Genomic DNA, 72089 nt, shown 5'->3' with positions numbered 1-72089 from the left:
TTCTATCAAATATCCTGCCAAAATTCAGTCTGAGTAGAAAACCTTTTGGCAAGATTGCATGAAATAAAATCAGAGATTCTTAGAATTAATGTTGTTTCAGAACTATTATTTTTTTTCCTGTGTACAAAGAGAAAAAAGAAAAGGCTTTCAGTATTAGTCCTCATACTGAGATCTTTTACTCTGTGGTAATGAGTGATTCCAAGTCCCTGTGCTTCCACCCACACACCCTGCAAATGTTAACTTTATGTTAACCTAATATGCTTTGTCCAGCCTAACTGCTGGGTAAGGAGGCTGCTTCTTGCAAGCCAAGAACACAAAAGCAGGGGGTGTTAGAGGATGAATTGTTGCTTAGTCCCTTTCATCACCAGCCCTCTCCACAGTCAGGGGATGGTATTTTAAACCCCATGCACTCTGCTTTGCCTGAGACTTTTGAACAGTGCTTGACACTGCTCTCTGTTTTAGCGTTGCATGCACTAGGCTTTTCTTGCAAAGGAGGGAGCAACAGGACAGCCCAGGTCAGTCAGGGAGAACATCTCTACAGCCAAAGCCCACAAGCCATGGGGAACCCTCTGCTCACATAAATATCAGTGTGCTTCTCAAGGGCTGCTCAGCAACTTGCCTGAAAAACTCAGGAATTCAGGTATCAAGTATCTTTCAGTATCTTTTGCATTTCAGTGCTACAGAGTTTTTTAGGGAGAAAAAAATGCATAGCGTTCTTATTGACTGCTTTAGGAAAACAAATCACTCATAGGCACCTCCTTCCTGAGAAGGAGACCTATATGAAACATTAAATCCATGGAAACATGCTTGGGTTCACATCTGTCTACAAGCTTTAAGCAAATGCCAAAGGCTGATAAGTTGCAAATTTTAACATGCACTTGGATTGTCTGAAACCCATGGTTTGTGTTCATGAACGTGGACCTACAGCCACTCTCCCAGATGCTTGTGGCAAACCTTCTGCCTTGGGTAACCCACCACTGCCCCTCCAGCCTCAGGGCTGTCAGCTCATCTCTCAAGCTGTACTGCATGTGTGTTGGACACGTGTATCATATGTGATCTGTCTTGCCAGCTCAGCTGAGATAGCAACATTTACACCTGTGAGATGAGATCTGTCAGAGCCCTAAATTATAACTTTTTCCTTTCTTCTCTCACCTGTTCTTTGTCCCAAATGTCTTTTTAGGTAATGAGGTATTTGAGCACCTCAGTTTGCCTGCAGCCGTCGGATTCTGTCAAGATATTAATAATCAGTATTCATACTTCTTTGAGGATTATATCTAAAAAAACCCGCTGTTTTTCTCATCCTGCCCTTACAGAATTTCCTGGTTTCCTTCATTTGTGCCTCACGAAACCACTCAGACCTTGACTCTGTAGCTCTCCCCTGGACATATGTAGCGAGCTTTCTCCATGGACAACTTAGGCAGAGATGCAACCCAACCACCACCCCAAAACCTCAACTGTAAGCTAACAGCCAGCAAAATCATAAATGACCAGTAAAGAAGGAATTGTTCTGTTGTTGGCAGAATAGAATCACAGAACACATTTCCATGATAACACATTTCCATGTCTCCTGATTTTGTTTTTTCATACTTACTTAAAAACAAAGCTCAGAACAAAACCAGCTGCTGCAAAAAAAGTGAAGTGAAAACAGGGAATTGAATGTCATTCTGGAGAAAACAAATTAAATATATTGCAAAACTAGTTATGAGAAAGCCCTTATTTTGCAATATGCTGCTGTTTCTAGACAGGCTTTTGCTCTATCAGTATGTATCCAACTGGCTAACAAATTTCTTTATGATCTTTTTAAATTGAAGGCAAGTGCTGGATTTCATGGATTTTAGTTTTTAATGCTAACAATGAACAAATTATTCCTAATAGATAAGGAGCAATCACAGGTCTGTAAAAGCAATCTTGACTGCTTAAATATTCTAATATCACACACCACACACATGTGCATCATATTTTTGGGTATCTATGTTAACCTCCAGCCTGCAATAGGATTTGATATCATTGCACACTCAGCAATGGAAGCTCTTTGCCACAGTGTTCAGTCTGCATTCAGCAGTTCTTCCACAGGCAGGGAGGTAATTGCCCAGAAGAGGAGAGGATGTAAGTGAGAGAGGTTGTGAACTCAGGAGGTAGAGAAACAAGTAGCAGAGCAAGAATGAGAGTGAAGAGCAATGAACAGGCACTTCACACTGGGAAAGAGAAGGGTAAGCTCTTCTGAGCTCCGTTTGCAGGTTAGCAAAGAAGTGATAGGATCACTTGATATTTGCCCAACATTTCTCTGGACAGAAGTGTAATTTATTTTTTTTTAATTAAGTACACAGCTGTATTCACTCCCTTCTGCTATAAACGAGCCTTTGGAGAGTCCAGAGCAAGGACTGTACTTTGCCATTGCTGTGAATGGGGGAGGACAACCTTGCAGCAGCAATATTGCCCCTGAGCCGCAGGAGACCTGGGCATTGTTTGCAAAACTGCTGCAGGTTCACAGCTGCCGACACTGCTAATCTCAGTACAAACCTTCCAGCTGGGGTTTCTTTCTTCCTTTTACAACTGTATCACATGAAGGTTTAACCTTTCCTTTCTCAAACACACAAAGCTGCTCACACTCACGGTCAGGCAGAAAATCCCGGCAGCAGGGACCTTACAACATCCCCTCCACCCCAAGGCCTCAGGCTGGCCAAAAAGCAAAGCAGCACACACAAGATAACCCCACCAGGCTGACAGGACACAACAGAAAACAGACGCATTTGTGCTGACCACACGTCTCTGCACTCTTCTGACAGCTACAGGCCACTTTATTTCGGCTGAACCTCGACTTACCCAGACCAAGCCCTGCTACTTCACTCCAGAAAGCTGTGCTTTAGGAGTACCAGCTGGACTCCTCATTGTCCAGAAAGGGGACAGAGCAGTGCCAGCAGTCCAAGCGTATGTCAGGGTGTCTGCTGGCTCCACTCCCAGCGCCAGAGAAAGCTCTCTCCTGCCCATGGGGTGCCACCAGTGAAGGAGGGCTGACTGCTTTCACACATCCTCAGGCCATCTCAGGACTGTTTAAAACTCACAAGACTTCTCACAGTCGCTTTCTATATCCAGCCTGCCCCTGTACCATGGATAACGGGTAAAGAAATGACTGAAGTTCTAATCAGGCAAGCATCATATGACCCTTGCATTTGTTGGGGGGGTAAATAATATGGTTTCATTGCCCCCTTACAGCAATGTAGAAAGATGCTGGGCAAGGCTTCCCCTGTGGTGTCATCATGAAAACAGAGCCAAAGCCCTCACAGAGGTGTTGTGTTACAAGGGTGACAGACAGCATGAGACTGGATATTAAGAAATGCTTTTTCACCACAAGGACAGTCAGGCAGTGGGATGGGGAGGGGCACAGAGTGTTGCTGCACTCTCTGTCCTTGCAGGATTTTCAAAACCCAGCTGGATAAAGCCCTGAGCAACCTAACCTCCTTCAGATATTATCCTGCTTTGGCCAGGTTGTTGGAGTGGGGTTGCCTAATGTCCTTCCTTGTAGCTTATGATACCACAGACCCCATGAGAGATCCTTTATTGCATACATAAACATGGGTTATATACAATCACTTATCCACCCGAGTTCTGCCCTGGAATGTGCCTACGTGCAGCAAAGCACCTTTGCAGCCACTTCACGCTCCTCTGAGCTGTTTGCTCCCTCCATGCTCACCTGAGGAGGTCTCTTCTCCCCAGACCAGGATTTAAGCTGTGGGAGGCTTTGGGCAGCCCCTCACTGCAGGCAGGTGTGCACAGAACTGATTTGCAGGTGAGCTCCCAGAGCCAGATTCAGTGCCAGTTGCTTCCTCACTACATTTTAAGGCATAATCACTGCAGCCTGGCACCCAGGCAGCGAACAAAGCCTTTTCTTTATCCCCACATCCAGGGATCGGGAGCAAGCAGGAAAAGCCTGCATGGATTTCAGAAAGAGCCCTTACACATTCTAACCCGAATCATCCCATGATCCTACATGCTTTAGACCTTTTCTTCTCCAGGGGAATAGAAGTAAAGCTCCCAAGTGCTGTTCATCAAAGCCTGCAATCTCCTTGCTCCGTGCTGTTGCTCAGAATGATGAGCTTCCCTGTGCAGGGACTTGGTCTTCAGCTTCTGCAGGAACCTATCGTTAGAGACTTTCCTCTCTACCTGAAGAATGCTGGGGAGACCATGGTGTTGAAGCAGAAAGCCGAGTAAGTCTCTGCTAAATTTATTTTGGGAAGGAAGGACAAGGAAAAGCCAACCTAGTTCAAACCTTCACAACTCCTAGAGCCAGCAACTTCAGCAGAAGTCAGTAGAAGACAACACAACCTCTCCTTGCTTTTTGTGTTTCTCTAGAAAGAGACTCACTGCTCCTAGAGATAGCAGGGTCTTTGAGCCACAACTGCAAAAAGCACAGACACATCCTTGCGCATATAGGAATGCAAGTATTGTTCTGAGGTGGTGAACATACACATGTTTAGCAAGCAGGTGCTTCCTTGTATGCACATAATTTGTGAGCAGAGCTTGACTGCTCTTTAAAATTATCTCATTCATAAACTGTGGCATCACAACAATGCTAAATCCAGTAAGGAAAACCCAAATAAAGCTTCAAATGGCCATTTCTGAAATATACCCTATGAGGCCTTACATCCGTATAAGTGAGAAATTACATGTTGGATGTAAATTTCTAGCTGTTGTCTTGAATTGGACAATCAGGTAGGCAGTCCATCTTCTGAGGACATTCAACTTGTCTACTCCACATAGAAAAGATTGGTCCCATTGCTGTGTATGTGCTGTGCTGAGTAATGGCAGACACCTGATTTAAAAGCAAGAACAGAAAACTGCAGTAAGATCATGGGAGTGGGGGTGAAAAGGCAACCTTCACCTGCTGCAAAGCCCTGAGCAGTGTGATTGCCAGCCCTGGGCCAGTCCGCATGTCCCATGTACTGGGGCTGCTGTGGAGCAGAAGGAGTCCAAGGCGGTGCCCACACTTCAGGCTGCATGTGCCAGAGCTCCAGCACACAGAGTATCTTTGCTGTATGTGAAGCAAAGTTTTGCTGGTACTTCCTTGAAGAGGTGTTGATGGTGCCTCGAGCAGGTGCTAAGAGGTATTTAGCAGGTCAGAGGAGACTAGAAGTTTTACCTTTCAAACTGAAGATTGTTAGCTTTATTCCAAATTATTCCAAATAACATCAAAATCTGAAAGTGCCCTTTCAACCAGCATTCAGCACCACAAAAGAAAGTTGCTTTCACGTCTCTGAGGAAGCAATTTCAGCAGTATCCTGGGCTACCTGGGCAGAATGACTGATTCCTTACTGCTTCAGTGACCAGGAAACCAGAGAGGGACTTTGACGTACGCAGTGCAAAACCAGAAATTATGTCCACATCGTTTAAACAAGGCTTGGTTTCATCAGTACTCAAAACAAAAATTGTCATGCTGCATAAACCAGTGTCAGTGTTCAGGAAAGGACTTTTTCCACCACTGTACTTGTGTGTGCCAAAATTGGTTGTGACCTTGGAATTACTGTACTGAAGTCATCATCATTTTGGGTAACTATGAATCAAGTGATACTTGATGCAAGCCTGAAAGATGTTCTCTTCAATGTCGTTCCCAGGTTTCTCTGATGGTAAGTACTTCAGGATTGCATGAATGTATTCTGCATTTTTAACTTCTCAAAGCATCCTTTGTGTACTGTGAGGCAGTGTGAGAAGATGTATTTACACTGTCTCTTAAACAGGTGGGCCAGACCCTGCTCCCGATTGCAGTTTCATGCATCTTTTTATACTCATGGAAAATGGAGGTTAGATGCAAAGAAAATATACCACAGTGTGGCTCAGTGGTTCAGGCCTCATTCCTCTCCTCCCACCTCTGCTGTTTTAGAAACTAGGGCTAGTGTAAAAAAATGCAACCTTCCTCCAAAAGCATCACTGCACATCTCCAGAGGACACCCTGTGGTTCCTGCTATGTGATGCCATGCAAAGTCTCCATCAAATGTGGATCAACACGGGAACATTATTACTATGAAAACTGTCAGGCCTGCAGGGTAAAAAAGCTGGAGAAAATGTGGATTTTCAGTCTTACAGAAGCCTCCTTTTCCTGCTTTGGCATTTGCAAACTTACATTAGGTTATCCAATCAACTAAATGCGTTAAATGATGCATTGTTTATAGTGCAACAGTACCTAGGAGTTGTAGGACTCTATTGGGGTAGGTCTGGTACAAAATCAAAATAAAGAAACTCCAAACCCTTGTGCTCTGTGATCATCCATGTGCTAGACAAGACAATAACTAGAGACGATAGATGGGGAGTACAAACAAAGATATAGTGAGAAACCAGCCCTCGGATTCTTACCCAAAGTGGTGTGAAACAATCTTAACGTTAATGCCAGTGAGCCCTGCAGCTCTGTAATAGGTCTGATATTGCTTCCAATAAAGTAAAAATTGCTTGCAAGAGGGAACAAGCCAAAAGGTATCAAAGCAGAAATGAGAAGGGGAAAACTGAGAACAGCAAGATAAAAAGAAAGCATAAAACAAAACACACTGGGCAGAAGAGGGAGAAAAAATAGAGACGGTAATTTTGTAATTTTTAAGGCCTAGATGATGCTGTGATGTGTCTCTATTATTGGCAGAAAATTACATGTAAAAACCATGATTGTTGCCTTTGTTTCTAAAAAATGTGAATGCAAAAAAGGCAGGGGTCTAGGTCAACATGAGTGACATCTGTTTTGAGGTGATTAAGACATTTCTGCTGCACTACAGGTAAGTGAGGGTTTGCAGCATATCCCTCTGCTTTCAACACGGTACCACTTCCACTGGCACAAACCAGCTTGCACTTGCCATGAGTTGGAAAGGAGGCTCAAATCTGGAGCCCTGGAGCATCCTTTTGTCCATCACTTGCCCCTCCTCCCTTGACTAACTAACATGGTTGATTTGAACAGACCAGCTTTTTGTGCTTGTAAGCTAAATTTTGTGTTTATGACAACTTCAGTCAGAGCAAATCACCTTTGCCTCCTGTTAATTATCTCACATCATAAAATATAGGTATGACAATTCAGAGTATTCCAAGTCAACTCATTCTTGGAATTTTGTATTTAAAAGTCATCAAAGCATCCCTATTCATGTGGATGATGTTCAAAATGTTGTGTATTTGCATGCTGACGTTCCAAAGAGTATTGTGGCGCAATTTCAGAGCACTGGCATGTTTTCAGGCATCTCAAAATAGGTGTAAATTCCTTTTTAGTATCTTGGGTATAACACTTTTGTTAACAATATTTTAGAAAATAACATTTGGAAATTATGGGAACACCTTTTCTTCTAAGAAAAATGAATGAATATGCACTGGATGGCTTGATGCAAGATTCTCAAATGTATTCATAGCTAAAAGTCACACGTTTAAAGATGAGATAGATGCAAGACAACTGACTTAGTGGATTTATAGATTAAAATCAGAAGCAGCAGCTTCTGATACTCAATTTACTCTATTAAAGCCAACACTAACTCAGTTAAGATTTTCTTTGAAGGGAAACTTTGCTCTCTTTAAAGAAAGAAAATGATCAGCTATTGAATAACAGATAGGGAAAACCTGTTATTTTCTTAGTTTAACATAATTCAGAAATTTTTAAACCTGGTGGCATACGTTAGTGGAATTCTTTAGGCTCCCACTGTGTGAAACAACAGAAAGACAGAGGCTCCTTCAAAGGACAATTCAAAACAGGACTCTAAATTAGGCTCCTTAAAGTACTCAATATGTTTTATATAGTTGCCTACTTATTCTTGCAGAATTGTAGGACCGGAGATGTGCCTCTGGGTCCCTGAGCTCAGACTGGCCTTTGGCAAACAGGCATCTTGTAGTCTTTCACCCTGTTCCAGCCTAGGGGCACTGCCAGTTTCCCCCCCTTCTCTGGGATAACCCAGCTGCTCCAGGTTAGGGGTCGCCTTCTGATTTCCAAACTGAATTTTGACCTGGCCAGTGTGTGCCCATCTGCTGCTCTGGCAGCAGCCATTTGGCTTTAGGTTACACAAGTCCTCAGCTCTGGTGTCACCTCCCCCAATGCATTAATAGCCAGCAATGGTGTGTCCTGCGTTTTGTAATTGTCTGGATGCAAGGGGTGAATGGCAGAGCTGATAATAAACTTCTTTATCTCTTTTAAATGTAGACAACCAAAGTGCACTTGCAAAACCTGCAATTTGAATTGAAGTGTGATTGCATCTATGTCTCAAAAGAGCTGAGGAACAGCCTCAGATAAAAAGCTTTTTAATTTCATATGTAAAACCAGCTGAGAGAGAGTCCAAGACAGACTCCATTTTTTTCGTGGCCCCAGTGTTGAAGGAGTAAAAACCAATTAGAGACTGAAGTTGGTCATAAACAAGAAGGCAATTACAGAAAGTTTTCTGGGAGAAGATATTACTTTTTTTTTTCCCTGCCAGCCTTCAGGTTTGATCGAAAAATGGAACATTTTGGGTTGGCAGCATTTCAGAAAAAGTGCTACAAACTGACAAGCTCTTGACACACTTTAAAATGCATCCGTTGTACAATCCACAAGGCAGCTTGGAGTAACAAGAGAAGAAATAAAAAAGAAAGAAAAAGAAAAAAAGAAAAATGAGAAAAAGCAGCCAGTGTTTGTTTTCAAAACTCAGGGTGGAAAAGCAGTAATAAATTTCTGGCATATGCATACGGTTCTTTGGTACACACATAGTTTAGCTGGCATTTGGCTTTGAGGTCACATCACACAGCTACGTATGTGTATCCACCCTATGCAGCCCCATTTTAAAACTAGGCAGGACTTCAGCTCTTATAGGTCATAATAATAGAAAAGATGTCTGCTAAGCACTTATAATTGCAAATATCCTTTGGTTTTTCATTCTTTCTCAAATAGGATGATACCTGATATAGTGCTGAAAGGTTTCTCATGGTCTGCAGGCAGTAATACAAAGCAATAAACAGAGAAGAGTTGGTATTTGAGTGGTAACTTACCTTGCTCGGTCTCAGTTTAGCAAATGATAAAGCACAGGGATGACTTCTGGGTGTCTTCAGTTCACCAGCTCCTAGCGGGCAGTAATGGTCTGCAGTGCATTGGAAATACCTTTCCACCTGCCAGGTAAACATGCTCCACAGACAGCACCTCTTGCTGCACTGAACGTGTCTTTGTCACCAGTTTCTGAGGAAGCTCATCCAGGCAGGGCAAGCACCAGTAACAGCCTTCTGGATGATTCAGGCTCCCAAAAGTCACACAGGTGCATGCACAGAGGACCTGTGTGCTATGGCCAAACTTTGCATGACTGTGACTGAGGCAGCACTCAACCGCACAGTCCACAAACCTGACTTGGTTTCACAACGGGCAGTGGAGCACACCTCAAGAACTGAGACATAAACCCTGCCTCAGAACAGCATTGACTGGATGATCTTTTCATCTGGAATAGGCAGAACCTTGTGCAAACCAGTGCTTTCAGCAAACTGCTGACTTGCACCTCAGAATAAGAGAATGTGCCGGAAACCTGGGAGAAGTGGGTTAGATAATGGTTAGTCCTGTTATGGGGTGCAGTTCAGCACTGCAACAAACCCATTGCTGTGACTGTAGCGAAAGAGATGCTGCTGTTCTCCTCCAGCTCCTGCCTGCCTCTCTCCTGCCTTCCATCAGACTGTCTAGACACAGGTTCAGTGAGCTGATGTGATGGAAAAATATTCCTTTTTTGGGGGAAGGTGGCACGTTATGTTTTTTTGGTCTGATCACATTGCTCACCTGTGACTGCTCCGTCTTTGGCTTGGACGCTGCAGGAGTACCTGCTGGGCTGGGAGGGAGGAAGAGGCAGAGCAATACTGGTTTTTGCATTGGCAGCCTGCAATTACACCAACTAAAAGCAGAACATCAAACTGCAAACAAACACAAGAAAAGGGGAATGAGTTATCATTTTAATGCAAGTTGACTGGAAAGCCTAAATCTAATGGATTTTCTTGTTTTATTTCAACACGATACAGCTCTATTGGTATCAGGGTTTCTACTTCCTATGGCCATCCAATTTCCCACCTGCCCCACGCATTGTAACATCAACATGCAGGACACTAGATTAATTTAATTTCTCTTTTTTTCCCCCCCCCAGTTCCTGACAGTGAAAATAATAGTGTTTACTTATGGGATGTGTAGATAATTAATTAGTTCAGGCTTGTAAAATCCTTTACCTTTTGAAGATTAAAATGTTCATATGTACCAAGCACCTAGACAGAAAAGCTGTTTGTATGAGATGTGAGGTTTCTGAAAAATGGTATTTCTCTTCAGTGAAGGAAACTCTGAGTAGGTCACTTAAATATTTTTATCTTCCTCACCTTCTTTCCCTGAATCACAGGACTGAAGGGCTCTCCAAGAAGTTACCATTCACTCAGTACCAGCTTCTCTCTCCCAGTACAGGCTAAATGTGCTCTGGGGAGATGTTTCTGGACTTTCAGCAGCTCGGACGTATCTTTCTGGGGGTGGCTATACCAAACTGGACCAACCATCCAACTCACACCTTTTTCATTCCTTGATGCTGTAATATTCCACAGATTTAAGTACCTGAGAGAAAGAAGATTTTAAATCCAGGTTTCCCTATATTAAAACTTCCTGAACTCCTGGCAGTTTTGAAGATAATGAGATTTTCATGTCACTTTTAATTGCTGCAATATTTCCTGTTATTCTGCCCTAATTGGAACATTAGCGGGATATTTTAATAGTGTCTTAATCAACGCGGAATTAACATTGTTATTTTAATAGTCATTACAATAATCAAAATAACATTTTCCAGGAAGCCTCCACCCAAATTTCCTAGCTTTCTAAACAGGAGTGAAAACATCATTTAAATTAAGACATGTTTTTCCAGGAACAAGGGATTTATATTCGTGCATGTGCACACACACATGAGATGCAGTCAAGTATTCTGTGTATCATCTTTCACAAAAAATTGGCAGAAAAAAATAAGTCATCAGTGGACAAAAGCCAAGCAAACTAACTGAAAGGTGATATTTATATTTGACTTATGGGATCAGATTCCACTGTGATTTCTGACCTTGCAGTGTGCTGTAAGAAAAAGCAGCCTCCACCAATCTTCTTCTACAGTGTGGGGGCTTCAGCAACAATTGCAGTGAACAGAGTTTCTTTCCCATTACCTCCAGCTATTCCCAGACCCACGCTTCAGCAAGATGGTCTTCCAGGTGGACCAGCACAACAGGTTTGGAGACATGCTAAAGCCCAACTCAGTGAACTGATTTGAATTAAAGATAACCTGCTGTTCCCTTTCTTCCCTGCTTGTTTTGCAGGTTTTTTATTTGGCTGTAGCATTTTCCCAGCACATCTCACTAAGTTGTACTGTGGACAGGCATGTTAGTCCACCTGGGAGGAATGATGCTTTCAGTCCGAGAATCGACCAGATCATTAATCTGCAGGCTCAGACTGTGCTTAAAGCCCACCCTAATACTATTTATTAATGTTATTATTATTATTATTTAGGCTTTGGACAGGGGTAGCAGTTCAGAAAGCTACCTTTTCTTTTCACCCACTAGAGCCAATGAAGAAAAACATAAGGTAACACTGAAAGAATTTCAGGAAACACACTGACAGTTTCTAAAAAGAATAATTTAAATAGAATTCATCCACACTGCTTTTGTTTGTTTTATTATTAATCCCTGCATTGGAATAAAGAATGAAATCCCCCCCCAAAAAAACCCAAACCAACTTTCTGAAAAACAACAGCTCTTTCCCAGACAGCTACAAGCTTCAGCCATTAATTTAGATCTCCTAGGCAAAGTGCTCTACATCAAGCTGTACATACACGGTTGAGAAACCATCCCGCTCATTCTGGTCTCAAAATTAATTCCCGTAATTGCTAGTGACTTTGAGTTGTTCCATACAGCAAGTGTCTTCCTTCAAAAAACCCCAAAATTATAGGTGCAACAAATGAATACGTATTAGCCACCCCCTATCCTAAAGACCTTGAGGCGGGCTCTGCAGTTTCACTGAGAAGTAAACAGGGTGAGTTCAATCATGCATAAAAGAATATGCTGCTAAGCTGGCTTAAGTACCCTGCAGTAAAAAAAAATGGTCATATTTTATAGTGAGATAATGATCATGTATGAATTAATGCTCTGAAAAACAAGTCTTTGAGTACAGCTCTTCACTTTTTAAAGGCACGTAATTAGGGCATTGCTCTTGAAGAGAGCCATCTGAGGAACAGCAACAACTGTCTCAGTAAGGACTTAATTGCAGAGCCTACACAGGACCGTAAAAATGCTCATATTCTTGCACCTTCCCAAAACAGGCAAAGGAAAAGGCAGTCCTCAGTTATGTTTAGGTTCTGTATTTTTTAAAATTAGTCCCATTATACTGCGCTAACAGCTTCATCAGCAGTGGGGGTGATGATACAGCAATAAAAGTGCAGCAGGGTTTGTAAGGAGATACCATTTTTTTATCAGACAGACACAGCTGAAATAAGTGGATAGCTTTTGTGCACAAGGATCCTTTGTTCACTTCAGTTTTCCCTAAAATTAGGGTTTTTTGAAGCACTCTAGGCACGTAAGCTTCGTGTTCTCTCCTTTAAAGTGGATAGCTTATTACCACCCAGGTCATGGTTAGCTCCCAGACTGGGGAACTGACCTGACCGAATAACACCACCCCTGGGGTTTTTGCTTCCAATATTATTTTCAGCCAGATCATTTCCTCACATCGCTTCACCATACAGTCACACACCACTTCTACTTGCCTAGTGACAGGTCAAAATGGCCAGGACTGGGTCAGGCTAGAAAGAAAAGCTTCATTTGCCATTATTTGCCAAAATTCTGTTTATAAGCATTCAACATGTGATGAGTTAATCTTCACATCTGTTGTCACTGAAGGAAAATCTCTCTTCTTCCCTACACAATTGCTGCTGGCTGTGCCGATCCCTGAGTAAGCTCCGGTGAGCCCTGGACACTTTGCTGAGCTGATTCAACAGGCTACCCCAGCAGAAAGCTATTCACTTTCTGGAGGATTCTCACTGTTTATTTTTGAGGAGTTTTCCTCCCCATGATATCAACTTCAATTGCCTTATGAAAGAGACCAGTGTGTACTATAGCTCTCAGGAGGTTACTAGCCCGGTCACTCCCCTTGGGGACAATAAACCACCACATGGACTTGGCCCCTCCTCGAGCAACTTTGCCCTCAGTCTCAGAAGCTTTGATAAACACTAATAAAACACAGTTTAAGGAAGCCTTATAAGAGATTTCATACAATTTTGCCTTCAAAAGAGCTGTTAACAGCTTACCTGAGTGTAGTGATGAAAGGACAAGCCTGTCACCAAACACAGGTGAGGCCCCATGTGTCTCTATGCACACTGATTTAAGGCTATATTTCCCTGACAAACCCAGGTGTGCCAGCGCTTGTGAGCCAGGAAGGTTTCTTCCCTGGAAGTAATTAACTCAGAAGTGCTATTGGAGACAAGGCACAAGGAATTTTTACCTTGCTCAAACAGGTAAAATCAACTACAGCTGAAGAGCAGAAGCAGAGTGAACTCAACAGGCCAGACTGAATTGAAACTGCTTCTGCCTGGTCTCAGTGATGATTTCACAACCTCATTATGTAAAATTTGTGATAATCTATTGTGACTTCAAGGCAATTAAAGAGAAACCCATATGGTTTTGCACAATGTGAGCCTGCAGTGGCTACAAATTGACACTGAAAATTGAGGTTCAAAGCATAGCAAAATGCAAAGAGGCAGGATCACTCAACCAATGTCACTGTGATGAGATTAAGATAATCATGGACCTTTTCTGTTCCTGCATGTAAAACATGAACTGTAACACAGACTTTTTGCTAAGGTCACTGGGAACTTTTGGGTTGCTTTTTGAAAGTGTGAGGCCAAAACCAAATCTTGTTGGTAAAGAAAAGAGACAGGATGATGCTGTGTAGCCACATTTCATAGAGAGGCTTGATCAGGAATAGCAAGGCACATGCGCTTGTACAGCAAATCCAGCAAACTGTAGCTGCCTTTGGGAAAAAAAAAAAAAACAACAACCCTAGGGCTCTCTGTTTTTTAATGCCTACAACACTGTTGGCCAACACAATCTCAGTGAACTGAAAGAACACTTATTTTCTTTTCTGATAACACAGAGGAAGTTCTGGTTTTACTACAAAGTCAGTGCTTCAGGATCCTTAAAAGACTGTCCCAAAACAAGTGCCATATGTTTTTATCTCTTTGATGGCCTGACTAAGAGCATCTATTAGCTGGTTGATCTAAGAATCAGCCACACAATGCCAAATTAATCCTTCTCCAAAAGGTTGAGAAGATGGCATAAAAGGAAGGTGATAGTGATAAAATAATGTATTAGATAAAATTTACTGATGTAATTGCTAACCTGATTTAAATCAGTACAAAAATGAATTAAGACGCTTACAGTTTAAACCTAGTTTAGCTCGTGACTTAAAGCTGAACTGTTGAAATCTGCAATAAGAGTATCTACATGTAGATTTATACCAGTTTAACAAAATTATTTTAAATGTATATCCATAGTTAATGCAGTGTGTCATTTTCATAGCCAATATAATATACATATATATGCATTTATTTTTCCCTGGAAAGGGGTTATTTTTTATATAAAAGGGTTTTTTTAAATGAATGAAATTAATTTTCATTTTTTAAATGAAATTTTTTAAATTTAATTTTTTTAAATGAATGAAATTTACTCATTAGTAAGTCTTTTAGCCTTCTTGCTTGCATATGTAACTTTGGGGATGTGAAAGCATACTCATTTTGAATTTGGAGAACCAGTGCAACAAGTACCCCTCCCCTGCAAACACTCTCCTTGTTGGATGTGCAAGATTTTGCATGTCACTAAAGCTTCCACCTTCCGATGGAATTTTCTGCACTTTTTGCCGACTGCTGCTGTGTACGAAGGGTCTCAAAGAGGGCATAGGTTTTCAGCGACTACACCCTGTGCAGGACAGGTAACCGCATGGTTTCCCAGCTGTGACACACGGCTGCTGCAGAAACTCTGAGTCACTTTGTGCCACTAAAACCATGGCGGACAAGAGGCCGCATCCTCTGCGGCTGCAAGGCACCCGCCTGGAGTAACACCAGGGACCAGCCGCACTGGCCTGTCCCTCTCCGCAGGGGACTTCTCCCAGTGCAGGGACGATGGGTGGCCGGGAAGGAGATGGGGGCAGCAGGCTGCCCTGTGCAGGGAAGGACACCCTTTGGGGGGTAGGTGGGCTTTGGGGAAGAGGAGCCCTTTGGGGAGGAGGACATCTGTTGGGCTGGGGGATGCCTCTCGGTGAGAAGGATGCCCTATCGGGGACGGCAGTGAGGTGCCCTTCGGGGAGGTGTGTGCCCTTTGCAGGAGAGGACGCCCTTTGGGAAGGACCCCCTCTGGGGAGGAGGCCATCTTTACACGCAGGGTGAGAGCCCACCTCCTTGTCACGGCCCTCAGGGGGGACACCGCCCTCCCTCCCCCCCCGCGGCTGGGGCACACACACGGCCGAACCACGGCCCTCCCCCCGGCCCCCCCGACCCGCAGCCCGGCCCAGGAGCCCCAGCTGTGGCAGGCGCGGAGGCCCGGCCCCTCCCGGCGCGGCTGGCCCGGGGCGGGCCCGGGCCCGGGGGCGGGCAGGCGGCGGGGCGGGGAGGCCGCGGCGCGCGGGCCCATTTCAGCGGCGGCGGCGGGCGGCGGGAGCGGTTCCATGGCGGCGCGGGCGCTGCGGGGCGCGGCGCTGGTGCTGCTGGTGGCGCTGCCCGCGGCGCTGCGGGCCGACACGCCGGCCAACTGCTCCTTCGCCGACCTGCTGGGCGCCTGGGAGCTCCGCGTCTGGCGGAGCGGCGGCCGCCACGGCAACTGTTCCCAGGGGGGTGAGACCCGGCGGCTCTGCCCCGTTCCCGTTCCCCGGGGTCGTCCCGGCCTCGCTGGGGGGTGGTCCCCTGGGAGCCTGAGGGAGCAGTGGGGCGTTGCGGGGGGGAGTGGGGCTGTTGCTCCGTGCTCCGAGGCCCTACAACCGTAAGCGGGCGGCGGGCTTCTGCCTCGGCCGTAGCGGCCCCCGTCACCCGCGGGTCGCACCCGGCGGCCGGCCCTGTGGCGGGCGTCCCTGCGGGGCTTAAGGCAGAAAAAGGTTAATTGGAATCGAGCGGTTCGCGTTCGTCAGGCGCTAAGTGGCTTCTGCGGGCAGCGCTCTTGCCCTCCCGCTTCATTTTTGGGGTTTTTTTTTGTCCTTTGTTTCGGTTTGGTCTCAGCAAGGCCTCTTCACGGGCACCACGGGCCTGTGCCGGTTCGCTTCCCCCTCAGCACGCCAGCTCCTTCCCGCCCTCGGCCGGGCCGGGGGCCCCGGGCCTGCTCCTGGAGCTGCCGGCTGCTGAGGGGGCCTGACCGCCTCAGGAGAAGTGCTGGTATTACTGCCCTTGAAGGAGTGATTGTAGTGGGGAGCTGTTAATTGTTGCGTGCCAGTATTAGAAAAAAAAAAAAAATGGTAGATGCTTCCATTTTTCTAAATCATCTTTTTGATGGGGTGAGGCCAGCGGGAGAGGTGGAGGGAGCTGGAGCGTGGGGTGGCAGATGCCTCATCCCAGGTGTTGTAGGGGAAGATTTGTCATTGCAGACACAGTGCCTGAGTGACACAGCGTCTGAGTCCTGTGTGGCTGTATAGCAAGTTACGTTTAAATCAGCTGGTGTCTCCCAGTAACAGCTGTTTGGTGCTGCTGCTAACTGAATGTGCAAATAACTGTCTAGCAGTGGAAAAATAAGCATGTAGACCCACTGACAGCTAAGTGATGTCCCTGAAGTGTGCTTGCTTGATGCCTTTTTGCAGAAGGCTCTTCAACAAGTATATTTTAGCATCTTTTGGAATAAAATAAATGTTACAACCGTCTTTGTACTGATTGATTTATTTTTATCTCTTCTGTGCAATAATGTTTGTATTTCTTGTAGGGCCTGTGGAAAGAAGGGTGCTTGTGGACCTTCAGAAGTTAGATGTGGCTCAGGATAGTCTGGGCAACTATGGTTTCTTCACCTTGATTTACAATCAAGGCTTTGAAATTGTGATAAATGACTACAAGTGGTTTGCATTTTTTAAGGTGAGTTAACTTGGTGTGTTCTGTATCACTGACTGTTTCTAAAATGGCCTATAGTTTGGCTTTTCTTTAGTCCCTGGCTGGTGTGGCGGGGCAGTTGGGACACTTGGTTATTTTTGGCTCTAAGGTTTGCCTGGATCAGTGGCTGAGTAGGGAGCAAAGGGAGGGAAGAGGTATTCATATTCCACACTGGGCATTATCTGAAAAATCTGTTACAGATGGTGCTGCTTTCCCTTCTGGGCATGCTTAATGCAATTGAAGGCCTTTGTGAAGCTAACTCTCCCAGTAGTCTGGAAGTTGGGGTTTTTTCCAGTTTTCTTCCTGACATCATGGACCCAAGTGAAATGGCAAACATCATTGCTTTTATCTTTCCTTAAAGATGTTCTCAAATGCATAAAAATTTTAGAAAGGCCATCTGTTCTCCTTGCTGGAGGATTTCTAGGATCTTTAAATTTCATTCCAGAATACAACTTTAATAATCCAGAGAATATTTCTGCTGCCTAGAGTTTTTCTTTTGGAATAATACTGTTGTTTCCAGTCCCCTGCTAATGACTTTAGATGAAGCTGAAAAACAGTGCTGGTAGGCAGGGGGTAGACAGGAGAAAACCCACTTTCTAAGGAGTGCTCTGCTGCTGTCCTGATGACTGGCATTATGAATCTGAAGGGTGGTTTGGGGCAATATCTGCAGGATGACTTTGCTACCTGGGAGACAGATGTTTTTGTGCAGTAAGACTGCCCTGTTGGTCAGTGCAGCCCTAGGCAGGAGCAGTGGATACATTTCTTGGTTGTTTCAGGAAGCATGATCTTGTCTAGCTTCAGATGAGCTGATAGGAAATACCAGGCCTTAGCCAAGCATAAAAATCTCTGAACCTTGGCTAGTAGGAAGGAGGGTGAAGAAGTGACTTCTGCTTTAAATTGTCTTTCTGGGAGCCGAGGTAGATGGTTTATTTCACAGCAGCTATTTTCAAGTCGGTGTTTTCAGCTGTTTACAAAATGAGTGATCCACTCTTCCAGGACACCTGTAATCATTACTGAATAGAAATGGTATATGAGGCTCCAATTTAAATGCAGCTTCCTCCATGCTGATTTGAGCTCACTTAACTTAAGAGAAGGGGTTGTGTAGGTTGTTTTACAAGACTAATGGTGAAGTTGTTTACATGCTCTTTTGTTGTTAACTGGGTTAACCCCAGCAGGCAACTAAGCACCATGTGGCCACTCTCACTTCCCCCCAAAGTGGGGCGGGGGAGAGAATAGGAAGGGTAGAGAAGTGTGAAAACTCAAGGCTTGAGTAAAGGTGTGTTAATAGGCAAAGCAAAATAAATTTGTTTGCTACTTGCCACCAACAGGCAGGTGTGAAGCAATTTCCAGGAAAGCAGGGCTTTGTAACACACAATTGTTGCTTAGGAAGGCAGATGCTGTAATTCTGAATGTTCTTTTCTCCTCCTTTCCCCAGCTTTTATTGCTGAGTAAGATGTTTTATGGTATGGAATATCCCTTTGGTTGGTTGGGGTCAGCTGTCTCACAGGTTTTTTGTGCAGCCCCAATGTACTCACTGGCAGGGCACTCTGAGGAGCAGAGGAGGCCTTGATGCTGTGTAAGCACTGCTCAGCAATAATGAAAACGTTCTTGTGTTATCAAAACTGTTTTCATCACCAATCCAAAACCTGGCACTTTAAGAGCTACTCTAAATGAAATTATCTCCCAAAACTAGCACTCTTACTATAGTACATTTTAAAAATAAGAATGCTATTGTGTAAGACAGGGTCTTATACTTGAACAAAAGCAAAGTGTGAGAGAAATATCTGATTGACATCCTCTCATCTGTATAGGGTAGTGACACTAAATTGCTGTGATGTACAGTCCTTATAGGTTTGGCAGGTGATACAGCAAAAGCTACAGATGCTGAAGGGTACTCTAACTGGGCAGAATTACTCTGAAACTTCTCAGGCAGGGACACCTCTGCAGGCTTCCCTACAGTGGGAGGGCCTGCCTCAAAAGTGGCAGGAATTGCTGCCTCTCTGAGGACAGTGGAGGGGACTAAAAAAAACTAACTTAAACTAATTTTAGAATGTGAGGGATAGTAACAGTGAGTGGCCTGTTCTGGAATGTAAATGGATCTGTTGGGCACCAACTTGAAGACAATTGAGGGTCACTGAAGGCTCTATTGCTGCTATCTATGCCTTGTGAAATATATCCTGGGAAGATGAGCACTAAGTCAAGTGACTAAGTGCTGGTCTTGTGTGTTCCTCTGTATGTGTGAAAATGTAAATGCATGGATTTGCAATAGTACTCTTAAACAGTATACCAGTACTGTGTTACAGAATAATTTAGGCTGGAAGGAGCTTCTGGAGGTAATCTGATCAATCTTACTGCTCAAAACAAGTTGAATATACACCTGAGCAGTAGCAGTGCACAGTAGCTTGCACTTCATGGTATGAATATGGCTTAGCCCTTTGTAGGCAAATGGATTAATTGTTAGTTTTCAAGTTGTTTTTCGTATTAAGAAATAGCAGGCTTGTTTGGGTCATTGTTCAGTAGTAGGCAATCCATCAGTGAGACATGCTTAAATTAAAGGCTTCTTTCCTTAAATATTAGAGAGGATTAGAGCTCAATTCAGTTACTCTCTATAATTTTACTGCTGTAAAGGAAAGAACAGATCACCAAGATGCAAGTATAATGGCCAATAAGTATGAGGAAACACCACCTTACTTGGGAAATGTGGCTTTTGCTGCAGACAACTAGCTGACTTTGTTAGGCTGTGACTTGCAATACTGTCTTTCTGCAAAACTTACTTTACTAGTCCCAGTGGGGACTTGGGGGAGAAGTGGTTTCTTATGAACTGCTTGACCTTGTGACGTATTTAGGTATGCATATCTGTTTACTTTTAATCCAGTAAGTAGACATACAAATAGACATACAAAATACCAAGCCCTGGTATAAACTAAAAAAATGTGGTTTCTTCTATTAAATGCAGCTAGGATCTATTCCATCATCTTCTGCTATAAAGCTTCTAGGGGACAAGTAATGTGTTCTCTAAAGCATGCACTGAGCAGATTTTTACCTGAAAGTAATGTAAACCTAGCAGGCTAAATTGGCTTCGTGTTGGTCATAATCTAGAAGCCCTTTGTGTAAAATAGGGTAAACTAGAATGCTAACTGGTGAGGGCTTCTTCCCTGGAAATGCTGCAAGAGGAAAGCATGAAAGCAATCACTTAGATTGCTTGGCCTTGATTGCTGTTGAGACTGTGGAAAGTCTTAGACAAAGTCCCTTTGGAATTCGTAAAAAAGAAGAATTATCTTTGCTGGCAGTCTCTTGTTTACAGCAAGAAGGTATAGAACTAGTATGTTTAATATGAAGTAATTTGCTATTGTTTTTACTACTTAGTAAAATTACTTAGTTTCACTCTGAAATAGTCTTCTAGTGTCAACAGTATTCTGGACATCCTGCTTGATTATGAAATGACTCTTGGGTTCATAGAGCAGTTTGTGGTGGTGGAACAGCCATAATGCAGAAAGCTTTACACATCTTCCGTGGCTATGGGTTTGGGCTTGTCAGGGAAGTATTCATTACTTAAAGGCCCCTCATAAATTTCAAGTTCTGTTTATGTTGCACTAAAGTTAAATTATGTGGCTAAAACACCATCATGGTGACAGGGCAGATAAAGCATCCTGATTTACCTACAGTGATGCTTTAATGCCTTCCTTATATTCTGCCATCCAACGGAGGATGGAGTTGCTAGGCAAAACTAACAGGAAGCAGTATTTAAGCCAATGCAGGACTTCACGTGTTTCAAGCACAGAAGTGCAACTGGTGCTAATTGAACTTCTAGTGTATTTTTGCTTAATGTTGAAGAATGCAACTATTAATTACTAACAAGAATGCTATGGGCTTGTCTAAACGGTGGTTTTATCAGAGCTACTGCGCTGTGTGGATAGAGACACAGCCTGTTTGATGATGATACATGTTTCAGTGAGTTTTTAATAGCCTTTTGTTCTTCTGGCTTACTAAATAGACACCTACTAAAAATTTCATAGGGCCTCGCTGCCTTTATAAGTTATTTGTTCTTTCAGCTGGGGGCTGCAGGGAAATGACTTCCCACACAAAAGGAGTGGATTGGGTGAGCATATTGATGTATTTTTTTCTCAGTTTGCTTTAATAGCTTAAGTAAAGAAGCTTTAACTGTTTTATTTCTAACTATTGTTGTACTTGTCCCTCAAGGCTTGTCAAGTTAAATGCAGCATCCTACTGCATTCTTGCATTTTGCTTCTCGCAAGTTGTAGTTACTCTGCCAGATGTTTGTTTGCAGCACAAAATAACTTGTTTGTTTTATGGGAACGCTCTTGTTTCTTATTCAATGTGTGCTGCTGAAATATCCCTATACTGAACTTGGATGTGAAGTTGGTATACTGACTCTTGGCAGAAGCTTGAGCATGTGCTTCTGCTGGATGATATATCTTGCATAGTCCTACAGAATTGTTATAAGGCTTTAAAGATTATTTTTTTTCCCCCCAAGGGCAAAAGAAATGGGAACAGCATAACATAAAAAGCTAGAATGAGGCTGAAAGGAAAGTTGAGGCTGATTTGTTTCAATTACTTGATATCTTTGTAGTATTTATTTAACATGAAGGCTACCACTTTGAAGGGAGACAGACTTGTAATATTCTCAGTTTGTCCCTTAAGCTAAATGGTACTACTTCTGACTTTTGAGATGCCCTCTAGCAAAAATCAAAAGTCTGGCATTTTCTCACATTTAAACATTAGCACTACTTCAGCAAAAAGAAAGAAATTGATTATAGAATATTCCACTAAAGTTACTAATCTCTTCCAGACTGACTTGGTGACATCTTTGTCATATGTCTTACTTTTTTTTGTTTGGTTTTTTTTCCTTTTACTCCCCCCACCCCCCCCAAATTTGGTTAAAACCAAGGACTGCTGTTCTGAAATTACAATCACTTGTCTAGACTGGCTGTTAATGTTTAAATTTCAGAATATTAAAAAAACTGCATCTGAATGCATTTTATTACATGTTGCTAAAATAAGCAGAGGTGTTAGAGTTGCTGATGCTATTTAATCATCCTGCAAATCAATTGAAGGATAACTTTTATTTTAGTTGGGCTTACTCTAACTGGTAATGCGCGACTGCTGCTTCCCTAAAGTGTAGAACTGAAAGCATAAATCTCCGAATTGCAGAATGTTCCCTAGAGGGAAGAAAATGCATCTGTAGTTTATATTTGCTTGCGTTTTATGTTGGGTAGCAAGATGAAGCCATTTATTCTGATACCTTCTGTATTTTTGTACAGTAGGGTGTCTGCAATCCTCTTTCAATTAAGAAAGTGATTTGCATATTACAAATGCTTCAGCACACTTGTAGATTTGATGACAAATGAGTGGTAAGTCTTAATGTATAGGGTAGTCCTGCCTCCTGAAACTTGAGTTGGCTTACTGCCTGAGCATTGCTTAAATTGAGAACAAAAGATGTAAAAAGAAAATGGGATGGCAGCCTGTGTGTGTAGCACTACTGAATCCCTGTTAAATGCTGTGTCCAATAAGGCCTCCATCCTTTCCTGTTTTCTGCTTATGGAGATTAAAAATTTAAAGAAAGCTTTAAACAATTATACTTTATTTGGACTAGAATTGAACATGCAATTAGATTATGTTGTGCTGACCAACACAGTAAAGATGTTACTAAAAGTATACTGTACCGAAAAGCTTACCTAGGGTCAGGTACGCAAGAGCAAGCTTTGCAGTTTAGGTACATGAAGCCTTTTAAGGTTAATGTTGGAGCTGCTTGGCTAAATTCTGGCATGAGGCAGTCACATGAGTTGTCAGACTTGAGAAAAATATGCATTTGAAATTAAATTGAAGCTTAAAGTTTTCAAAACTCAGAATTTGAATTGTGAATATAGTTTGGGTGCCTTTCTACAGGAGTTGTTCCAGATTGGTCAGACCACTGGATGGAGTTTAGTTAATGTTGCAGATGTGAGCATTGACTAAAACTATCATGTGACATGGCTGCAGTGGTCTTTTATTAACTTAACAAGATGGTTTTCATTTTTAAGCCTGCAGAAGAAATGTGTGTACCGCTTGTCCAGTGCTTACGGGTGGTCACAGCTGTGTGGCTGTTGTCTTCCATGAAGAAGACAAGATGCTGTTTTATGATGAGTTCTGCAGATGTGCTGGGTACTGTGCTGGTGGCTTCAGTTGAATCCTGCGTTGTAATTCACATCCACCAGTCAGTGGTTGTTCAGTGCAACGGTACCATGCTCCTGTATGACTGTTAGTCAGGCAGACATACTCATGATAGGTCCTCTAAAACCAGTGCAGTTAGACTTGCTAGGTCTAGTCTGTCAGAGCCCTTCTCTGGTAGCGATAAGAAATGCAGCACTTGGGTTTCACAATGAAGCATATCTTCAACTGTGTACCTTCTGGTAGTAAACAGTGGGTGTCATTGTCATGGCGCTGATGACGTTTTGGTTCCTCTAACATGTGGCCCAGTGGGAAGTTACCTAGCTTGTAGAAATTAATCGTAAGTATTGGGGTTTGTAAAGGTTTCTGTGCCACTTCTCTATATCAGTGGCTCTCAAAAGTCAGGGGGGTGGAGAAATAAAATTGGGACGTTATGGGTATATTTTAATTTACTAGCTGATTATGGCTTTTGGACTTCAAATTCCCTTTATCCAGGTGTCGTTGATGGGCCATGGTTTTGAAATCTTCATGTCTACTTTTTAAAGCCAGTTTAGTAGTAGCTTACAGTCTGCTAGTCTACAAAAACATAGCTACAGAGGACTTGAATAGCTTAATTTTTAGCTTCTACACAGACTGTCTGAAACAGGCTTTTGTCTCTTGTTTATCTTGAGCATCACCAGTAACTGTCCCCTCACCTTCCTGGTTTTGCTAATGTTTGAACTAAAAAAACAGCATAAGAAACTTGCTAAATTCACTTCCCTTGAAGTTGCACAAACAGTACAAATACTATTCTGATAATTATCCAGCTAAATATTAAAAAAAGCAATAGATTTAATCTCCAGGAAAAGGAGAGTGATTTCTAGGAGGAAAAATAAAAGGCAAGTTGTTTTAATTTGCTAGTTAGCAGGTAACTCGGTGCCTTTTTTCTGTGAAGATGTCCCAAGTCTGTTCCACTTGTTTTGATTCAATATAACTCTCCGTGCTAGGCAGGATCTGTATCTGATTGTTGCAGGAAGCAGGCCTGTTCCTTGAGTAACAGTCAAGTATTCAGACTGAAGGTCTATGCTTAAGAATGGTTGTGCTTGGTCTTGTTTTAATCTGTGGCAGCTTTTAGGTAGAAAAGACAAGTAGGTATTACTTGGTTCTACATGACACTGTAAATTAAACTGCTGTCATAGTAACTTACCAATATAAAGTCAGTAACCTGCTGTGAAGAGAGTATTTCTTAAAAGTAATTTCTGGATGTTGCCCTTGGTGTTTGGCCAAGTGTAGTTATTTCCCACATTGCACAATCTTGAACAGTAAGATAGGGTGAATAGAACAAGGTGACAGCTCAGCCTTCTGGTGCCCCCATCCTGCTTCAGTCAGCAAATATGCTTGCCTTACTAGACAAGCAAGGATCTAGATGTAATGCCTCTGCAACCTCTGAACTGGGGACAAAGCAAATACCCATTGTTCTGAAACAGAGCATTAACCTTTAATTTTATCCCTGGGATGACAGACTTAATTTCACTATGTGTTCTTCTGGTTCTTCACAGAGCCTTGACAGTCACAAACCTCTCAGTCTATTTACTTTATTTTCAGTCTAGAGGCATTTCCATCACTATAAGCCACCACCTTTAGTGAAGAGGCTGAGCAAGCGTTTTGTTGAAACATAGCTACAAAATCTCTCTACATTGTACATGTACAACTCAAACAGGGTGGGAGTTAATACCATTGGACTAGAAAACTTTGATTCTAAGTGATTTGTGTGATTAGAGAAGTTAAAGCTTTTGTTGTGTGGGGGTTTCAGGCTCCTCTGTAGCTCATGACAAAAGAGACTTTAACCTTGAGATGAGTAAAGATCCTTCCCTCTGCCCCAGGACGTTCTGATGTCAAAGAATTGCAGATCCAGGAAATTTCTGCAGCTGGGCAAAGCGTTAGTGCTAACTGTTGTATAAAGACACATTTTACTGAATAGATTAATTTATTACTTCTCTTCAGTGATAAATGAAGAGCTGTGTGGCTGAATGAGGAAGTATTAGGACTTGGGACTTCAGGCTTTAGTAACACTCGCCTCACTGCCAGCTTCAAATGAGTGACTCTCAGTGGATCATCCTTTCTTATTGTTTTATTTTGATAGTTCACATGAAATTGTTTTGTGATGTTCTTCCACCACAGCTCAAACTTAAAGCAGCTGCAGGAAGTTTCATCTTTTGTTCTGATTTATAAAACAGAAATGCCATAGCGCAATTCTCCATGAGAAGTTACTGGAAGAGGAACACAAGGAGGTGCTATCACCCCTGTGTTTACTTTTCGTGCTGGTATGAGTCTTAGTTTCTCAAACTTTTGTAGCACTCCAGGGCTGGTTTGGCTAATCACAAATTTGGTGCAAGAAACCATAGGGTCTGGAAGACAAGGCTAAGTAACAGGTCTTCTACATTTTATCTAGAAAGTAACTGTTGAACACAAACAATTAGCACCTGTTAGTTGATACTGATACTAATGCATACTTTGTAAAAGTGCAAGTCACAACCTGTTTGTCTTGATCAGTTTCTTCCATTTGCTTAACCTCTAGAGTGTATGTTGGCCACTTCCCTGAAACATAAGCAAGCAGCAGCTGGATGGGTGGGGACTACAGCTATGCTAACAAATACATGTACTCAATGCAAGTGTAATCTCTGTACATTACAGTACAAAAAGGAAGGCCAGAATGTAACCAGCTACTGTAATGAGACTCTACCAGGATGGGTGCATGATGTACTTGGCCACAATTGGGCTTGTTTCAGTGGACACAAGGTTTCTTCATCTCCCTCAGATGTGCACATAAAGGAGCTACCTCTCCAGAAGCCCGGGGGAAGGTAAGCAACAGATAAGTGACATTTTACTGGACTAAAACATTTGGTAACTGTTCTTCAGGCTTCATCTAAAACCATATGGACAAATTTTGTTACCGAGGGCAAAGCTAATGCCATTCATAATGTTGGAAATAAACCTGAATGCACGAAAACGGGACGCTGCCTGTCACATCACGGTTTCTTCTTCAGTCTCTGGTGAAGTCCAGTTACAAAAATGGCATGTCTAAAGAAGATGAGTATATTCTTACAGTTAGTCTATCTGAAATTTCAGAAACCTTGCCTTGATCCAATAATTGCACGTTTCTTTATCAGTACTTGCCAGAAGACCTTTCCAGAGTTAGTCTTTTCCATATTCAGTTTAGAGAACACCTTTAGTGTTCAGTCCTAGTCTTTTCTTACTGTTTTATTTGGTTGCTTTTGTTTGCAGACTTTATGTGCACAACTTTGACTTTGTGAATGCTATCAATACTCACCAGAAGTCCTGGAGAGCAACAAGATACAAGGAGTATGAGCACTTTGCCCTGGAACAACTAATTAGAAGAGCTGGGGGTCTCTATTCCAGAGCTCCAAGGTACTAAGGCCTTTTGTTTTGCCATAAACCCCACTGCCGCAAAGAATCTGCTTTTGTTTTCCTGGCTCTTCCTAGCTGTGTCTTGGCTTGTAGTTCAGATGTTGATTTAAGTATCAAGGCCTTCCAGCTCACTTTCATGGAGTGCCAGCATATTTCTTCATTTGAATGATGATTCTGAGCATCTGTTGTCTCAAGCAGTTGAGGCAAATAGGGTCAGCTACCCTTTAATCTTGCTCAGTAACTCACTGCTGAATTCATACATGCAGGGAGGAAGTCAGGACAGTCTCAGCTGTCATGTTACTTTTCCTGTCTACACATCAGCTGCTTGCTGTAGTCAGGAGTTTCTGCTTGACCATCTTACTGGTTCTGCTAGTTTATAATTGCAATAAAAAAGTAGTGAACAGCATTCTGCTATTAAACATGAATAATAAAGATTTTCTTTGGGAATTTCCTGCTTACTTTGATAACTTGCCATGCCTGCAAACAATGTCCTCTACCAAGGGTAGAGTGTCTCAGTGAAAAGGCATAAAGTAGCCCTGAGAGTGCCTTCAGGGTCTCGCAGATCACATGGCAGAGTGGTAATGGGGATGGATGCCTGGTCACCTACAGTAATTTGATAACTGGAGTTCTTTGATTCCCTTCACAGCTGTTTTACCTTCTTTGTATTTTTGCTTTTTCCACTCTTGATACTGCTGTGGGTAGGAATGCTACTCACTTTTCCAAACTGTGGCAGTTGTATGTTTGTAGAAGGTCCTACTGTACAGCAAAACTTCTGATTTGCATGGGAGTATCATGCAGATTATCATGGTGCCATCCTACAGACAGAAGTCAACTTGTAGATGGTCTTAAATACAGTAACCAATTTGGAAGCTCTGTTGCACCATGCAGTGTCATGACAGTATTTTGTTGGCCCTGTCATGCTTTCAGAACAGACTCCAGGGTCTGGTGTTTGTGAATGGCACTTGATGGCATGACTTAGGGGACAAGCATCAGGTTAAGTGAAAGCTGAATGCAGGAAGCTCTTGGTTTGCTGATATACGAGTGCTATGTGGCTGCAAGTGGTAGATGAGGACAAGTAACATTCAATGTTTACTTCCATATTACTTCCACAGTAAAAACTTGCTCCAGGGAAGTCTCTGGGGCAAGTGGGACTGCAGTTATTGGAGTGTTGATGTAAGCTGTGTCTGCAGTTAAGCAGTCTGTAGTTGCTGTCAGTGTGTGCTGCCAAGATGGGGTGCCTCTGCAATCGGATATTCTACATACCCTGTGATGGCAGAGGTGTCAAATAGCTGTTGCAGAGCTGTGTTGCCACAGTCATTGAGAGTTACCTTGGCACTTCAGGTTGGTCTGAAAGTATTTGACCTTACCAGCTTGTGGATAGTTCATAATATAGTTCCCTCAGGGAGGGATTCGAGTAGGTCTTGCATCCTGCTGAAACTAATCTCTTGAGATTGACACCCATCTAGTTTATGTGGAGACTATTTCAAATTACTTAGTGTGAAATAAGTGCAACTACTCAGAAGCATTTTCTCCTCTTTAGACCAAAGCCTGCACCTCTAACACCCGAGTTACTCAAAAAAGTTTCAAGCTTGCCAGATTCCTGGGACTGGAGAAATGTGAATGGTGTCAATTATGTCAGCCCTGTTCGGAATCAAGGTAAAAAAAAATAAATCACAACTCTGAATGAGATCCTGTAGAGCTGCTTTGATGTATGTTGTTATTTGCTGTTAACAAAGTGTCTTGCAGTTGACAGATTGCACCTTCACTATGAATAACCTGTGGAAATCGGGTGGAGTCCTGGCTGACAACACAGTGCCAAAAATGCAAAAATAGGTGGTGGTACTGGCATATCCAAACAGCAATGTCTCTTGCTGGATTGAAAGCAAATTACCACCATGCCCTGCGTAAAGACAGCTGTCAGGTTTTGTCCAGTCTTAGTCATGGTTTTCTGCATGCTGACAGCACTGACGTGCATTTAATTCTTTCCCTAATTCCTGCTGATGGCAAATTACCATGTGGCTTTAATGAATAAACCCATGAAAAATTTATATTGCTTCCAAATATTATCACCCCAATAACTTCAGGAGTTATTTAAATGGCTAGTTGCAAGAGGACGTGTCAGTCACTATGAAAAGTATGGACACTGATAAATATAGAATACTTGTAAACCTATTTTTTTCCTTTGTTTACGTATACCAGAATAGTACCCTCTTTTTATTCTACAAGAAATGCTTTTATGACACTGGTGTGGGACACCTCAATTAGATAGTTACATACTGGAGACCAGGAGTGGAGTTGGTTAATATGTCCCTTCCCTGCTCCACTGTTTTCAAACAAACTTGCATCTACTGGTAGCTGTCTGGCTGCAACTTTGAGGGGAAGGGAACATAACACTAGCATGGTGGGGAGTGGATGATTTAAATCACTGGTCCCTCATTTATGGCTTAGTTCTGTCAGATGCTACCAGCTGGACTCCTGGTAGCAGAGGAAGCATAGGAAAGCTTGTGGAAGTTCTAGCTCACAAGCTGACGTGTGGCATCACTGAAAGATGGTGACAGGAAATGATATGGACCTATGTAGGTACGAGTCCTGTACTTTCTCCTGGTGTGAACATCCAGAGGGCTCTTTTATCTTCCAAACTGTTGAACACTTGGTCCCAAATTTCCTTTCTCCATTGTGTTGCTTCAGAGTTTCTCTAAAGGATAACTAATCTATTGCTTCCAATAATAAAACTGCCTACACTTTTCCTGTCATCTGAGAATCCATGCTGAGTATGTTAAATGTCTGAAATATGCATTCTGCTCCATTAAATTAGAATTGTAGCTTTCAGGCTTTAGTAAAAAAGACAAAAAAATCCCACCAAAAAAAAAAAAACCCTCTTCAAAAGATGGCCTCATGCAAAATAATGCTGACATACAAGCTATCATAAGCAAGACTTAATTTGTATGATTTTCTAAGGCACTGGATATCAATGCTTCATTAAAATGATTAGAAAGTCTTAGTTGTATATCATTAAGATTATTAGATGACTAATTAGAAAATGCCATGGGGGAAAAGGCTGCAAGCAGTAAGATGCAAATTGTCTGGCACATACAGAGAGAATTGTATGAATTACAAGGTCGTGGCTTCTGAGATCTTGCATGCTTGTGGAGTCACTGTCCTTTACCCAAGGAGAGAAAAATACAGCATCTGAAGGGGACAAGAATTAAAAGGGAAATGTGTATACTCTGTAGAATACCTTGAGACATGGCAGGCTTCACGCAACTTGGATTGTAATATTTACTGCCAGCATATTGGCATCCCTGCTAGCATTTCCTGTAGTCAAGAAAGTAAAGGTTGAGCTCTTGGGTTGTTTATAGGGCAGTAACTGCATCTTTGAACCAAGAGATGTGTAGTCTTTGAAGACAGCCCTGTCATTGCTTGTTGTCGACTTTACAGAGGGTAGAAGAGGGGAACCTATGGATTTTGTTAGATTCAAGTGTGTAGTTCCAATTTCTTGCTGACTACATTCTGCAAGCTTTTTCTGCAGGTCAAAATAGGTGAAAAGCTTGGTCTGCTAGTTTTTCACTACATGTGCTGCATCTCCTCCTTACTCGTAATACAACAGCCCTTTGTGGTAGTGAGTGGAATCTGGTGTGGCTGAAGCTCTAACTGACTCTGGAAGAGAATTTGTGGGAAGTCTCGGAACTATTGCAGCTGTGTTGGCTCTCTGCTGCTACAATGTTGTTGTCATGCTATGGGCCTCACAAATACTACTGTGGTAGCAGGAGAGAAATCTTATCAAAACCCCCAACAGACTTCAGACTGAAACGGTTGCATTAAATGTGGGGTTTTTTTTTACACTTTGTCACACAAAATGCAATAGTGTTCTTCAGCATGGCCCATCTTGGGTGCTGTGACTACAGTGAGTGGGAGGCACCTTTCACTGCTTCAGTTTGCCCTGCTGGGCAAAGAGTGTTCATGTTCAGGCTGATTTTGCTCCTTCTCTTCAGGGTTACATCTAACTGAGTGAAGGTGCAATTTCACTTGCCTTTGTAATAGCTCTGCTTTTATACACCTACACAGTTCAGGAGGAAATATTTTGTTTTGTTCCTCAAGCCTGCCTCATTTTCATAGCTCTGCAAAATTTGAGTTTCCTACTGTCAGGAAACAAAAGGAAATTGGGCACCTTGGTGACAATCAGTAGATAAAATAGGACCTCATCCAAGTAATTGTCCTTTCCTGTGATGCTTGTCAATTTACTTCCAAAAGTTTTTAAGTGTTACAGGAAGCTCCTAGGGAGTGAAGGGGCCTAAAGCTAGAAGCAACACTAAATTTTGATGCAGAAGTAAGGAGACTTAACTCTGCCAGGAAATAGAAGGGAAATTAAGGTGCCTCTGAAAAGCCAGTGTACAATTACATGCCCTTGGGAAGTAAAGCAAGCTGGGATGAATCCACTGTATGAAACCTGCTATTTATACCACTAGTGTCTCAGAAGTCGGTTATTTTAGGGGTAGCTCTAGAAGTGGAATATTTTTTTTCAACTGGAAATTGCAGAGTTAAGTTCATTGGTAGTTTGAAATAACCTGGAACAATATTGTCAATGTTCACTTAAAATACGTCTGTGCGCCCTTAGCATACATGCTCCGTAAAGGGTTATGGTCTGAGGCAGTAGGTCATGAGCCTTCTCAGCCCTGCTAATGTGATTCCTGTAGGGGCATTCTGTAGGGACAGCATAGCTCTTAAATGATCCTGTTGAAAACACTGAAGAGTAATATATTTCTTATTCTTGAATAAGCTCATTGTTCCTTCAGAAGTTATTAGAACTGTTATTTGAATTGTGTGTTTAAAAGCTAAATGTATATTTAAATTCTTTTGTTCTATCGGTGTTCAATTTCTGATCACTGTCAGGTAGGCTTTCAGTGTTTTCAGTGGGCTCTAACAGTAGTTGTACCTGAATGCAGGTGACTTGCCTTGTTTATGCTACTGACTCCTTTTCATGGTTCTTTTTTCTACTCTTGAGGCTCGTGTGGCAGCTGTTACGCGTTTTCCTCCATGGGCATGCTGGAAGCAAGAATACGTATCCTCACAAACAACACTCAGAAACCAATCTTTAGTCCCCAACAGATTGTGTCTTGCAGCCAGTATTCTCAGGGTAAGTACACTGGTATATACGAAGATAACTTGGTAACAGTAATGCTGCAGAAGAAGACCGTATATTAAAAAATTCCATGCCTTCCCCATCACCCACAGTTCAGGTTTTTTCATAAAGTATCTGGCAAGCTACAGTTTATTGTACTTCTATTTTTTGAAAGATGGCAGAAAATATTCCAGAGTTGTCAGCCCAGCTTCCTATAGGGGTGGGATTGAACCAGGAGCAGGTAGCCTCATGCTCAGGATGCTATTGGATTTTAGGTAGGTCTGCCTAGGAGATGGGGAGTATCCAAGGAGCAGGGCTAAAAATACAGCTAAATAGCAACGCATACCTAGAAAAGTGGAACTAAAATATCTTCCCAAAACCATATTCAGAGGGAGAAGGAGCATACTGAGAGGGGTGGATGAGCAAAAGCAAAGACTAAAGCTTTCTAAAGAACAGTACCCGTGTTAGGGCAGGTCTCGTTACTGGATGTAACAGGGAGTGTCAGGAGCAATTGGATGAGAAGGTGGTCCATGCATTTTAGTGTTACTAGTACAGCTCCCACTGATGTGAATTTTGTCTTGTGTTTCAAAACTAGCTATAGCTAACTGGAATACTAGGGTTAGCTGCTCAATGTAGTTAGTGTTCGATACTGTACCTAAAAGTATTCTTAAAAAAAAATTGAGTAGAAGAGTCTCTCACCTTAAATAATTCTTCAAGGGAATAAGCAGAGATCTCTTTTCTTTTTTGTTGAGTTTTTTTTGTTTTTGTTTAGGCTGCGATGGTGGCTTCCCATACCTCATTGCTGGAAAGTATGTCCAGGACTTTGGTGTGGTGGAAGAGGACTGCTTCCCTTACACAGCCCAAGATTCTCCATGCACCTTCAAGCGCAGCTGTTACCACTACTACACTTCTGAGTACCACTATGTTGGTGGTTTCTATGGAGGCTGCAATGAAGCCCTGATGAAGCTTGAGCTTGTTCTGCATGGGCCAATGGCTGTTGCCTTTGAGGTTTATAGTGATTTCATGCTTTATAAAGAGGGGATCTACCATCACACTGGGCTGCAGGATGACTTAAATCCTTTTGAATTGACCAATCATGCTGTATTGCTGGTGGGCTATGGTACAGAACCAGAAAGTGGTGAGAAGTTCTGGATTGTGAAGAACAGCTGGGGCACCTCGTGGGGAGAAGATGGTTACTTCAGAATCCGCCGTGGCACTGACGAATGTGCGATTGAAAGCATTGCAGTGGCTGCAACTCCTATTCCAAAATTATAAATGTGGAGGTCTTCATCCAGTGCCTTGTCCCCAGCCATCAGAACATATTGTTAGAAACTGCAGTTAAAATCTGTCCCCCAGCTTGAACAGGGGAGTTTTAATGAAATTTTCAAGAATAGAGCTAACAGTTTCCCTAGGTGGGAGGATGAATGTAGTTAGCTCTGCTTTGTGCACTGAAGGCTTCCTCTCTAATTTGGCAGTAAACCACCTAGAATGTTGTGGTGGTTTTGGTAATAGTGGTGATAGTTATTCACCACTGGATATACATCTTCAGTCACCAGTTACGTTTTCTTCCGTTGACAATCTTGAACTTCAGATCTCAGAGGGAAGCATCTGTTAATGATAATCTGTAACTACTCTGAAAGGACACTGTAGTGCCTTACTTCTCCGAAAGCAGGAAGTCACTGCAATTTAGAACATAAATTGGGGAGGGAATGGGCAATTACACTGATTAAAAGGAAATTTTAAAGCTTGAAGTGTCCTGCAAAAACTGCATGTCAAACCCTTATGACAATAAAAATCAATTCTACTTTTCAAGCTGTAACTAAATGTTCCAGTTCTGGATTTTATTGCTGTGCTTTGCAATTGATCATAGCGGAGTTCAATAAAAATTACAAGCTTTTATAGGAGTTTGTACTTGTGGAAGTAGTTGGTTCCTTCAGTGGCCTATCTTAAGTTTTGAAGTTCCTGTCAAGATCCAGACAGGTGGGGAAGGAGTATGAGAAGGGAGAGGAGCTAGGAATCATCCAGCTGACATCAAGATTCTCGCAGCAGCATCAAGCAAGGTTGTCCAGGAGTCCAGGATATGGGACATTTCATTGAGTAAATTGGCTAATTCCCCTGTAATCCTGTGAAGTCCTCTCTGTTAATCTGTTGCCCTATTCCTTTCAAATATACAAGGTAGAAAACCAGAGTTGGGGAAGGGGGGGGATAGCAGCACTTGGAATTAACCATTTCTTTCCAGATGAAACTGTAATGCAGTACTTGGTGAATGCAGCACTGGTCTCTGCTCTTCATTGTGGGTAAATAGGAGTGGCTTAGAGGTGAGTCCCAATTTCATGGGTAGAAGAGGACTTCTTTGGTAATATTCTGTTAAAATAATACATGACCACAGTAGTTAATTATTTTTACATACAAAATACAATCTTAGGTTTTGGGGTGGGTTTTTTAGGGTGTAGGGAAACTTATAAAATACAGAAAAATGGAATGGTTGTAAGCAAAATATTCCATTTAAATTAGAAAGGAGAACTCCCTTTTACTTCAGTAGCGGAGTTTCACAAGAATTGCCTGATTCTGATTTGTTCAAACTGAGGGATAGGAGAAAGGTAGTGTCATTTCTGTTTTTGAACCCTCTGCCAAAAAATACCAAGCCATATTTGGAAATTTAGAACTTGTGTTTTGCCAGAATTTCATCAAGGACCTCTGGAAGTACTTGTATTCTGCATTGGCTTGTTTTAGCTGAGGAAATTGGGGAGGGGGCGGGGAAAGTAGGGCACTTGTTCCTTCCCACTTGGATTATTTGATGTTACTGCTAAAACTGAGAGTCCCATGAGGACTTAACCCCTTGGCAGCAGCTGCAGTACATCATGAAGATATTCAATTGTTCCACACACCTCTTCACCTAAGATATGCAAGCAAGTGCACAACTTCTCTCTTGTGCTTCTCCCAGTCTTCCCCCTTCTCTCCTAACAGTGTTTTCCCGAGTGGAAAATGTAGGTGTGGGAGAGGCAATACTGCTTTCCCCTGACAGTGTGTGTGGTTTGTCTGCTGTGTTAGCGGGCATAATAAAGGCGTGACAGATCATGTGCTGATCAACAATGTTCGGTAGGTCACCCACTACCCTTTTTCCAGGCATTGATTTGATTTATAGTAATAAAACTAAAGCTGAAAAATGTGTGGAACTATGAAGTATGGAAGAAATTGTTACCCGTGCTTTCATTTTGGAAGACAAGAGTTAGGCTGGCTGCAGTGCAATGCCAGCAGCAAGCTTGCTGCTGTGCTGATATTGCAGCTATGCAGCTTGACCTGACTGGGGTGACAGCTTCTCTTACGTAAGCAGCCATGTTGGCACCAGTATAAACATGAGGTGCAGAAGGTGGTCTTTGTGTAGTAGGTGGTCTGCAGGCTTGTCCTGCCACCTGCGAGTACCTGTTTTCACTACGCAGATACAATGCGTTTTGAGTATCCCATGTATTTGGAACTGTCGGTTCTTAACAAGCAGGTATTTTCCTGAAGTTATGGCTTTGTATGGATGTGTTACGTTCTTGGATTTCTTTAACAATTGCAGCACTTGAGATTAGCTTGAGAATAACAATATAAAAGCTCGGTATTAATATTTTTACTTTCAGCCATTAGGAAATCAACTCTGTCATCAAACCGCTGCTGACACTTGTGGCTCTCTGACTATAAAAATACTAGCTATTCACCATGCCTTGTATCGTGTTAGCTGCATGTGTTTTGAATAAGATGGTGTGTTATTATCCTAGAAATTCCCATGCCTGTCTATCTGTCACTGCTTGTGTGTGGCTGCTGCTAACGTGAGGAGGGGAGAGTTCTCAGAGCAGTTTGTCACCATCACTGCCCCCATCGGCTGTCATCAGACGTGTCTGTCTGCCTCTGGCCGCCTGCCGTACGTGAATGCCCCTGTTTCCTGTATTTCAGAGCTGCACAGAGAAATGTCAGCCCGCCTGACAGCTAGTATGTGGCCAATATGAGGTACCTGAGAAAGCAAGTTTGTTTATGAAAGTTTATTTGGGACTGTGGGCCAGGTACAGACAGTATATTCAGAAGCCACAGGCTGAAGACCAGCCAGAGCGTTTTATGCTGGTGAAGGCTCTGGAGCACAAGTCTGATGAGGAGTGGCTGAGGGAACTGGGGTGGTTTAATCTGGAGAGGAGGAGACCCAGGAGGGACCCTATCGCTCTCTACAGCTGCCTGGAAGGGGCTGTAGGCAGGTGGGGGTCGGTCTCTTCTCTGCAGATAGCAAGCGATAGGACAAGAGGAAACAGCCTCAAATTATGCCAGGGGAGGTTTAGAGTGGATATTAGGAAAAATTTCTTCACTGAAAAGGTGGTCCAGCACTGGAACAGGCTGCCCAGGGAGGTGGTGGAATCACCATCCCTGGAAGTGTTTAAAAAACTTGTAGGTGTGGTGCTTAGGGACACGGTTTAGTGGTGGGCTTGGCAGCCCTGGGTCAATGGTTGGACTTGAGGATCTTAAAGGTCTTTTCCAACCTCAATGTTTCTATGATTACCAATGGCCAAAAGGGATGCAACTGCAAGAGCTGGTAGACCTTAGGAGCGAGGAAGTACTGTTCCACTTTGTCATGGCTCAGGCTGTGACACAGCTTCACCTCCTGGTTTCCTTCCAGCTCCTCCAAAGTTGAGGAATGGGGCTAAGATAAACTACTGCCCACAAAACAGACAAAACGGAGAGAGGTGACTCTGCAATTCCCTGTTCTTAAGAGGCTATAGTTCGTTTATATGGCTTTACCTATACATGTGTTATCTGAAGTAGCTTAAAATGGGAAGTAATCTGTCGCTCAGGAGAATAATTACAGGTTTGGCAAATATGCCTTGCAGGGAACAAATAGGGCCCGATCTATTTAACTTATCAGGGAAGGTTAATAGTTAATGTCATGGCTGATAAATACTTACAGGGGAAACAGAGCTGATCATCAGCCCAGCAAACAGATATTACAAGTTCAGTGTTTTGAAAATTGATACATACACAGGTCAAATAAGCTCTAGCTGTTTTAACAGTGAGCATAACAAATCCTTAAAATCTATCAAGGGCCGTGGTGGAATCTCCGTCATTGGAGCTGGGCAATTTTCCAGTCTGAGCACTTCCCCTGGCACAGGAATTGCTCAGGGAATCCTGCAATTGGTTTCTGAAGGAGACGTGGCCGGATCATCATGAATTATTCTTGCTTTGCGATCTGAGAACTCGAAACAACAAGCTGACTTCTAATTTCCACAGCTGTCTGAATAACTTTGCAGCACAAACTACATAAAAAGCAACAGCAGAGACTTTTTCCTAGATTTCCAAACTGCTGAAATTGGGACTGAGTAATTTTAGAATTGTATTGGTCCAGGGGACTTGGGAAGACAGCAAAAATTATGGTGTGCACCAATGGAGCTTAAAATAGCAAACCCAGAAGAACATTATACTTAGATAGCTGGTAGGTTTGTGGTTTTTTAGATGACCTACGCTTCATCCAGTGTTTTCCTCTCCATTGCTGGAGGCTAAGAACTAGTTTGTAAAGGGGAGCTAAGACCATTGGACTGCTTTAAAAGGTTCTGCTAACATCAGACTTTCTATGACCTCCCAAAATATGATGTGGTTTTTTTCAGCTACATGACTTTCAAGGTGTGATTAAAACAAGGTTGTAGATGTTGTTAATGGAACACTTACAGGGATGTGAAATGGAGAATTTTGAAAAGCACTTTTTCTCCATTTTTGTAATTATAAAGGGACAAATGCTGATTTTTTATTTTTTAAAAAATATTTTAGAGGGAAAAAAAGACGATGGACTAAAGAAGCATTTTCCAGTGGTTTTGGTAGACAAAAGGAAATCTTCTACCAAGATTTTCAGTTTTCACTTTCTCGTTTTTCCCTTCCCCTTATAAATATCATGGCAGTTTTTCCCCCTCCCCAATAATTCTGCAGAAAAGCAATTTCTGGTATGTGTTAAAAGTTCCCTTTACCACATCAAATCTATAACTGATTTCACTTTCATCTCAATGGACAGGACTTACTTAACTCTGCTTTAGATGATCAGCAGGGATAGAGCTGCCTGGTAGAGCTGGGACTGTCTCACTTTGTCCTGAAGTCACGTAGCAAATGTAGAGATGTGATGAAGAGCACGGCATAACACCTGGAGCCTCTCAGGGATGCGGTGCAGCAGCAGGTGATGAGAGGTGGTGGAGGGGGTCTGTGCCCAGGTCTGCCCATGCCTTTGTGGGAGCTGCGGGTGCTGCAGGGATGGGGCACGGATGGTTGGGGGGGGATCAGGTCACAGGTGGCCTGAACCACTGTGCGGAGGTGACTGTCCCCACTGCACGTCTCACAGCGCAGCCCTATTCATGCCCTCATTTGCACCGCTTCCACTGGCTGCGAAATGGCGCTTGAAGCGTGGAATGAAGTGGACTAGCTAGGTCAGAAAGCCTGTGGGTGCTAACGCCTGTACCCAGGCCGATTCGTGGCTAACTGGTTTCCCGCACTGCAGTGTGTTATACGTGTAGATGTATCTAGCTTCCTTTAAAAATACGTTGGTCTCAATTTGAACCCTGGGTTTGAAACTTCGAGGGAGAGCCCAAGTGTGTTTGAGAAACCCGACAGCTCCTTTCCATACCCTGAATGATACGGGCAGCACGTGATAACCAAAGAAAAGGTGGACGCTTTGACTACAGTATGAAATAATAAAACATATTTGGCTACCCTTTCTGAACAGCGAGTTTTAAGTGCAAAGGCTTGCACCCTGCTTGACTGAGAGCCAGGGTATCTGTGTGACGAGGAAAAGGTGTCAGGGAGTGCAGCTCAAGCAAGCTGAGGTTTCTCTGCTGGTTGCTATGGCTTCTGGATGTGCTGTGGGTTGAAGCAGTGCGTGAGCGTGTGTGCGGGTGTGTGTGTTTAAGTTTCCAGAAAAACAAGAAGCATTTAATGGCAGCTGGGAAGTTATTAACCTGTAACATTCAGAGGTGGTCAGGGGCAGTATGTTGACAGAGCATCACTTTTTATCAGTTCCCTCTGCATGACAGGTGGGGCAGGAGGAGAAGCTGAAGCCTTTCTGTACAGGCTACAGAGAAACAGGTGTGTGCAAATGCAGAATTTTTCTACATCTGTAAGAGGAAATACACTGACATGTACTTCTGCCAATTACTCCTAATTGCTTCATTTCGAACAGCTGACTTGATCCAGCAGATGCTATTCAGCATGAGAAGCACAAGCTAAATTTCTGTCTTTCTCATGGTAACATCTCACTAGGCTGATAGTTCAGCTCTTCTCCAGGCACATTTTGCTATTTGCACTTTAAGATACATATGCATGTTTATACTTGAAGTGATCCACAGGACCTTTGACTTACCTCATTAAGTAGAGAATATTTTTAAGAGCTGTGTAGAAAGGCTGATATTACTTTAGCGATATGACAGGTTATAAATTTTAAGTACCGTCATGAGCACCAAAGATATTAGAAGTGCTGTCTTTGCCCTAGGAGGATTTCAGAAGTTTGGAAAACATTATGCATTCTTAAATGTCCAGCAATTCCAAGCCTGATGATCTGCGTGTAAGATAGGAAAAAATTCCAAGAATATTAACTGTACAGAATCCTTCTGATTATGTTTAACGAAGGAAATATAATATATACAGCATGTGGATTTTTTAAGACTTCATTTAATTACCTTTTCTATTAGTCTTATCACTTATGACAGTAACATGCTATAAAATGATCACCTCCTCTGTTGTTCCATTTAGCATTTAGCCAGAATAAATAGGATTTTTGGTGTGTCCTGCACATGGGATTCCCTAAGATTTTTCCTCTCATTAGCACTGATGACTGAAGGAAGCTAAGTATCTCAGAAGACAAATCTTCCTGAAAGCAGACATGCTGTGTCCCCTGAGAGGCCATTACTTCACCTGGGACCCAGGATACCCAAAGTGACAGTCTCCTGACTTTTGGCTCGCTCCTCTGCTCTTGGTCTGACTGTGCCACTTCTTGCTCCCAGCCCCACTTCTGCGTCACAGTTCTGGGAAATCTCTTGAGCCCACTTAAACCCCTGCTCCTGTTGTGGGACACACTCACCCCACCTTGTAGGCGTTTAGGTACAAATAGGAATACTCCAAAAGATCAACATTTGCAAATTGGGTGACTAAGTCCAGTCTGTACTGTACTGTTGCTTTGCACAAATATTTCCTCCTAAATCTCATATATTAATAAGGCTGCTGAGGCTGTGAATTTTGTCACTCAGTTACATTTCTCCCTCCTTTTCTGAGCCCTCAATTAACCTTGGGATTATATGCACAGGTTTAAATTTCAGCAGGATAATAACTACAGGAAACCGCATCCAGTTGTTGAGGCAGAAAAAAAAATCAATTACAAGAAATTGAGTAAAAGGCCAAATCAAATTCATAAAGCTCATCAGTGGGATGATAAAATATAAGCAATGCAATACTTCTTTTCAGAAAATGTGTCTGTTTTCCATGTGTGCTGCCCTGAGGAAAGAAGTAGAAATGGGGTGATTGCATCTTCCTGATTGCTGGGGGCTGATTTCTCAGCTGTAACATTGAGAGGGTGATTTTTTTTTTTCTTTTTTAATTAAAGAGGCTGGCAAAACAGAACTTGACATTAGTTCTGTCTTATCCATTAGTATTGTAGAGGTTTGTAAAAACAGTATTAAAACTGCTCTAAATGGAAAATGAACGGGACTGTCTGGGTGTGGAAGAACCAGGGGGGCTGACAGGAGGTGGGCTGTAGGAAAGGCAGATGCTGGTGGCAGCAGGGCTGGCACTGTAACAAATTTCCCAGCACACCTGCGGAAAATCCATCCGGACACCCAGAACCGGTAACAAAGTGTAACCTAAAGCAAGGGATGTCCTAAAAGAAGGGGCAATCTAAAGAGAAAAAAAAGGAAAAATCCCCTACCTATGCCTATAAAAGGTGATGGTGAGAAGAAAAGGACAAATCCTTTTCAGCAGCTTTCAGGTAAAAAGACTAGATACTCTAATAAGCGATCCTAATGCTTCACAGATGTGGATCAGAATGGAGAGGCAAAAGATCACAATCATTTTCAGATGCAAAACAGTACAAGAAAGACTTACCCGAAACCCACTTTTTTAGTGGTCTCTGGTCTCTAAGCTCCTGCTGTGAAGATTGCATATGGACCCTCATGGGAGGGCATAATACGGTTTAATGAGTAACAGACATTTTCTAGCTTGATTTAGACATACCCGTCTGAAACACTGTAACTGTTTGATCCTCATCACATAACTCACAGTACCTGAAAGAGGGTTAAAACTGCTGCGCTGTCAGTTTGGTCCAGGTTTTTGTTGGTAGCTCCAGAGCAGCAAGCCTGCAACGAGTGTGATGGTTCAGCCTACAACCTCAGTGAGTGTTCTTACACTTTGCTTATTGAATCTGAGACACAACGGTGTTCATTTGGAACCGGCACACTTCAGGCTAATTCTGTGCTGTATGATGCTTTCGCCACCGTCTGTCCTCAGGGACAACCCATTTTACTTTTCCCAGAGTATTATGACCTCCCATTATTAGATTTTACCCATGGCAGACATTCTGGGCCTTTCTCTTATTGCTTTTTGAGTTGCACTGTGTTCATGTATTCCCAGGTGACTGATCAAATGCACCTGGTGTAAAATGCACTGCAACCCATCTAAGATTTTGCTGCAGGCTGCAAAGGATAGACCTTAACTTGGATTTTATTAAGCTGTGTGGATCTATACAAAAATGATAATAATAAAAAAAAAAGTTCAGCCTTGAGAAAGGAAATTACATCCTTTTTTTTTTTTTTTTTTTTTGATTGTGGTGGAATAGAAACATGCCTTTGCATCCAGCACTGACTGCACTCATGCAGGTAACTAAAACCACCTGAGATGCTCTGAGGCTTCTGTACAGGGCTGGTGGGTATGGAAGGTGTATTGGAATGTGAAGTAAGTAGCCAAGCCAGGTCCCTTTATCACACTAAGGATTTTTTGTTATGAAAAAGACACAGACTCTCACTCCTGTAACACATGTTCATGCACCCATGGGCTGTTAACGTTTGGAATCTCTTTCCCTGTGTTCTCACTGTTTCTCTGCCCCAAATCCTTTCTTGCCCTGAGGTCTGAACTTGTGGGATCTCTAACCCTAGAAAAAGATCCGTTGCTCTAGGGGGCAAAACTGTACCTTCAGCTAGTAACTCGTGCCTGTTTAAGACTTTCATAGCAGCGCTGTAATTGTAAGCTTTTAGCTGTTTTCAAAAATTGTAGTTCTTGAGATAAAACAGACACTACCATAGACTATCCCTGCCATCCAGATCTTGTTCTGGAGGACAGCTGGAGCACAATTCCCAAGAGGTAACACTTGGGCATGCCCATTAAATCCATATTGTTCTGTTATTGATATAGAGTGCTTTCAGCCAGGGTCTAGACTGAACTTTTAATGGGTGAGAGTAATTAAGTGCAGGAGTTATAACTCATTTCAGAACAAAAACGTGACATCTGACCATAAAAGCTAACTGGTACTTCTGTTGGTTGCATAAACATTTGTTTAGATATTCCTTGAGGGATCTCTCCTGATAAAGTGTATTTTCTGCTAAGTTAATTATAAGTTAAGAAGATCATAATTTAATCAAAGAGGAGCCCTAGCTATGTTTGACAAGTCAATAACCATTCCACTATGGGTACGTTTGATGAGTCAATAGTAATTTTTAACTGAATGTCTTAATCAAAAGAGCTGCTGGAATGGAAGAATAAAAAATCCAAACTAATTAAGTCTTTCTAGTGTGAAAATAAAATTGGGGGAAATGCACCATTTCCTTAAAACAATCTATTTGTAAGATATTATTCTTGTCATGATTGACCATTCCCTTAATGAACTCACTGAATATGCTATGACTGGAGTGAAGAAGACAATCTATTAATAAAAGATGAAAAGTCTTCTGTGTAGCCAACAGCTTAGTATTTATTCCAGACCCAGGGATTAATTGGTATACAGAAGTCTGGCAAAAAACTGTGTAGAATGTCAATGTTCTGTATTTTTTTTAAAGCAGGACAGGACATAAAAAATTCTCCTAATCCATCACATTAATTTCTCGGGGGGGGGTGGGGGTGGGGGTGTTATACATGTATTGCATACACACACGGAGATGTTATATTTAGCATTTCTCTGGATTGCAGTGTCATATATATTCTATTATATTCAGTAAGATCAATATGATGGCATAGGCCAATCCCTTCAAGACATTCAAGGCTACAAGATATAACATTTATAGCTGTGGTGTAAAAAGCCTGGGTAATTAGATGGCAATGCTTTGAACACATACATTTCTAATAATTTGAATGTGTTTCCTTGCACAAAAAGATATGACCTCGTGTTTTCAATATCTCAGGCAACTTTGTAATTTTTAAAAGGTGTGTCGGTAACAACCGTGGTGCTCAGTCACGATTGATGTCCTTTTCTGTGGTATATGCAGTGCAAAGATCAGTGATAAAATCCAGGATGCAGTTATGAGTTATGCTATCCTCGATTCCTGTCAAATGTAATTGCATCTTCGTTTTACCACTTCTCTCAGAGCAAAATATCTTTACTAATGACAGAGGAATAGTGGCAAATTCCTGCAAATTATCACTGTGAAATGAGTTTCACTTTTATGCTGAGGCCAACACGGTCTGTAATGCCTTAAGTGAGGGAATTTCCTTAAGTGTTATTTACAATGGAGATGTGTAGAGTCTGTATCAATCCCTGCCAATCAAAATAGTGTTAGTATACTCTATTAATGTTAGTATAGGTATTAAAATAGAGATAGCCGAGCATCAGTTGACACTGTTGTGGCAAGTAGCATAGTGGATAGGCAGGGAATACAAAAACAAAACAGCATACATATGTATAATGAGGAGCCAACCAAGAGCTTATGGGTCCGAGTTAAAGGGAGGTCAGGGACGGGTGACATTACAGTGGGGATCTGCTACAGGGTACCCGACCAGGAAGACCAAGAGGATGAGTCCCTCTATAGACAGGTAGGAGGAGCCGCACCTTCACAAGCCCTGCTCCTCAAGAGGGACCACAACCACCCCGGTATCTGTTGGAGGGACACCACAGCAGGGCATAGGCCATCCAGGAGGTTCCTGGATAACTTCCAGCTCCAAGTGATAGAGGAGCCAATGAGGACACGTGCTCTGCTGGACCGTGGTCTCACCAACAAGGAGGGGCTGGTGGGGAATGTGAAGCTTAAGGGCAGCCTTGGCTGCAGTGACCATGAAATGCTGGAGTTCAAGATCCTTAGGGCAGCAAGGAGGGCGCACAGCAAGCTCACTGCCCTGGACTTCAGGAGAGCAGACTTTGGTCTCTTCAGGGATCTGCTTGGTAGCGGACCATAGGATAAAGCCCTGGAGGGATGAGGGGCCCAAGAAAACTGGTTAATATTCAAGAATCACCCCCTCCAAGCTCAGAAGCAATACGTCCCCACAAAGAAGCAGCTGAACAAAAATGGCATAAGGCCTGCATTGATGAACAAGCAGCTTCTGGGCAAATTCAAAGACAAAAAGGAAGCCTACAGGGGGTGGAAGCAAGGACAGATAACCCGGGAGGAATACAGAGAAATGGTATGTGCAGCCAGGGATCAGGTTAGGAAAATTAAACTCTTGATAGAATTAGATCTGGCCAGGGACGTCAAGGGTAACAAGAAAAGCTTCTGTAGGTACATAGGTGATAAAAGGAAGACTAGGGAGAACATGGGCCTTCTCTGGGAGAAACAGGAGACCTGGTTACCCAGGATATGGAGAAGGCTGAGGTAGTCAACAACTTTATTGCCTCAGTCTTCACTGGCAAGTGCTCCAGCCACACTGTCCAAGTTGCAGAAGGCAGAAGCAGGGACTGGAACAATAAAGAATTGCCCACTGTAGGAGGAGACCAGGTCCGAGACTATCTAAGGAACCTGAAGGTGCACAGGTCCATGTCATCTGATGAGATGCATCTGTGGATCCTGAGGGAACTGGTGGATGAAGTGGCTAAGCCTCTATCCATCATATTTGAGTAGTTGTGGCAGTCCAGTGAAGTTCCCACTGACTGGAAAAGGGGAAACAGAACCCCATTTTTAAAAAGGGAAAAGAGGAAGAATTGGGTAACTACAGGCTGGTCAGTCTCACCTCTATGCCTGGCAAGATCATGGAGCAGATCCTCCTGGAAACTGTGCTAAGGAACATGGAAAATAAGGAGGTGATTGGTGACAGCCAACATGGCTTCACTAAGGGCATTCATGCCTGACAAATTTGGTGGCCTTCTACGATGGCATTACAACATTGATGGATGAGGGGAAAGTAGCTGATGACATCTATCTGGACTTCTGCAAAGCATTTGACACTGTACAACGTCCTTGTCTCTAAATTGGAGACATGCAGATCTGGCAGATGGACCGCTCGGTGGATAAGGAATTGGCTGGATGGTCACACTCAAAGAGTTGTGGTCAACAGCTCAATGTCCAAGTGGAGACCAGTGAGAAGTGGATTCACCAGGGGTCAGGATTTGGACCAGCCCTGTTTTAATGTCTTTGTTGGTGACATAGACAGTGAGACTGAGTGCACCCTCAGCAAATTTGCTGACAACACCAAGCTGTATGGTGTGGTTGACATGCTGGAGGGAAGGGATGCCATCCAGAGGGACGCTGACAAGCTTAAGGAGTGGACCCATGAGAAACTCATAACGTTCAGCAAGGCCACATGCAAGATCCTGCACCTGGGTTGGGGCAATCCCCAATATTAATACAGGCTGGGGGATGAATAGATTGAGAGCAGCCCTGAGGAGAAGGACTTGGGGATGTTGGTTGACAAGAAGCTCAACATGGCCCGGCAATGTGTGTTTGCAGCCCAGAAAGCCAACTGTATCCTGGGCTGCATCAAAAGCAGCGTGGCTGGCAGGTCAAGGGAGGGGATTCTCCCCATTTACTCCACTCTCGTGAGATGCCACCTGGAGTACTGTGTACAGTTCTAGGGCCTTCAACATAAGAAGCACATGGACCTGTTGGAGTGGGTTCAGAGGAGGGCCATGAAGAAGATCAGAGGCTGGAGCACCTCCCCTATGGAGTCAGGCTGGGAGAGTTGGGGTTGTTCAGCCTGGAGAAGAGAAGGGTCCGAGGAGACCTTATAGCAGCTGCCAGTGCCTAAAGGGGCCGACAAGGACGCTGGAGAGGGGCTTTCTACAAGGGTCTGTAGTGACAGGAAAAAGGGAATGGCTTTAAATGGAAAGAGGGTAGATGTAAGATTAGATATAAAACCAAGAAATTCTTCACTCTGAGGGTGGTGAGAAACTGGCACAGGTCATCTCAGAGAAGCTGTGGATGCCCCGTCGTTGGACATGTTCAAGGCCAGGCTGGATGGGGATTTGAGCAACCTGGTCTAGTGGAAGGTGTCCCTATCTGGCGTTTGAACAAGATGTTCTCTAAGGTCCCTTCCAACCCAAACCATGTTCTGATTTTATGATGATTCTATGATGAATCTATGATTTTATGATTTTATAATAAAGTCATGTGGAATTTCAATTATTATTTACAATCCTTTAATGAAGTTTAAAATGTATGTCTTTACCAGAGAAGACACAGACAACCAAAATCTAAATGCTGAGATATCAACTATATTGGTGGCATGTTTACATGTTCTTATTGCTTGGACATTGTTGAAGGACCTGAATCAGCAGAATAAGGGCTCAGAGACACCGTCTGGTTCCCCCAGCTTAACAAGTTACTCTGTGTCATCTGAGCCTCGCTAACTACCTACCAGTGGGTGGCAAATGCAAGCTAATACGGTTTGTATTAGCTGCCCTTAACTGTGGTCTCAGGTAAGATTGCATTGCATCCACTCCAGTCTATGCGCACTTCCCTGGACACCTCTGCCTGCAGCAGATCCTTGAGTCACAGCCACCTGGTTGATTGCCTGAAGGGATCAGCTGGCATCATCAAACAAGTCTTGCAGTGATCACTTAAGACAGGACCAGCCCAAATTATCCACCTTTCCCCATGACAGTGCTTACTGCTCCTACAGCAGAGCTGCAAATGAGCAACGCATCCACACCTCCCTGCCCCGGTGCCTTCAGGTGATAACGAAGTTAAACCAGCACAGACACATAGTTCAGGATGTGGGAAGAGTCCTCCAAAAAGATGGAGCAAGGCAGGCCTGAGGGCCTTCTCCCACCTCCAGAACATTCAGCAGATGGTGTCTACAGAAGCCAATTCACCATGGAGCTAGGAGATCTGGGTACAGTTTTCACTCAGCAAAACACTTCACGCTTCACTTTACCTCAGCGAATCATCCCCCTAAATGCAATGAAGCCTCCTGCATGCTTACCCCACATCTGAACACCTCCCTTGTTGCCCCACCACCATCCTGGGGTGACCTCGATTAAGCCTATGAGGAGCTCGTTGTACCAGGGTGCTGCTGGGGCCAAGAATTTAGCCAGACTCAAAGAAGAATTGGAAACTTAAACAAGCAGCACATTATCCAGAGCTATTATAGCTAATACTAACAAAAACTTTGGAAGAGAGGTAGAGCCTCATGCTTCTGGGTCTAGGCCAATCTCTAACTACACTTGCTAATAGCCTAAGACCTTTGGTTACCTAATTTCTGCTCACAGTGATCTTCTATGCAGGGTTCTCTGACAACTGGCCATCATCAAAGAAGGATAAAAGATCAGATGTAATTTCAACCTCATCCAAACCACTAATTTTGTCATTTTCTAAATTGCTAAGCCCTCTCAGCCTGTTCTTTTTTTTAGCATCTCAGATGGGAAACCTTCAACACTAGAGAGGAATTGTGACTGTTTAGAAGAGCAACAATAGAGAGGAGCTGTGAGTGTTAAGAAGAGCTTGGGTATTGGACCCTCTCTGAAAATGGCAGTGCTGTGAAGGTAAGATTCACAGACCGCACACTACCAGGAGCAACAATAATAAGCTTAAATCCTGTAAAGGTAGTAACTGATTGAACTCGTTTGCTTTTCAAATTATAGCCTTTTATGCTGTCCATAGCTAATAAGGCTAAGCCCTTTAAAATTTTCTCTCCAAACAGAAATATGCAAATGATAGCTTGTTTTTGGAAAGAGAATTTATCTTATTGGAAAAGGCTCTCTTATTAAAAATAAAAAGTTATTTTATGTAAAATAACTAAATAATTTTTATATAAATAAAGAAAATAAGACATTTTTTCCTCCACAAATTACTCATTTCCACTTTGTGTGTGTCTGTATATATACAAAATTTAAAGTCTGGAGTTTAAAGACTGATTATAAAAGATTGCATAACATGTGCCCTGAATTCTTTGTCTACTAAAATCCAGATTTTGGATAGATGACAAATTTCTAATGCCATTTCACTGCCCATTTGGATAAAACCTCCGTCAAATAATATTTCAGAAAGTGTGAAATGAGTTTTCATTTTAAGATCATCAATAAATGTAAAAATCATTCATGGATGAGTTCCATGCAGTATTAAAATTCTGGGGGTTTGCTATCAAAACTGTTAAAAAAAGAATCAGACGCCTCTAGGCGAGGATAGGGGTCTCCAGATAATCTGTTTATTTGAAACTGTCACTGTGTTCTTCGTTTAAAATGTAGGGTCAGTCATTTCAGTGGAATGATTTACTCAAATGTGTTCCATTGTTTGCAAGTTTGATATCGCTTGTTTTAGAAAACAGGACCATTGAGACACTGGCATTCATATGCTTTAATGCTGTTATGCTTTCATAACTTCTGATTATCAGAGTCATGGGATAAATCTGGATTTTTTGCATTTTAGAGCCCAATTGTATGAAAAAACAAAGTGTAAGCTACGTGCTGCATTCAACAGATGTGAGTGGTGCTTATCGGTACAGGGCAGACAATCACAATCATGTTAACGAATTTAAAAATATGTATCTGTTATAATTAAATTAATACTGCTCTCCTAGTGTGGATACAAGTAAAGACGTTTTATATTGCTATAACTGCCACTTCTAGTGATAGAACTGCATTAATGCTGATTTACATTGATTAAAACCAAATCAACAGCCAAAGTGAAAGTCACACTGATTTAATTTCTGCACTTTAATGGAGGTGTGAGACCTCTGAAAGGAGATTTCTGCTCTTTTTTTTTTACAGTGACTGACACTTCAAAGATGTCTGAAAACAAGCATAGGTTGATAATTTATCACCGAGCAGACAGTGATTAAAAATGAGTGTGTACAACTGTACAGAACAGATCACTATCCTTCCAGTGGGGGTGAAACCGGGAACAGGATTGTTGCATGAATTTTCCTGCAAAGGTCCTTTGGTAGCCAGACTAATCCCAGACACACACCTCGTGCTGACCTTTACACACATACGCACAAAACTTTCTGGGAGACTTTATTCCCCAGTCCCTTGCTTACTTCATCTCCCAGCAGGGCTGCCTGCTGGACCTGGTGATCCTGCTTCTGTACAAAGGGAAAGAGCCTCCACCTACCTTGCTCTCCTTCCCTCCCCAGTTCTTCACTCCCTCTCTCCCCCTCGGGCTGGCAGGATTCCTGGGGCAGAGCATGCAATCAGTTCGCAGGGAGCAGCCGCAGCCACAGGAAAGATGCAGAAGCAGAATCAGAAGGAGCACCTCTACAAGCTGCTGGTGATTGGGGACCTGGGAGTGGGCAAAACCAGCATCATCAAACGTTATGTCCACCAGAACTTCTCCCCCCATTACCGGGCCACCATTGGAGTGGACTTTGCCTTGAAGGTGCTGAGCTGGGATGCTGACACCGTGGTACGGCTGCAGCTCTGGGATATTGCGGGTGAGTACAGAGAACCATTTGCCCCATAACCCATCCAGAGACAATACAAAATATACACCCAAATTCATTTGTACTGGTCTTTCTGCTGGAAACTACCAGTGCCTGTGCAGTGAGGGAGAGGAGACTGAGGAGAGAGAACTTCTAAACTTTCTAAAAACTTTCTAAAGCCTTCTAAAACCTTTCTAAAAGAGAAAAAGAGCAGATGAACACTCTGGAGTTTCCCTAAAGCTAGCAGCCCCCCAAAGAAGGGGTGTCAGAGTGAACCTGCTCTGTCTGATTTTTCTCCCAGCCCTTAAACACGTGTGGGGACACGGGCACCTCTCTCCAAATGCCCCAGTCCTTCCCCTGCAGCTGGTGCTGTTCAGCTTGCCTCATTATGCTAACAGATCTCTGACAGGAGAGAAACAAGAATTTCCTGTTACATCGATTTAATTTAGTGGAAGAGATGCAGCATTCAATAAATGGTTAAAATCATAGTTAAAAAAATAAGGAAAAAGTGTCACTAAATTTCTTTCTCAAAACACCTTCCTTCTTCCTTTCCTTCCTCTCTCTCCTACCTTCTTTCCTTATCTCCAATGAAACGTAAACAACTTCTGACATGCTTTGAAGAAAGAAGTGTTTCTGTTTGGCAATAATCCTGGTTGTTAAAAATGTATTCACTCATGTTTACTTGTCCTTATTCAAACGTCAAGAAAAAAAAAAAAAAGATAGTTTACTCTGTGCCAGGAGAGAAAGAATAAAGAAGTCCAGCTATCCTTGCATGCGTACATAATTAAAAAGCATAGAATTTGTCACTGTTACTGCCAGTGCTTTGGAGTTTTTATCTTTGGCCTCCAATTAAAACCACAACAATTTTTTTGCCACCCCCCTTACTAGCAATTAATTTGGATTCAGTCTGCAAAATACAAGTTTATCTTGACGGCATAATTTGCATGCTATAAGTAATCATTTTTCATTTAACGTTGGCAGGAATCCATGTATAGGTCTAACACAACGGCCTGCAGCAAAAGCGAGAGCATTTCAAAATTTGAATTCGATAAAGGAGTTAAGTAGGGAATAAAGGTGAACATTATATCAGCTGTTAGGCAACTGTGCCAGCCGGTGGCCTGAGCTAGGGGTTCAGTGATCTAGTCTGGCACAGCACTGAGCAAAACTAGTGAAATGAGAAAATTCTTGACATTCTTATTGGAGGAGGGAGCGCCTTTCTTCTGCGCTGAGCTGCCTTGGGTCTGGGCTCTGAATTTGGCACCAAGGCACTAAAACTTATGCAACGACTCTGCTTTATGCAAAACATGCATAACCTCAGCTTTTTTACACATCGGTAGAGTCTTGTGGGTTTATGATATTCAATACATTTATGCTCGGTTTTCTTTTTATTAAAAGTTGGAATAATGGGGAGAGCATTACTTTTATTGCTCGCCAGTGACCAATTACAACAATAAATACATACACATCCAGCAAAACTGTTCTGCATGAGAAAAATCATTTAATAGTAAATTCTGAATGCATCAGGGACTTAGCGAATGTGTTTTGCCTGCCTTGTTTCAGAGATTTATTACACTACTAATCATGTGCTGGTGGATCATATGATGTAGCTTTCAGTCAGGCTGCAGGAGCAATTACACCAAGTTGTAGTACTGAATGACTAGCATGCTTTCTGAGTTATCACACATGACAGAGAGAATTACAACACCGTCCTAAATTTCATATGAATTGCTCAATTCAAAGCATCTCTGTGAAGGTCAAGACAGTGGCTGATAATATAAAGAGTTGCTGTCTCAGTTTTAATGACTTCTGTGTAAAGAGCTTTGGCTGTTGATGGCTGTACATAGAAAACAAGTTTTGTAAGCAGCTCACTGAAGTCACACCAGCGTGGTGTTGGCATAGAAGTTACCGTAAGGCATCTGGCTGGTGAGAAAAAAGTTGTTTAAAAATGAAAGCAAAATAAAACTGTTTGGAAATATGGAGGGAATGGAAGTGTTTTATCCTGGCTGTGGCTAGTCATATATCACCACTTGCAAAACACAAATATGCAAGGAAAAGAGGGAGGAAAGTAAAACCTCTGGTCTCAGAGCATCTTCTCTCTTTTGGGAGAATCTCTGTTATTAGGTCCTGTTTAGCTTTCAGGGTAAGGGAATAAATTTCCAGTCTCTGACCAAGTTGAAGGATGTTGGCTTAGGATTCAGGACGTCTTGAATTGAAGCAAATGCTGCAAATGTATCACTAATGTTTCATGTCAGTATTTATATATTGATATATATTTATACGTGTGTGAGTGTGTATATAGATATATTAGGTATCATTTTAGCTCTTACATCCTCTCCTCCCCCTCTACATTATACAGCCAGTGAACTTACTACTAAGTGTAATGTGTACTCTTCATTGCACTTCACTATGTACATTAGTGGGTAGTAAATTGTTTGACAATCTAGAAATAATTTTCTCAAAAAGCTTGTGAGTAAAACTAGTGTCAAGCTTATCTACAGTATTAGTAGGATTTACATATGTGGTGACTTCACTGGAGGAGTGATACTCCATCTGTGGTAGGACCAAGCAGTTTACCCTTGTTTACCCTTTACAGACATGAGAAGAAAAGCAAATTTAGTTAATTTGGTGCCATCTAATTTCATAGTTAATGTAGTATATATTTCTGTAACGCATTCTTCTGTATCATTTAATTTGGTAAACAAAACTACAGTAAGATCTAATAGCTAAATGATGAAACTGCATTTATTTAGATGAGAGATAAATGCTGAACAATAAGGATAACTAAGCATTAGAAAAATTAATTCAGGGATAAGGTAGGTTCTGCATCGCATATTATTACATTAAGGCTTGAGGGCTTTTTAACAAATAATATATTTCTGAAGCTATGTGTGTTAAACAGGAATAATTGGACAAAACTTCATGGTTTATGATGTTATGATATCTGTAACAGCACTGGCATTAAAATCTATGAATTTATGTCTGATTCAGCGAAGTGCCTGTTTGAAGTAACTGAATTTTCACTATAGTGTGTGGGAGGACATGTATGTGGTAGAATCCTCCTTGTCTTTAATGTCCACAAAGCAGTTCCACTTTATTTCACTGAATGTCCCAAATTCTCAGTTTTGGTGTTCATGTCCCTTTTAAAGTGTGCCATTACCTCTACTGCTGTGTCCTACATCTTTAAATCTTGCTCCTCAGTCATTTTTTTTTTTTGGGGGGGGGGGGTGTTTCCTTATCTTTTCTGCTGCCTCTGCATGAGCATCCTTTAAATTCATTAACAGACAGTTAGAAGAAAGCTTTAAAAGAAACTCTTAACCATATTTTGAACAAGGCTGCTGTGGTGGGGTTGGGCCCTGCAGATGCAGGCTGGGACCACTTTTGAAGAAACCAGCTACTGCAGGCAGTAGATCCACGTGTGTTTGCTATTCACTTCTCTGCAAGGCTGCTCTCACTGCTGCTGTCTGTGTTTCATGTCCACATGGCCCCAAGATTTCTCTGCAGACCAGTTTTAGCTACAGATTTACTGCAGGGAGCGGGTCTGGGAGTGCAGCGGAGGGCAGAGAGCAGCACTTCAGAGCCTTCCCCCCCCCGCTACTTTTTCACAGCAGTGTCAGCATCACCATTATCCCCCCTGCTGAGTCTGTGTGAGCTGGCTTATTCATTGCTACCAAAAATATGGTGGTTTGCTTTTACAAAGCTTCTCATCTCATAAAGAGTTGAACCAATGCATTGAAGGTGTCCATACGATACTGGTAGTGAAAGAACAGTTTCATTTCCTTTCCCTGCAACTTTCACCTTCAGAAACAGTAATCTTTGCACAGATATAGGCAAATGCCTCTGCAGTTGTAAAGATTTTAAGACTGTTATGCTCCAGAAGGAGTAAATGGACCGTTCACTAGTGCCAGGCACAGCACATCCTCAGCGGTTTAGGCTTTTAGTGGCTGCTAAGCATTGCAGTACATATGCATAAATGAGATAGTCATGGTGATTTATAAGGCTAAGTTACCTTGAAATTACTGTTCTGCAAACACAAATAAGTCCCTGGCTGTGGTGGGTTTATTTCAGTATAGATCTGCAGTGGGACCCATGGGCCTGATCCTGCTGACAGCCTGCTTTTCCACATTCTGGGGTGGTGAACACCACCTCAAGGCTTGCTTAGGTTTCAGTCTGTAAAGATAACTTGAATCTAAAGGTGAAAATTTTGCAAGTTGTTTTGAAGTGAAAGGTAAAAAATATCTAAATTTTCTACACAATTTCCAGCTTCTCAGCATTGGCTAAAGGCCCTCTGTAAATGCATGGTAGTTCCCAGAAACTTTTGCCTCTTAGGATGAAGGATGATGGCAAGAAGTAAAACCCATTGTAAAAGTGGGCATTAGGCAATTTTAATCAACTTTTATCATGCACTACATTTTAGATGCGGTGGGCAAGATGGTGGTAATTATCTGAGTTTTAGCACTTTATCAGTAGTTTTTATAACTTTATCAGAGATCATAGTGGTTAGTGAAATCTGCAGATTTCTGTACGAGCCATGCTGGCAAATTTATGCGGGGTGTATTTTTATAAACCATGATAATTCAGCTTTTGATGCTTTAAGCCCATAAAATAATACCTTTCCCTGCTGCAGAAGTGCCACTTGGATTGGGATAAACATTCAGGAAGGTGCCATTCAGACAGGGAATCCTGTCCTTTAATGGAAATCTTGTTGCTTTAGCATCTCGGTCTCGCTGCGTTCACTTTAAGATGGGCTGGGATTCATCTGGTTTAACAAATAGACATCTTGTACGGAACCATTTGAGTATAAGCTACTCACCCCGGGCTCACCAGGGGCTTGAGGGTAGAGGTTAATACTCCATAATGAAGCTTTTGTGACCACTCTTAAATGTCTATCCTTGCTGAGAAGATGCCCCTAGATACCTCTTCTCAGTCTCTGATTACAAATGGATCTTAGATACACCCAGCTAATTTTTTTGAACCTAAATTAGGGCTGATGAATCCCAATGTAAAGCACTGTCCCAGTGGGCAAAGGCTATTAAACTTGTGGGGTTTGATGCCAGATGCCAGTGGCCTTGCAAGGGATGCAGTAAAATACCATGGGCCGGATCAAGCAAACATTTCACAAGTTTCTTACCTTTCCAATGAAAAGCAAACCCCATCTTCCTCGACCTCTCTTGCAATAAAACAGACCCTAATGCTCAAGGCTGCCTGTGAGATAGCACTGAATACCCAATGCTCGATCTATTTTGTAGCCTAATTACTGCCTAAGCCATTGTGTTGCTGAAAACCTAAGGCCAGATTCTGACACCTTTAATACATCAAACAGTGCCTATTTTCATGAGTAATTCTGCTAAATGAAAAAGTTTTGGGATCCTCATCTATTACGATAGGGGTTTGTTCACAATAGGAAGAATCTTTGGGGAAAAAAAGAGTTGTCCTGGACCCTCTGACAAAATATGTAGCTCTCCAAACACAATGCAAATGCTAGAGATCACTTTTTCACAATTTAAATGAAATAAAAGTAAAGCAATTATGCAAACGACATAGAACTAAAAGTCTCTGGTTTTCAAATCACCTCTTTTTCCATTCAAAGTTTCACGATGTCTTTATGCCAAGTATGTTCGTGTATATAATTGCAACTGATGGGGAAAAAGACCACTTCAGAAAGGGGTTAGGCAGTTTATTCAGCCAGCAGCTCCATTCTTTCTCTTTCTTTGAAGGGATTGATAATGGAAGTGGTGAGCCCTGTCATCCTGCATAAGGCTGCTTTTACAAACATGGTGGCTTTTCTGTGCAGTGAAAAACCTAAGTATCTGCAAAAGCAGCTGGAAGCAGGAGGTGAAAACATTGTGGGCCACTACTAGCCAGAAGACCACATCATGAGAGCCTTTTATTCCTCTAATAACTTTGTTTGTGATTAGTGATTTTATGATGCATATTAGTAATTTAGTTCATGTTCCATGACAACGTGTCCCACCTGTCTTAGAGATCTGGGTCCCAATAATTATGTGTAAAGCCCAAGTTTAGCTGTTCTTACATCATCTACATCTCATCTAGAGTGCAAGCATCTCTCAAACTTTGCATGAGAAGTAGAAAGTGTAACTGAAATACAATATGCTTCGAAAACTGCTTGTTATGTTGCTGCTTGCCTCACTGCTAAGTTTCTAACAGACCTTGACTTTTGTTTGAAGGCACCTTCTTGCAGATGAAAAAAAGTTGCTCAACAAGGAGATTATTGAATAGCACATGACTTAGCCATTTATCTGATTAGCCCACTGATAGGTATCATAAGACATTTTAATAAAGCATAGCCATAAGAAATTTTCAATATGACCTCATATTTCCCAGGAATTATATATTTCTGTTTTGCTTTATCAATGGGACACAGTGTTTGTTTAAGGTAAAAAAAAATCTAACATGAATTTGGAGCAGACAGACATCCGCTTTTGGTTTCTGTATCATGTGAATGACTTTCTCCTTCCTGCAACAGCTGGTGCATGACACCAAAGATAAACATCACAAACAGATGGTCTTGACCCCATAAGTGCGTTCAGTGCTATTTCCATTAACTGAAACTGCATGGTCTGGAAGCCCAGTAATCAGCACTCTTCAGTTCTCAATCCAGCCTTACATTTGACAGCACAGTTTCCATCAGATAAAACCTCCACAGGTAACCTTCCCAGGGTCTGAAGCAGACTGCCAATCTTCTCGTCTTCCTAACTTATTCAAGATTATGCACGTTGAGAAAATAAAGCTAGAAACACGTTTCCACTGAATGTTGTCTATTTCCATAGCACCTTTGCTCAGCTATAAAAGCATATGGCGAAATACAAGAGCTGTCTTGCTTAAAGACTGCTGTTGTTGTGAGATGTTTCACGAATTTACAATTCTACTTTTTCGGATCGCAGCTCAGCAGTAGACATCCATGGAAATTCTATTTTTTCACTTCAAGAAAAACTCTGTGTAATTTATTTGCATTCTTGGAAACATTTTTTCAAAGTTCCCATGAAAACAGCTTATATATTTACAAACCTACAGCTGATCAACATACCACATCCTGATCTCAAGTGTGTTAATTTTTACACTGTTAATCATATAAAATGATAGATATTTACAAATGTCCAAGTTTGAATACAATATGATGTTAGCTCACAAAAATATTGTAAAAAACTTCCCAGAAAACATTCTGAATTTAGAAAAAAACCCATGAGGCTTCTGAACAGATCTAGTGTGAAACATCTCCTCCCAGATCTTTTCACTGGAGCAATACAGCTCTTCATATTGCTGCTGCTCTGCTATTTCTTAGAACACTTTCCATGTTTGTAAGGCTTTAAATTTGCCTTTCTCACCTCTGTGTTTTAGTTTGCCAGTACAAGCAAATTCATAATGACTGTAATGCCTGGTATGGCTCCAGAGCTTAATTATGTTACTGTTGATTATTATCACTTGCATGAGAATGTGCAGTATCCTCTTTGTGCATGAGCAGATCGGCTGTTAGATGTTTCCCACAAAATACCACAACATCAACAAGTTTCCAATCTGGTACCTAGATATTTTTGTGACTCCTGTTTAAATCCCTATAATGTACACCAAGACCCTTGGTACCGTCCACATCTCTAGAAATCTGGCAGCTTAATAAGACTGTACACTAAAGTTCAAGCTTGTCATAAAGTTATTGAATTTCCTTGGCTGTTTGCTTTCTAACTCCTTTTTCATGCTATATAATCCTTTGCGTTTTCATACAAATGAGCCTAGCATGGTACTTGTCATTATTTAGACAAAGAGTAGCTTTCCAGAGACTTACAAAATTAAGTCCTACCTTTAGTAACGTTCTCTTAGAAAACCTGCTATGTGAAATATTGACCTAGATTGGAAGCAATGATTTTTACAAGGCGGTGTTTTTTTTTCCCCCTCCTACTTTCTTTATCACAGGTCAGGAAAGATTTGGAAACATGACCAGGGTATATTACAGAGAGGCCATGGGGGCATTTATTGTCTTTGATGTTACGAGACCTGCAACATTTGAAGCAGTGACAAAATGGAAGGAGGATTTGGACTCTAAGTTGGTTCTTCCAAATGGAAAACCTGTGCCGACAGTCCTCTTAGCAAACAAATGCGACCAGGGAATAGATGTTCTCATGAACAACGGCATCAAGATGGATCAGTTCTGCAAAGAGAATGGGTTCGTGGGCTGGTTTGAAACATCAGCCAAGGTAATGTTTCCATTTCTTTTTGAATGTTTCTCCAAGCACAGAGAAATTAGCTTGTAAAATACTTCACTCAGTTGAAATGTGTACCTTGCAAAGCTCCTCTTTGATGGAATTAATTAAAGGTGAACTTTTAAATTAACACATTTCTATTTCTTTTAGGCCTTTTATTGCAAGGCAAATTATATGTGACATTCTGAAATGCTGCTGCTCTAATCATAGGCCAGCAGTAAAATATGTATCTGGTCAACAACTTACTGCATAATAGCTTGGGGAGGAAGATGACCTTTGGCAAGGCACAAAAGCTGCCTCTTATGAATGATATGAGGATATTTTTCATAAATCTTAACTGTTAATATTATCTCAAAATATTTATATAACCACTATGCCTGAGAAATGCTGATCAGAGTCAATAGCTTTATTGTACTATCTTCCAGAAAAAAAGTCAGTCTACTGTAGCACTTGTACGATGCCTATTGTTAACGAGCTCTCATTCTCAACAGCCTTTGAAAAAAATCACATATCTGGGGAGGAAGGAAAGTTCAGTGGTCAAAGTGCCGAATGAGCTGCTCTGAGGTTCAATTCCTTGCCTCGGCACAGATTTCCTGGGCACCTATAAGAAAATGGAGATAAAAATTAGAAAGGGCACTGAGACTTTTAGAGTATAAAGGCCCAAGGTACAGTGATCCTGTATATCAATTTGGGATTTCTCAGATAATCTCAGCACATGCAAGATTTGGAAAGCTGGCATGTGAAATATTGATTTGAACACAACAATTCAATGGATATTGTGTTTATTGTCTTCTTCGATAATGAAAGTTGGTGTCATCATTAACAGCTCTGGGGAACGTTTGGATGTTATAAATATAAGCAATCTATAAGTCTGCTTTGACCTAGATTGTTAGTAGGCTGAAAGCTACATTCAATTGTTCAGTTTCTTTTAAACACTTTATTAGAGTTATTTAAGAAACTTTGGAGTGTATACTTGTATTTTACTTTTCTAGTCTTGACTCCCTCCTTCTTTAAGCACTAATATTTCAAAGTGTCTAGTTCTGGTTTAAAAAACATGACAAGCTCTCTTACATCAGGTTCTTCATAATAATAAGGCAGAAGCTAATTATTCTGCAGGGCGGGGTTGGGGTGGGTGCGGAAAAAAAGAAAGAAAGAAAAGAAAAAGAAAACCCAGAGAGTGAAACATTTGGAATGGCAGCTGTCAGTAAAGGTGTGGAGAGTTAGGGGTTTACAGCACAAATTATTATTATTTCTTTCTTTATTTATATATATATATATATATTCTGGCCCTTTTCAATATTTTATTAGGTGTCTAATTGTCTTTCAGGCCACAAATAACAGGAAATATCTGGTTTATTTAGAATTTAATATTTAGAATCCAGGTCACCAGTGATGTGTAGCACTGTATATGGCTGTTTTCTTCAACATTACTTTTTCTTCATTTCTGACATGTACATGAGTGGACATTTCCTAGGACAAGAACTAATTCACTGAAAACTGAGGCCTGAGGGCAAAACCACTGCAAAAATCATGTGCAGAGATATGAATCGCAAGTTGTTTTAAAATGCTAGCATCTAAAAGACTTTCAGAGGAATGAGAGGGAACAGGATGGACCATTGTTTAAAGGATACAGGGCTATAGTTTCATTATTCTAGGTTTGGATTAGCAAAGTCATGCAGCCGGTCACTGCTCTTCGGCCTTTGAGAAGGGAATCTGTCCATTGAATTCCATACATCAAGCATCTGTCCACTTCTTAAAAGAACAGCCACATTTATTGGGCCAAGGGCCGTTGCAGGTCATGACATGGTATGAATGTACAAACAATTTCAAAGGTCACAAAGAGGTTTTACTGTGAGGATGGATCCAGTCTTGGGCAAAACTATGGAAGTATAAAGGACATGTAAAGTTTAAAAACAGAGGAAAATTTTTCCAAGTCTTTCTAAGCCACGTAGAATTCAGATTCTGAGTTATTTTTAATGAAGGAAATATCTAGCTTCTTCCTACTTTATTTAACTCAGAAGCCCAAGCTGTCCTCAGGTTATCCATGCAATCATGTAGGAACAGAAAGAAATCCAGTTACGACAAGACTGGTCTTCAAAAGCCACTGTGAAGGGAGCAGTGGGAGTTAAGAACACATAACTCTGTTATCAGACTGTTCGCTGCTGATATAGACTAAAGGCTAGAAACTGTTATTCTGCAATCCCCACACCTGATTTCCACCGAGAATTGGAGGCTCCTGACTTTAAAATGATGTAAAGAAGAATAATTCTATGAAAGACGGTAGAATCACAATGTGTAGGCTAAGTTAGATCAGAATAATTTTCCCACCTGGTCTAAGTTCTGAACTAAAGCCTACTTTTTTTTTTTTAAACAAGAATTATTATTAGTGCTGTTTTAGAATATTGGATGTTACATGTACCTGGTATTCTTTCAGCCTAGGGTATATTAAATAATTGAACTTGGGTCTGGGGAAAATAAAAACCTAGCTATGTTTGCTGTAGAGAGCAGAAACCCTTTTCTGAAGCGAAATAATACTGACAGAGAAGTCATCATATTGCAGCTAGCAGTTTTAGCAGTTCAAATAAGAAATAACTCTTTTTTGTGGTATCCTGGAATAATTAGATCTCCAGAGGTTTTCTGCAGACGTGCTTGGAAATGTTATTGCCTTCAGAGCAAACTGGATATGATTTATGCATTTTGGAAAAACAAAGGTGATTACTTACAAAAATACATCTTTTAGTTCTGGTTCCCTTGCAGAGTAGCATGCTGTGTATGTACCTACCATATTTCAAGCTGTCAATGGTCTGAGATTTTTGTCTGTAGCATTGGCAGATTACACCAAAACCCATCACTGCATTATTCCCTGGTGCTATTTTTCTAAAGTTAACGACTTCAATATAAAACATTTGAGCCACCTAATGCATTCTCATGTATTAGTTTTGATTCTTACATTAATCTGAAGGAAATAGCCTGTTCCAATCTTCTGCTCCCTACGAAGGCAGAAGAATTTGTTCTGGTAGTTTGCCATGTAAGAAAGGACTTGCTGGGCAATAGCACAACGTTATCACGTCACGAGTTATACATATCACCATACATCCAGCCGAGAGCCTGATCTTTTTTATATATACATATTTAGTTTGCTCATATGGATTGCAGTCTGAAAGGCACATACCCAGATAGTAACGGAATAACCCTTAACTGTAAATACTTTAATAAATTTCTACTGTGAAAGAGGCATTTTTTTTAAAAAGGAGGGAAGTTTCTCCTTCCTGTCACACATCTGATTATCCAGCATGTGGCCAGAGTAGCTGAGAGGTCCACTCACATTTCCAAGCCTTTAAATTGTTCTCACCACAATTTCTAGTTCAAAGAGGTGACCTTTTGACTTGGATTAGAAAAGCAGCAATTTCAAGCTTATTATCACTTTATGAAGAAAATGGAAATTATGCATCAAAACAGACAAGTCAGGCAAAACTAAATGTTCTTGAAAACACCTACTCCAGAAATAACTTGAAATACCTTACAACCAACCACAGCTGTGCTGTGATTGTGCCCAAGTTCCTCTTTTCCCTGCTGTAATTCAGCTGTTAGAAATAAAGAATTAGGTGAAAAGACACTCACATTTTGTCCCAGTTCCCCAGAAGGGGTGGTAGCTGTGCCTTTCAGATCCTAACCAAACTAGCTTAAGCACACAGCTTGTTGTCTGCTGAGCATCACAGCCTGGAGACTGAATAAACACCGAGTCTCTGGGCTATTTGGATACATCCTATTTGGATGAGGAAAAAGTTACAGAATCTTTGCTTCTCTTGGAAAAGTGGGTAATAACATGTCCTTCCTCCAGCTCTTGTCTGACAGACAGTCCACAGTCTGTCATAGTGCCCAAATGCTGGACTAGGAATCAGGAGTCCTCTCCATCACTGATCTACCAGGTGACCTTCAGAAAGTCACTCTCTCCTCTGGTCCAGCCTCTTCCTCCACAAAGCAAGGACAGCAATTCTGCTCATCTTACCAGTGAGCTGTGTGAATAAACCAAACTCTGTTAGCCCTTGTTTAAATGACAAATTCTTCAGTTCTTCTGACTGGACAATTATTATAAAAGTTGGAAAAAAAAAATCTATATGGTAGACTTGCAGAAGAACAGGATATACAGTTTTGATTTCCATAAAGATATCTGAGGTTTGGACATTTATTTGAATGAGTCTGACACACTACAGCTGATCTGCTGATCTGGTAACTGAAACCAAAGCAATCCATCTGATATGGCCAGACCCACTTAGAGAGGTATGGCTCCTCACAGTGTCCTTTTAATTTACTCAGAAAAAAAAGTCTAATGAATCTCACTGCACACAGCTAGGCAAATATTTAAGCTTCCGCCATAAACCAAGAAATGAAGCTGACACCTAAGGCAGGCGCTTTCAGTTCAGATATACAGTCACCATGCGGAATCCTCTGCAGAGTTCATTTCCTGTAACTAAGAGAAGTTGATTCAGATTATCCTACACGTATGAGCTGTCCTGTAGCTCTCTGGATCACTTTTATGAAATAAATTCTTTAGTGCTGGCCAAAAGCTGGAAATTAACAGAATCACAAAATGGTTGAGTTTGGAAGGTCATTTAGTCAAACAATTTTGTTGCAGAATATCCAACCAGCTGTAAGAACTCGATCACAGAAATTACCTCGTTCTCAAAGAGTTGCAGTCACAGAAGTTGACATCCATGAATTTCATGTTCATTCATCTAGATTGTTTTTAACTCGTATGGTTGTGTTTCTAGGAAAACATTACCACAGCAATATGGCACATCTGAATAAGATGCTGCTGCCAGCAATTTCCAAGGGAGCTCTGCTAAGTGTGCGTGTGGAGCCATTCCCTCAGATTCCTTGCTCCAGGGTTAAAACATCCTGAAAGTAATTTCCCTGCTTCTGGATTTTAGCACATTATAGAATCAAAAGGTGGAAGCTATGTGATTCTCACTGGGCTTGCATCTAATACCTGAATATTTGAGAATTTTTAAATGTTTACTTAAGGGAACTAGATTCCTTTCAACTCCAGTAGTAGAGCCCAAGGTTGTGTCTCTAAGCAGTGCTGGCTCAGACCTCCCCAAGTGTCCATGTTAGCCAGCTGCGCCTGCATACGTGTTGCTGTTCACCCTGACTGCAAGGTAAGATGCAGAAGCATCAGATTCAGTCAGAGAAAGAAACTACCCAAATGCAGAAAGGGAGCAGCTTTGTACCAGAAAACAACCAGACAGACAAATCTAAGATACCTGCATGGCACAGAAGGAAAAGGTTCATCTGGAAGTGAAACAGGCCCATAAAACTAGCAAATGCCTTCCTTCTCTGTAAAGAACTAAGAGCCAGGGTAGTCTGTGGGGTTTTATTTCATATATTAAAATGGAATGTTCTAAATGTTAATGTTCTGCATCTGCATTGGAGATGACAGATAAGGGGGAAGGCAATCCAGAATGCAAAGAAGCTTGCTGAGCTTCTGTACTGCTTTGAGACACTTTCAATAAAGTATTTCTTTTCCTTCCTGTTGATTGTTGCATTACAAGACTGCGACATTATTTCCCATAGCAATAGGTTCAAAGGTTTTAAATCATTCAGCTCTCCCTCCCTGCACTGAGTTGCTATCCATTCCATAAAACTGCCCTTCGGAACAACACATCTGAAGGAGATCGATCTACAGAGCAAACTATAATTTCATTTGTGTCTTTCAGCGTTCCTTTCTGGCTTTCAGAGATTGCTCAGAGTAATTTTCTTTGCCTTGCTTTCTTTGGTAATACAATAAGGAGTAGCATGTGCTGATTTTCACTTTTGCATTCCTTCTTGATGGGGTCAAGTGAAAGACTGACTCAAGTGGCCAAACATCATCACAGGAGCTGGGTTCAGGTCCTTGCTCTGGCAGACAGGCGGGGTAAGTCACTTAGGGCTGGATTCGTGATTTAGCTCTTGCATCGCTGACTGTGACAGTGTGTTTCAGGTGCTGGGGCTACTGAGGCACAAAAGTCACAGGAATGGGTTAGGCACCTCAGAGGACAGGGTAAGAAGAGATGCTCAGAAAAGGGTTTCATAAAAACTAGCACGCTAAATGAGGATGTCAATGTGAGAAGCAGAGCAAAAGCGGGAAGAGAGGACTGATAGCAACAAAGGCACCATGATACAGGTAAGATCCATTTTGGAGGAGAGGAGAGGAGAGGAGAGGAGAGGAGAGGAGAGGAGAGGAGAGGAGAGGAGAGGAGAGGAGAGGAGAGGAGAGGAGAGGAGAGGAGAGGAGAGGAGAGGAGAGGAGAGGAGAGGAGAGGAGAGGAGAGGAAAAAGAAAAAGTGAACTGCAGCAATCATGACAACTCCTACGGTGTTTTGTGTAGAGCAAAAGCGCTATAAGGGAGATGACAGTTAAGGCATTTCAACTTAGAGACCCTCTGAATGACATTGTTTCATACTGTTGTCTCACCTATATTATCTTTCTTTTTGGAAACATAATTAATTTTATTTTTAGTCATAAGTGGGGCTTTTACCATGTTTCAGTACAATTAGTAAGATGTTTGTGATTACTCTTCTCTGTCCAATCTTACACCGTGATTGCTGGTTTCTTTGTATTTGTTGGGTGGATTTTCACCTGCTCCTTTTTCTCTGTCCTTCCCTAGACTGCCTTTCAACACCTCCTGCTCTCTAAAATTACCAGGTCTCTGGGTGTCTGTGTCTGGATAGCAGATCACCTTCTACTGTCTGCAGCTGCTTTGCTGCCTAGCAGAATATTGATTTTTCCTTTGCAAAACATGCTGGAGGAGGAGAGGTGCAGAAATCAATATTTCATTAGACAGACCAGAATACAGCAATGCCTGATCCACAGACCTAGGACACGAAGTGGGCACCGCGGGATCAGCGTTGTAACGAAAGGCACTAGTAGCATGGGAAAGGAAGCGGTCAGGGCATGGAGCTGGCACAGCAGGTGTTGCTTTGTTGGCACAAGCACAGGCTCCTTGCAGCAAGTGACTTAATGTGTCACTTCTCCATACCATGTACCAGTTGTTGTCTGAACCATGGGAGAAGGCTGGAGCGAGACACAAGCCCAAAACCAGCTGTGCTCTCTACCGGGTCACCCTGCCTTTCTGCTCCTCTTGTACCCCAGCAGAATTTTTCACCCACACAGCTTAGGCAGTTCATGTAAACGTTCAGGCTGAGAAAATGCCTCTGATCCAACACACACTACGGGCAGGACTTTTTATTCCTTTTCTCTCATACGGAACAAAAGGCAGAAATTGAGTCTCATGGGGGCAAATGCTTTAAATAGTGAATTCTCACAAACCAGCACATTTTGCTTGAAGAGGTGAGAGCTCAGCAGGCGCATCTGAAGCGATGATACCCTGGCAGAGAGGAAGGTGGGCACGGACTGAAAGCAGAAGCCTTTTCAGGTGGAATGGCCAGAGCTGGGGATGATCTCTATCTGCGTCTAATCCCACTTCACAGATGTTCAGTAGATCTAGGCAGACACCTACCAAGGAAACAGTAAACTCAATCTAAAATGCAATTAACACTGTAATAAGGGATATGGCTCAAATTTGGTAAATAATTTTATTTAAAAGGAGAAAAATCAATGCAGAAAAAAAGAAGCTTTTAATTTACCTATTCCCAAACCTAAATATTTTGCCTTTTTATGTCAAAACAATACTTGCATGTTCAAATTTGGCTTTCTTCCCCCAGAAAGCTATAGAGGTTTAAAAAGAAGTTTAATAATCCCATTTCATTTTTCTTTGAGTTCTGGCTGAAGAAAAACAACATTTTTTTTTTCCTTCTTAATTTTTAGGCTTGGGTCTGACACATGTACTTCTAGAGGGATGTACACCTATACCTATTTTATGCTTTTGTGAGCTTGGATTTTTTCCCCCTTTCCCACTCTTATAAAATGCTGGCCTTAAATCTAACAAAGAGGGTTGCTGTGAATACACCTGAACATTAATCAATATGGGCACAATCTCAGATAGTCCCTAAGACATTATTGAAAAAATACATGCTGGCGTCCCAAGCAAGAATCAACACATGGGTAAATTAAAGGCTTATCAGTCCGTTGATAAAGGCCAACACAATTCAAAAGATTCTTATGTGTGTGTTTTTGTGCATTTAACAATCCTGTTTTCTCTTCAGTTTTCTAAGCAGTACCGAGAGATATTTTTCACTGCTTATTCTTTCTAATAAAATTTCACAGTGTTCTGAAAAAGACATTTGGTGCACGCTTGAGGAATTTGCTTGTCTGGTCTGAAAGTGCCATGTGATACAGTAACATTTTAACATCTCAGTACAGAGCTGTTTTCCAGCTCTGTATTACTTTCCAGGGGTTAGTATGTAAATGACTTGTCTAAAGATTTGGGTTTTTACAACCAACTGATAACCTTTACAGGTCAAAGATCAAATATTTAAGTTCACTTGTGTAGCTGAAGAAACCTATGAAATCTTGGCACTAATTAACATTCTCATTTAGATCCCCAGGTGGTGCAAAGGGATAGTTAATGGAATTTGTGGGGCTTTGCCATTGATTTCAAGGGGACTAGAAATCAGCCTCACAGAGTCCATTACTTCAGACTTTGAGCTTCATATAACTCCGACCATCTGTACTGAAACACACACAGACATGTGCTCTAGTGTCTCTTATAGCTGAACTTCATATTTAAACATTTCATCTGACTTTTTTTGAACATACACATTAAAAAAGATGTTTCACATGTTAAATTTTACAGGTTATTTTATTAATGATGCTGAATTGATGCTGAGCATTTGGTGAAGGTAGACTTCATGGCATTGTGTGCATGGGTGTTTGTGGTCTCAGTACAACAGACTTGGAACATTCAGCTTGGAAACCTGGGTAGTCTTCGATTGCAAATAAAAACATAATATTCATGGAGCAAGAGAAGTATGTGCATATACATAAATACATACAGATATGTATTGGTATGCATTTCTGTATGTATATATGTGGGTGTGTGTTACGATTTCACTGAGGATTGACGCTACAGTGAGGTTTCTATCTCCTGTCACATAAAATAAGTTACCAGTGGTGATAGTAGAAGAGTGTCTTTTTATGCCTGAAAGCAAATCCAAACAAATCAGTGGCTGTCATTAAAAAAAAATCCTTACTCCGTATTACTGCTTATTTTATATGCTGTGTGGAGCTGTGTCTCACTGGTCAGGCTGCTTCAGCTTTGCTTATTCTACAGAGTAAGGGTTGCTGCAAGTTAAATAAGCTATTGAAGTAAGCCATGTGTTGAAAAAGATGTGCTTTGCCTTGAATTCCAAACCCCTAGACTGAGGATTTCAGTCTTACAAATGAAACCAACAGTGGTATATCACTTCTGAAGCAATACATTTGGGATAGGTCAGCCTCAACAAAAAATGAGGACTCCAAATGATACAGAACATTTTTTACTGTTTTGTGAATAACTTGAGGTTGTTTCAGTTGATCCATTTATTCAATGAATCTAGTTTCATTGTGAGCACTGCATACAGAAATCTTGAAACTGCAGAAAAGGCTTTAAAAAATAAGTGCTATCGATGCCTGTAGTTGCTGATAGGTAATTAATAATTTGAACATCAGAGTAACAGTTATTCAAGCAGTGAAATACAGAATCTGGAGCTTTACTTCAGGCATCTGTCTTTACCATCCCTCTGGCATTTGTTTGTTTAGTTTATTAAAGCAATTAAATCACCAAGAGTTTGGGGTAATTTAAAATGAGCTTTGTGTATAATTTCAATGAGATATGAATCATAATATATGTAAAAACTAACTAACTTAAAAACTACAGTAAGCATTATTTAATACAGTCAATTTCTGAAAGCTGTTTATTAAGGAAAGTAAACTTTTGATGTTGCCTAGAGAAAAGTTTGATTATGCATAGGAAATATGCAGCATGGTGTAATTAATATTGACTAATCAACCTCTCTTTCTTTTTCACTTGCAGGAAAATATAAACATCAATGAAGCTTCCAGATGCTTGGTGAAACACATAATTGCGAGTGAGAGTGATCCAGTTCAGTCTATTGAACCAGATATTATAAAACCACACTTGAATTCCTCCAAGATTGTCAGTTGTTCAGCTTGCTTTAAATCCTAAGAGACTTCCAGACTATTACACAACCTGAACAGCTATGATTCAGGATTTATATTTTATCCAACGTACCCATCCTGTCCAGATTTTCCATAAGCAGATTGTCATTTTCTCAAAAATATACTTAATTTTTTCTGTAATTTTTTGACAGCTAAAATTTATTATGAGCTGTTCTTTGATAGCAACTATTCAAAACTGTCTTTGGCTATTGGTCAAATAAGATTCACGGTGACGGCTGTGTTTGCCCAGTTGGGTAGCACCACCAGTGATAACAAAACCTATTTCCTTGCAGTGTGGTTTCTGAAAGCTCCTATCTGTGATGTGACTGCAGCAAGACCCTACTTGCCCATTGGTCCTCTGGCCTGTCTTCTCAGTACCTTGACCAGGCAACCATCATCATTATACCATTTTGTCATCCCTCAAACTTGAGTGATCTTGTTTCGTATAAGGAAGATGATGACAATGAAAATATAGCTGTTCAGAAAGAGGCAACAAGAATGCCCACACTGAAATCTTCCCATTGCAAGTTCAGTCTCCTGGATGAAGTAGCAGGACTGAACACGAAGCAACTTTTCACATCATTCAGTTCTCCAGAAAATACCAAGTTCTGAGACTGAACCTTGATGCAGTATTGGCTCCCTCTTTCTGAAGAGTTACACTCTCATAGTTGTTAGCATCGTCTTCAGATGAAGCAAAATGGAACAAGTTAAGGGTGAGGGGTGACAAAATGGGGCATCAGGGGTACAGTCTCATAGGTGAAGCAGCTGAGAGTTCTCAGAAAGGTTATCTATTCTATAAAGCCAGCATTTCCTCTGAAAAACGCTGATTTTGTTCCTGCCTCTCCATCCATCATGCCACAGACTTCTCTTTGTGTTTAAACTATGTATATTCTATAGGTCCCTGAATGCATCCCTCCATTACATTGATTCTCATGGGAAAATTCACGATCCACACTATAAAGTAATAGCGGAACTTTTCAGGAATGCATCTGTCGAATAGTAGGGTATTTGCTTTCTGAGAACATAAACCCCACAATTGTATGAATGATCACAGGAAGCAAAATGAAACAGTCCTAAGAAACACTCCTGGAATATGTGCAGAATTTGCTCAGCTGTGCTGTGGAAATGAAGTGGTTGATTTTCAGAGCCTCACAAAACATGCAGATTGGTGGGGCCGCTCAGACAAGTGTACCTAGACAAGAAGTCTTGACCTCTGGTTGCAAGTCCCTGCAAGACAAACTTTGCCTGTCTCCTGCCACAGACAAATCACTTGTATTTTCTGTTCCTACTCAGCCTTTTCCTTCCTAAGCTGTGAATTCTCAGCGGCAGGAGCTGTCTTCTGAGATGGGTTTCTCTCCTTAGAGGTGTGTAACACTGTGGAGCGGAAGAGGCAGAACCTCCTGGTGTCTTGTGTTTGCAGGCGTCAGTACAATACTTCACTGAACACTTAGCTGGAACTGAAGGAGTGAAACTCTCAAAGGCTAGTAAATAGGTGTTGGGTAGGAAAAATGAAAAAAAACCCCACCCAACTAAAATCCTCAAAATGACCTTACCCTGTAAGAGCTATGGGGTTCGTGTGCCTCTGAAGTTCATCCCATTCTTGGTGGTGTTAGGTTTACAGCTGGACTTGATGATCTTAAAGTTCTTTTCCAAACTAAATGATGCTATGATTATACCACTAACTGATCTGTTACTGTAGAGGCACTGCAGAGGAGAGCCAAGGACAGAGACAGCCCTTTATGTGCTCTTCCTAAAGCCTTACATCAATATATGCTTGTCACAGAATTTTAGAATAAGAGATCAAGATCTGTGTTTTAAAAGTAAAAATTGACATTGAAAATTAATCCACATGCACATATACATGTAAGGATCCATATATATCATGAGCTGGCTTCCTTTGAAGAGAGTAATTTTCAAGTTGTCTTGATTGCAGTGCTGTCCTTTAACACCTGTGTTAAACATCCTTTAACAGCTGCTGTGATGTGGGTTAAATAACCTTTCTGCCTCAGTTTCCTCACCTGTAAAATAGGGATTGATGTACACACCTACCTCACAGCACTCTTTGAAAGTTGCTGTTGGCATTGTGCTCTGAAGATATATGTTATACAAATGCCAAGCTCTCTTACTGCTCAGAATGAAATATGAGTGCCCTCTAGCATAAATACATGGTGCTGTAATGCCTTAATGTTCTAAATCTATCCAGGGCTGGCTTCTCTGTGCTGCAACAATTAGCTTCAATTATTCCACCTCGGATAACCTAGTCGAGGTTATAAAGCGATGTGTGATTGCATGGGATCATTAGATTAACTGCAGATGGGTTGCAAACAGAAACTGTGGCTGCATAGATGTCATGGTACTAGTTTCAAAATGTCAGTAACAAAGCTGCAATTCAGAAGTAGTGCCAGGTCAGTAATTTCAAATATAAAGCATTATTTAAGTCAAGTTGTATGGATGCCTTATGAAGGGTAACTGTTCATACCTTGAGCCAACACTGTGGGGAACACCAGCACCTCAGATGGCTTCCAAAGGGTTAAGTTTTCATCATTTGAACCCAATACTTTACTTATAAATCTGGATGCCTCAGGTGAAGCAGACAAAGTTGTCATTTCTTCCAAAAAATATTTTGTTGCTCAACTTGCAATGAGCATAGCAGCTGCTAATGTGTTTTAGTTATATTCAGATCACTTGTCTTTTGTGGCTTGTAGCCAATATTCATTAGTTATAACGGTAACTTTCATTTTCATTTTGACAGCTATGGCTAAAGATCTGGTATAACAGTAATTAAAAAAACCCACATAAATAAAACACCACAATATAGAACATTTTTTTTTCTTCACTCTATTGTATAAACCTTCTTTAAACTATGAACTCATAATTTATTCCCTTTGATTCTGATGTGTCAGGTTTCACTGCAGTTACAGTTGTTGGGCAGAATTTCCACCTCTGGGAGATGGTGGACAGAGTTTGGCTAATTTCTACACTAAGGATTGTATAAGCTGTAAGTTCTGAAGTTATACATACTTACACCATAAGTATTAGAACAGTCTCATGAAAAATCAGGCCTCCTTAGGAGGTTACATAATTCCAAATATTCATTTTTATTTGTACTGAAGTGATAAAAATCTGTCAAGTCTCTTTCTATAATGCAATAAATGTGTGAATGCCACCTGGGTATCTAGCAAACAGAGCCTTTTTAGAAGGGGTTGTCATAGGCAGGCCAGAATAAAAATTTTAATTTGTGCCAGTACCCTTTCAGGAACAAATATAAAATGTAATTATACTCTGTCAGTCCCTAACAGGTTGGATTTCCTCAGTTTTTATTGATATATTCTGTGTTATGTCCTCTTTGCTCATCATTAGGGACCAGTATCTTAATTGCATGGCGATTTCAAAATTAAATATTTTCCCCTTCTGTTTACAATAAGTAATAGAAAACACAAGTCTCTATTGCCTTCCAAGTGGGCAAAGATACTGCAAAGTGGATTTAAAATTAGATTCCATTCTATTTCTCCATAACCAACCCCCTGAGAGTCCCAGCACCTAGAACCACAAGCTGATGGGCAGATGAGGTGCCAGGCATGAGACACCAGCCTGAAACACTCATGAAAAGTGTTTCTTGAGCATTTCCACCCGAAGGCTTCATTTTCCAGCTCATCCACAACACTAGTAACAACAGGATGTACTTCATTTTCCGTCTTAGAAGCTCCATACAAAAAAAAAATAAAAAAAATCATGATCTACTGAACTAGATACCTTGGGAAGCATATACTTACTACTGATAGGAAAATGGATGGATTGAAAGGCAAATATTACTCTATTATTACAGAAAGATCATATTTTATTTGACCAAGTGGAGCTTTCAACAAAAGTCACTTAGACTCTGAAAAATCAGGCTCTGTATCTTCTTATGCACCATTTTTTTTTAGATCACGTATGTTCATTGAACTTTTCTATTCAGGAATCGTTTTTCCCAACAGTACCTTGAGTATGCAGCTTGAATTGTTGTATATCAATATTATCTTTTCAGATTTTTTTTTTTTTTGGGGGGGGGCTTCTATTTTAACCTACCTGACCATATAAAAGGGGAGGGAAAGAGGGAGGGAGGGAGAGAAGGAGGGAGGGAGGCTGAAGGTGCATGTTTAAATAGCAGTTTTGTTTTACTTCTTACAACAGCTTGTCTAGCTGGATGAAGTGAAATTGGTAAATACATGCAGGAAATGCAATTTTATGTCAATTGCCAGGAAACAATCAATGAAAATA

The 72089-nt window shown here is 41.6% G+C and overlaps 2 protein-coding genes across 2 annotated transcripts; both read left to right on the top strand.

Annotated features, from left to right (window-relative positions):
• The first annotated feature begins 15635 nt into the window (after positions 1-15635).
• On the top strand, positions 15636-33665 carry CTSC (cathepsin C). The gene is made up of 7 exons (XM_037377546.1): positions 15636-15836; positions 16906-17051; positions 25908-26074; positions 26499-26642; positions 28183-28298; positions 31645-31776; positions 32534-33665. Exons 1-7 carry the CDS (start codon positions 15671-15673, stop codon positions 33034-33036), a joined length of 1374 nt encoding a protein of 457 aa, XP_037233443.1. The 5' UTR covers positions 15636-15670; the 3' UTR covers positions 33037-33665.
• Positions 33666-47077: 13412 nt separating this feature from the next.
• RAB38 (RAB38, member RAS oncogene family) lies at positions 47078-67909 on the top strand. Its single transcript, XM_037377725.1, is given in 4 exon segments — positions 47078-47169; positions 49268-49530; positions 57445-57725; positions 67684-67909. Coding segments are annotated over 4 exon segments (789 nt in total). The 3' UTR covers positions 67837-67909.
• Positions 67910-72089: the final 4180 nt, after the last annotated feature.

The sequence above is a fragment of the Falco rusticolus genome, chromosome 2 (assembly GCF_015220075.1).
Source record: "Falco rusticolus isolate bFalRus1 chromosome 2, bFalRus1.pri, whole genome shotgun sequence".
NCBI lineage: Eukaryota > Metazoa > Chordata > Aves > Falconiformes > Falconidae > Falco > Falco rusticolus.
The sequence above is the reverse complement of the archived record's forward strand: the minus strand, read 5'-3'. Positions and strand labels throughout refer to the sequence as shown.

Coding starts and splice junctions, on each gene's coding strand:
- CTSC (XM_037377546.1), top strand. CDS start 15,671: ATGGCGGCGCGGGCGCTGCGGGGCGCGGCGCTGGTGCTGCTGGTGGCG. Junction 15,837..16,905: donor CGGCAACTGTTCCCAGGGGG/GTGAGACCCGGC, acceptor TATTTCTTGTAG/GGCCTGTGGAAAGAAGGGTG. Junction 26,643..28,182: donor CTCTATTCCAGAGCTCCAAG/GTACTAAGGCCT, acceptor TCTCCTCTTTAG/ACCAAAGCCTGCACCTCTAA.